The 72,089-nt window shown below is 45.2% G+C and overlaps 1 protein-coding gene across 1 annotated transcript; it reads right to left on the bottom strand.

The window, feature by feature from the left end:
* Window positions 1-12,371: 12,371 nt before the first annotated feature.
* Window positions 12,372-71,337, bottom strand: S1PR2 (sphingosine-1-phosphate receptor 2). The gene is made up of 3 exons (XM_088479865.1): window positions 70,816-71,337; window positions 22,098-22,205; window positions 12,372-17,574 (listed from the first exon to the last, which is right to left on the bottom strand). Exon 3 carries the CDS (start codon window positions 17,456-17,458, stop codon window positions 16,415-16,417), a length of 1,044 nt encoding a protein of 347 aa, XP_088335991.1. The 5' UTR covers window positions 17,459-17,574; window positions 22,098-22,205; window positions 70,816-71,337; the 3' UTR covers window positions 12,372-16,414.
* Between the last annotated feature and the right edge of the window lie 752 nt (window positions 71,338-72,089).

The following is a 72,089-nucleotide window of genomic DNA, read 5'->3' as shown; positions in this document are numbered from 1 at the left end:
TACCAAGTGCTGGCTACCATTGCCACTCAGCATCTTATACCAACTATAGATTACTCTCGCCACTCAGCATATCATATGTAGTCATTCCAAGTGCTGACTACCATCGATTCTCAATGTCTCAAGTGCTGACTACCATCGATTCTCAATGTCTCAAGTGCAGACTACCATTGTCACTCAGCGTCTCATACCAAGTTCTGATTACCATCGCTATTCAGCATCTCATACCAAGTTCTGATTACCATCGCTATTCAGCATCTCATACCAAGTTCTGATTACCATCGCTATTCAGCATCCCATACCAGGTGCTGATTACCAGTGCAACTCATATATCAGTGTTTGGAGCATCGTCCTTGCTCATCAGTGCTTATATAGTTCTCCCATATCTTTCTCTAAGTTTTCTCCAGGTACCCGCCTCAGGGGACATGACCTGTTCACTTGGTGCAGCGAAACCCACATCCCGCTTGGAGGGGTCAATGGTGAATACCATCGAGTTTACTACACTCCGCGCCCTGGGGTAGGTCTCACCAACACCTGGGAGAGACGTATGAAGAGGACGTATATATTGCCTTCCCGTTTCCACTCACCTGCTATCCTTAGCCCACCAGCCCAAGTTCCAGCAGTTGTAGCCAATATACATCCGGGCGTGACAGACTGTTTAATTTATACACCAGGGCAGGACCAGTGATGTCACAGTCTCAGCTATTTGACCAGTACGAGCTCCCATGAGGACACTGGCCTAATGAAGTGGGCGGAGCTGCAGCTGCCTATAATGGAGTGAGGCGGCAATTTTTTTCAATAGTGCTCCAGTGAATAACTGAATATTTCACTTTTAGATTTCACATTTTGCAGTAATAAGAAGCCAAAGGTAGAATCACATAATAGGATCAATTCAGCTGCGGGTGATGCCAGCAAGGCCTGCGACCTACAGCGTGCATATGCCACATTTAAGGTAGCCCAGAGCTTAGCATGTTTGCACACCCCTCTATAGAACTGTAACATTTCGGGGCAATGGAGGCAATTTGGGTGCTGTTGCTGTCGTGTCTACGCCATTGCAACATCACGAACATCGCCCCCACAACTGAATAGACACTAATGTTTCAACAGAATGCAGTCATCCAGGGGCAGAACTATGGGAGACAATGGAGGCACCTGCCGCCGGGCTTCAGCTCTGAAGGGGCACCTCCTCCATTGTCCACAATATATTTACCCCTCTTAGGGTTGTAACTATGTACCCGGAGTGTACCGTCATGGCCGCTCAATACATGGCACCCCTTCCTGGCACCTTAGAAGCCACCGTACACTAATGGAGAGCTCCATGTCAGACCATCAGCTGCTGCCTTTGTCTATCTATAGCCTGTCTGCATGCGAATTGCTGACATGGGGTGGGGGGCACCACATTATAACTTGCCTCCGGGCATCTGGGGTGAACTTACGCCACTGCAGTCATCCCATCGCCAGTTATCCCTGTGTGTTCCGACCCTGTGTCCTATCTCTGTCTTCCCCTCTATGATGTCAGTTAATTACAAATCGGTTTATCTCAGGAAAACAACCACTTTATTATGGTGACATTAGCAACATTTTCAGTCCTAACCCAGAGAGCTTTGACCATTGATTGAATGAATCATTGCCACGTTATTCCCAGCAGTCTAAAAGCCAGAGCAGTCGAGTTTCAGTCCAGTGACAAGGGGCAAAAGGACAGAAGGTTATTTAATGTCTTAAACAAAACATTGCAACATCCTCCTCTTCTAAAATGATTAACTTCATTTTCCGCCTGCTGCCAGTGTGCTTTATTGGGGACCGCACCCGGCCAGTCACTCACTATATAAACTACAGGCTACAACCACTTCTCTGGTGAGCGGACTTCGCAGTGCCTCAGCCTCTGGTAATTGGGGAACGCGATGCGGAGAGCTGGGAAAATAAACGGTTTCAGTATGATTTACCGCTGGCCGCATGGCCGGCGGTTCAAATCCCGACAGCGGCATCCTGGCAGCAGTGAAAATCCCGATCATCCCCAGGTAAGTATTCTCTAACCTATTCTACCCCCTAACCCTCCCTTAGGGGTGCCTAACCCTAACCTCCCCCCTCTAAGTGCCTAAACCTAACCCCCCCTTCCCCGCCACCTAAACCTAAGTCTCCCAGGGGGGTGCCTAACCCTAACCCCCCTTCCCCTAGACTAAACTTACCTCCCGGGGGGTGCCTAACCCTAAGTCCCCCCGGGAACCCTAAACCTAACCCTCCGACCCAGCGCGGCTGTCCGCGCCCGTCGCCCGGCTTACCTTCGATCGGTAAGCCGGGTGTCGGGCTCCTGGCGTAGGGAAAATGACAGGCATCAGGATTTCGACGCCTATCATTTAACCCTTGCCGGGATTATACAGTCGAGAAGCCGGCTGTCGGGATTCCGTCATCCCGACTGTTTCCTGTTTTCAGACTCCTTTATTACATAACTGGTTACCAGTTTTGAGTGTTTCTAAACCAGACAAGGCCATTGCTGCACTCTAGTTCCACATATAGATGAGAAAATATGTACACAGCACTGGTTGTAGATGGCAGGAGGACAGAACATTCCAGGGAACACGGTTTAACAATCCTATAAAAGGGAAACATCCTCTGGCCTTATACTGTTTAAAGCAACCGTACTTCTGTAATAAACATGCACAATAGATTTCAAATTCCATTTTACATCCTGTTCTCATCGCATTGATCATCAACACATCAGGTACAAGTGCGCATTATAAAGACACTATGATCACTTCTGTGGAGTAGCCTTTCCCCCAAGATATAAACATTCAGGGGCCGATTCAGTAACACGCGAGGAGCTTTGTGACATGTGCACTATACATATAACAGGAATAAGGGTAAGGAGTTGTATGTTCACTTCTGTTTGGACCACCATGGTCTGCAAGTAGAAATCAGCGAGAGACGCATGTTGCAAAGCCGTTCCGGCAGCATCTGGAGTTTAATTCGATCTGGCCCTAAAAAGCCATTGAACTAATTTGTTTTTCATACATTTAGGGGTCAATTCAATTAGGTGCGAGCTCGTGCTGCAATTCAATTTCAAACTCTCATTGGTATTTCAGCGGAAATTTGCATTTTTTTGTGCGCACCCTCTGAGCAGATGAAAAGGCATAGAAAACATTTTAATTTTAAGGTAATAAAAATTCAGGATACAGTGCAAAACCTCTGGTAACCCCTCCCAATGAATAATCACACACTTTGAGGGGTTTAAATAGCATAATTTGGCCAATAAAGACATGTCAGTTTTCAGGTGAATTTCTCTAAAAATCTCAATAATGGGTTAAATTATGTAGGACAGGTATGGGGATGTGTAAATTATGTGGGACAGGTATGTGGAGGTGTAAATGATGTAGGACAGGTATGGGGAGGTGTAAATGATGTAGGACAGGTATGTGGAGGTGTAAATGATGTGGGATAGGTATGTGGAGGTGTAAATGATGTAGGACAGGTATGTGGAGGTGTAAATGATGTAGGACTGGTACTGGGAGGTGTACATGATGTGGGACAGATATGGGGAGATGTCAATGATGTATAACAGGTATGGGGAGGTGTAAATGATGTGGGACAGGTATGTGGAGGTGTAAATGATGTAGGACAGGTATGGGGAGGTGAAATGATGTAGGACAGGTATGTGGAGGTGTAAATGATGTGGGACAGGTATGGGGAGGTGTAAATGATGTGGGGCAGGTATGTGGAGGTGTAAATGATGTAGGACAGGTATGGGGAGGTGAAGTGATGTGGGACAGGTATGTGGAGGTGTAAATGATGTGGGACAGGTAAGGGGAGGTGTAAATGATGTGGGACAGGTATGTGGAGGTGTAAATGATGTAGGACAGTTACGGGGAGGTGTAAATGTGGGACAGGTATGTGGAGGTGTAAATGATGTGGGACAGGTATGTGGAAGTGTAAATGATGTAGGACAGGTATGTGGAGGTGTAAATGTTGTGGGGCAGATGTATGGAGGTGTAAATGATGTAGGACAAGTATGTGGAGGTGTAAATGATGTAGGACAAGTATGTGGAGGTGTAAATTATGTAGGACAGGTATGTGGAGGTGTAAAATATATGGGACAGGTTTGTGGAGGTGTAAATGATGTGGGACAGGTATGTGGAGGTGTAAATTATGTAGGACAGGTGTGTGGAGGTGTAAATGATGTGGGACAAGTATGGGGAGGTGTAAATGATGTGGGACAGGTATGTGGAGGTGTACATGATGTGGGCCAGGTGTATGGAGGTGTAAATGATGTAGGACAGGTACGGGAAGGTGTAAATGATGTGGGACAGGTATGTGGAGGTGTACATGATGTGGGCCAGGTGTATGGAGGTGTAAATGATGTAGGACAGGTATGTGGAGGTGTAAATGATGTGGGACAGGTATGTGGAGGTGTAAATGATGTGGGACAAGTATGGGGAGGTGTAAATGATGTGGGACAGGTATGTGGAGGTGTAAATGATGTGGGACAGCTATGGGGAGGTATAAATGATGTGGGACAGGTATGTGGAGGTGTAAATGATGTGGGACAGGTATGTGGAGTGTAAATGATGTAGGACAGGTATGTGGAGGTGTAAATGATGTGGGACAGGTATGTGGAGGTGTAAATGATGTGGGACAGGTATGTGGAGGTGTAAATGTTGTGGGACAGGTGTGTGGAGGTGTAAATTATGTGGGACAGGTGTATGGAGGTGTAAATGATGTAGGACAGGTATGTGGAGATATTAATTATGTAGGACAGGTTTGTGGAGGTGTAACATATATGGGACAGGTGTGTGGAGGTGTAAATGATGTGGGACAGGTATGTGGAGGTGTAAATGATGTGGGACAGACACTTGGTGGGGATTAAATAGCATAATTTGACCAATAAAGACATGTCAGTGAATTTCTCTAAAGATCTCAATAATGGGTTAAGTGATGAGGGACAGGTATGGGGAGGTGCAAATGATGTGGGACAGATGTGTGAAGGTGTAAATGATGTGGGACAGGTGTGTGGAGGTGTAAATGATACGGGACTGGTACATGGAGGTGGAAATTATGTGGGACAGGTATGTGGGGGTGGAAATTATGTGGGACAGGTATGTGGAGGTGTAAATGATGTAGGACAGGTATAGGGAAGTGTAAATGATGTAGGACAGGTATGTGGAGGTGTAAATGATGTGGGGCAGGTATGTGGAGTGTAAATGATGTAGGACAGGTATGGGGAAGTGTAAATGATGTAGGACAGGTATGTGGAGGTGTAAATGATGTAGGACAGGTATGGGAAGATGTAAATGATGTGGGACAGGTATGTGGAGGTGTAAGTGATGTGGGACTGGTACATGGAGGTGTAAATTATGTGGGACTGGTACATGGAGGTGTAAATAATGTGGGACAGGTGTGTGGAAGTGTAAATGATGTGGGACAGGTATGGGGAGGTGTAAGTGATGTAAGACAGGTATGTGGAGGTGGAAGTGATGTAGGACAGGTATGTGGATGTGCAAAGGATGTAGGACAGGAATAGAGGTGTAAATGATGTGGGACAGGTACGTGGAGGTGTAAATGATGTAGGACAGGTAGGTGGTGGAGTAAGTGATGTGGGACGCGTATGTGGAGGTGTAAATGATGTGAGACAGGAGTGTGGAGGAGTAAGTGATGTGGGACGGGTACGTAGAGGTGTAAGTGATGTAGGACGGGTACGTAGAGGTGTAAGTGATGTAGGACGGGTACGTAGAGGTGTAAGTGATGTGGGACGGATACGTAGAGGTATAAGTGATGTGGGACAGGTACGTGGAGGTTTTGGGCTTTATTTACGAAGGAGCGTTTTTTGTAAGCCGCTGCTGCCCGGCAGGTTGCAGTTAAGGTTTAAAACGGCACCTGCAGTCAGTGTAAAGCCCGGCGGGAAGTGATCGCATTTGCAGTCACTTCACTTCTGTTTTGTGTTACTGTAGTACCACTGCACATGTGCGGTTATACGGGGTCTATTGCTGTGGAGCGTTCCGGAAAAACCCTTTCCCTGTAATTTTTGCAGAATATAGCTTATAGGCTACAGAGGCAAAAATCGAAGCTTGGTCAATCTTACAGCTTCCGAGCCCCCGTAGAAAACTATGGGGGCTGCGATTGCTGTTGGAAATGGAGGGACCACATCAAAAATAGAGACCTATGCTGCAGTCCCTCCTTCATACATTAGGGTGATCCAGGTATCCCTTCAAAATGGGTGTTTTCAGGGCATATATCGCAAATATTGAATGAAAAAATAGGCCCCTTATTCCAAGTGTGTCTTGCCCCATCAGTGTGGAATATAATGACAGCCTGCTAATACCAGGCTGGGGTGCGATCCCTTTCACCATAGGTACAATACACAGATAAGCTAGCTTCCTGACTTTAAACTGTAATTTTATAATAATTTTGCTTTGACGGGGAGACACCGCACACATTCACTCTCAAAGGTATATTTACTAAAGTGCGGCGAATGTTGTTAAGAAGTGGAGATGTTGCCCATAGTAACCAATCAGATTATAGGTATTATAGAAGGTGCTAAATGTTAAGTAGAATCTGATTGGTTGCTATGGGCAACATCTCCACTTCCAAAAACTCGCACTTTAGTAAATATGCCCCCACAGAGTAATGTCCAAGGGTACAAGTATAATTAAAGTACAATATTTATAAATATCCAACATGTTATGGGCAGTGTGTGATGATTAATGATAGACATCACATGCAAGCAGAAAACACAGAATACGTTTATATAGGAGGAAAGTGCCATGTAAGTGGGAGACATTCTCTCAATATAAGTAACTATAATTATACGCACATTCCTTCTGTCATGTACAGATTCTACTCCTATATTACAACAACCCAGGATCATTCTTTGTGAAAGTCTCCATGTAAGATTATTATCTTTGGACAATTCCACTTAAGCAATTCCACCCACCAATTCAACTGCTAGTTACTGACACACGTCTTTCTCGGCCAAATCTCATGAGCTCCTGTTTGCCAGGGTATGATTGCCTGCGTTTTCATGATTCTACGGTGTATTGGGCAATGAATGTATTGGAAATGATGATAACTAACTGGAAGTGCCACCAGTAATTTACATTTTGCAATTGCAAAGTTTGTCATAATTTTCCTGTAGATCTTTAAAGGATATTCCAGCTACACTAAAAACGTAGCTTTGGGTGGTGTTCAGAAAGATTAAATAGAAAATAAATACTTATTTACCCTCCATGCTGCGTTCTCCGTTGTTCCCGATTGGGGCCTCCACCCTTCACTTTATGTCCGCCATGTCTAAAGTAAGTCAAGTGGGTGTCAATGTTCCTCCCCCTGACGTGAAGATTCAATTGATCTACATCAACATTTTTTTTTTTTTTTAAAAGGATTATGGGCCTGGTTCATTATGGATCGCAACTGCGATTACGCATGCAGTCTCACTGCGATAGTATGCTAGTCCACTGCGATCGCTATTCCATCGCAGCACTACATAAGGACGCTCACTTTACCTTACACACATCCGTAATCCTTAGCAAGACTGCAAAACCATCGGTACCATCGCAGCCTCACGCACTCTTGCACAAGCTCTGACCTTACTCCGAAATTGTTAACCTCATCGCATGCAGTGAGTACACGAGTGAGTAATAATAACCAGCATCCAACACAAAATAAATACCCATCTATCTAGATAAAGTGAATAAAAGATAAGGAGCCAGTAGTGTTTACTTAAAGAGTTTTCCTATTCAGCTTAACAAACACAAGTGGGAGAGTAGATACATTGGTTGTCTACTCAGAAAAGATAACAGGGAGCAGACCAAATGTATCAGTGACTGGGCAGATCTACAATGGCAGAGAGTGTAGAAGATGAGACCTGCACCTCTGCACCGTAATTTACTAAAGTGAGTTTTTAGAAGTGGAGATGTTGCCCATAGCAACCAATCAGATTCTAGCTATTATCTTCTAGAAGGTGCTAGACAAATGTTAAGTAGTATCTAACTGGTTGCTATGGGCAACATCTCCACTTCTAAAAACTCTCACTTTAGTAAATATACCACTAGGGGGTCTATTTACTAAGCAGTGTTAGGAGACAGAGTGAAAAGTGATAAGAAAGTGATAAGGTCCCAGACAATCAGCTCCCAACTGTCATTTTTCAAACACAGCCTGTGAGATGACAGTTGGGAGCTGATTGTCTGGCACCTTATCACTTTCTTATCACTCTGTCTCCTAACACTGCTTAGTAAAACGACCCCCTAGCCTGTGAGAGGGGTGTGCAGCTGCCTGTTAGAATACATTAGTGGAGAGAAGATCTCCTTGGCACAGATGTACTGGGAGAAGAAAGGGTAAATTGTACTTTATTGCTATGTATGTATGTATGTATGTATGTTACCTTCCATGTGACCTTTTCAGGCTATAAAATAGATAATATCCCTCTTATTATTATGGAATCTGGCAACCAAAGAATACGGCAGCGGAGCCTCATCACTTATACAGGGATCTATGTACTAAGCCTTGGATGGAGATAAAGTGAACGGAGATAAAGTACCAGCCAATTAGCTCCTAACTGCAATGTCACATGCTGTGTTTGAAAATGAGTTAGGAGCTGGTTGGTTGGGACTTTATCTCCGTTCATTTTATATCCATCCAAGGCTTATTAAATAGTGCTGACAGTTACTTATATAACACCAGCATCATCCATTGCGCTTTACAATTGGGATCACTGAGAAACATAACGATCACTGTATTCCTATCACTGTATGAAGGTGAGCTGGCTTTATCTGAGGAATGACATTAGAGCCATGCAGGAATACATATGCTTATAATTGTGTTTTACAGGCAGAAGTATCTTATCCGAGGCCATCATCACATCTATTTTATGTGCCTGAGATCTGGAATGTACATAGGAGCAAGGCACCATTTCCCTATACAGTACACACTATGGATCTCAGTCACAGTGGGGCATAAACGCAAATTTTTCCTGTTTTGTCCGTAAATTGTTTTATTCCCTTTAGTGCACAGGAGCGTCTTTTCACAATGCACATAGTTGTTTGCACCAGGCAACTTGAACTAATGGCCCTGTGTGCCAAGGCGTCAGGGACGGGGATTGGTAGAGGTGTGTAGACTTGGCCAGAGTACGGTAAGGGAGCGTTAACCCGAGCTGTGCCTGACATGGGCATTGAAAAGATGCAAATCTACCTGTTTGAAGGGACATGAATTGTGTGTACTCAAACCCTGGTGCGAACTGATGATGACTGCGTCTGATTTGTCCAATGCATCTAAGACACACCCATAAATGCAAATGCAGTTAAGCGGCTGCGACTGTGATTTTAGGATTACAGAGTGCTGAACACTCAAGAAGATCGGTGAAGACCATGCTCATTGTGGATAACATCAGCATCAATGGTGATGACAGGGACCTATCTTAGAATTTCCTCTTGAGTTTCCTGGAGATCCAGCCTAGTCCTCTCAGAATCACCAACCAGAGGCCATAATAGAGCTGGAGACAGTAAAAACATAGAGCAAGGCAAGCCGGGGCAACTTAAGAGAGTTCACTGCGCAGAGGAGAGGTTGGTGTTATTTATGGGTGCAGGATGTGTGCTGTGGGCCAATGTACACTGCACACCCTGCACCCATTATAGGCATACCACTGTAGGCAAGGCTTCATGAGTGGGGGATCACAATAAACCAATAGGAAATTGTGCAGGAAGAATGTTTCACCTCTACATAATAAAATAGTGCATACTCAGGATGATCAAATTAAATCTTCAGGGTCTTGGAGTTAGTAATGCCACCCATAGTTAGGAAATCCAGCAGGACCTTCACACCAAAACATTTCCATAAGTTACAGTCATACAGTCAGGTGCATAAATATTGGGACTATGACAGAATGTTCATATTTTGGCCTCTATTCACCACCACAATGGCTTTGAAATGAAACAAACAAGATGTGCTTTAATTGCAGACTTTCAGATTTAATTTGAGGGTAATTACATCCAAATCAGGTGAACGGTGTAGGAATTACAACGGTTTCTATATGTGCCTCCCACTTTTTAAGGGGCCAAAAATAATGGGACAAACTAAACAATCCTAAATCTAACTTTCACTTTTTAATACTTTGTTGCAAATCCTTTTCATGCAATTACAGCCTGAAGTCTGGAATGCATATACATCACCAGACACTGGGTTTCATACCTGATGATGCTCTGCCAGGCCTCTACTGCAAACATCTTCAGTTCCTGCTTGTTCTTGGGGCATTTTCCCTTCAGTTTTGTCTTCATCAAGTGTAATGCATGCTCAATCGGATTCAGGTCAGGGGATTGACTTGGCCATTGCATAACATTCCACTTTTTAGCCTTAAAAACCTCTTTGGTTGCTTTTGCAGTATGCATCGGGTCATTGTCCATCTGCACTGTGAAGCGCCGTCCAATGAGTTCTGAAGCATTTGACTGAATATGAGCATATAATATTGCCCGAAACACTTCAGAATGCTTTTGTCAGCAGTCACATCATCAATAAATACAAGGGAACCAGTTCCATTGGCAGCCATACATGCCCACGCCATGACACTACCACCACCATGCTTCACTGATGAGGTGGTATGATTTGGATCATGAGCAGTTCCTTTCCTTCTCCATACTCTTCTCTTCCCATCACTCTGGTGCAAGTTGATCTTTGTCTCATCTGTCCATAGGATGTTGTTCCAGAACTGTAATGGCTTTTTTAGATGTTGTTTGGCAAACTCTAATCTGGTCTTCCTGTTTTTGTGGCTCACCAATGGTTTACATCTTGTGGGGAACCCTCTATATTCACTCTTGTGAAGTCTTCTCTTGATTGTTGACTTTGACACATACACACCTACCTCCTGGAGAGTGTTCTTGATTTGGCCAACTGTTGTGAAGGGGTTTTTCTTCACCAGGGAAATAATTCTTCTGTCATCCGCCACAGTTGTTTTCCATTGTCTTCCGGGTCTTTTGGTATTGCTGAGCTCTCCGGTGCGTTCTTTCTTTTTAAGAATGTTCCAAACAGTTGATTTGGCCACACCTAATGTTTTTGCTATCTCTCTGATGGGTTTGTTTTGATTTTCCAGCCTAATGATGGCTTGCTTCACTGATAGTGACAGCTCTTTGGATCTCATATTGAGAGTCGACAGCAACTGATTCCAAATGCAAATGTCACATCTAGAATCAACTCCAGACCTTTTACCTGATTAATTGATAATGAAATAACGAGGGAATAGCCCACACCTGTCCATGAAATAGCTTTTGAGTTGATAGTCCCATTACTTTTGGCCCCTTAAAAAGTGGGAGGCACATATAGAAACCGTTGTAATTCCTACACCGTTCACCTGATTTGGATGTAATTACCCTCAAATTAAATCTGAAAGTCTGCATTTAAAGCACATCTTGTTTGTTTCATTTCAAAGCCATTGTGGTGGTGAATAGAGGCCAAAATATGAAAATTCTGTCAATGTCCCAATATTTATGCATCTGACTGTAGTTAGAAGCACAAGCGATATTAAGGTTATCGACAAGAGAATAAAGAGACACCAGCTTGGATCAGCTGGATACCTAAAAGCCATAGCTCTAGTTTAGAGCATTAGTATAAAGTGTGCTAATGACCAATGGAGTAGAGCCTCTATCAGTCAGATGCACCCTAGACTGCTATAGGCTAATATCTGATTGGTTAGTGTACATTACAATGTATCATTCCCCCCATGCAGTAAGCCAGCCTAATCTGCAATTGTCATTGCATTTTTAAGCTGGGTACACACTGGAGCGATGTTGTTCCGATTGGGCCAAATCAGAATGTCAAATCATACATAGTGTATGCATGATATGCACGTTACCACGGTCACATGCGACGTCGTCAGGTTTGATGTGCTGCATATCAAACCTGACGATATTGCATGCGGCGCCATGCATGTTAATGAAGGACGGAATGAGTGATCGTTCCGTCGTTCATTAATCACAGTGTGTACCGGCAATAATGCGTTGTCCAGGGTGAAGGCAAATCACCCTGAACATCATCACGATTGTCAGTCATCTCAGTGTGTACTCAGCATTAGGGGTAAATTTACTAAGATGGGAGTTCTTTTTAAAAAGCGATGTTGCCCATAGCAACCAATCAGATTCTACTTCTCATTTATCTAGCACCTTCTAGAAGATAATACCTGGAATCTGATTGGTTGCTATTGGCAACATCACTTCTTAATAGAACTTCCATCTTAGTAAATTTACCCCTTAGTCTCTCTCTCTCTCTCTAACAACTTTCCAATCTTTTGATTTCAGATTGAGCTTTAAGCAGATGCCCTATTAAGATTATTAAAGAAAATGACACAAATGCTGCACAACCATTTTAGAAAAAGCAGAATGTTTTAATATACATTTTCCAATCTTTTAATATTCATGTGAAATGTTGTAACAAACACATTTCAGCAAAATTGCACCATGAAAAAACGATATTATGTTTATATACAACATAAACTTGTAGTGTACTTAAAGGAAGAAAAATAAATTTTTTTCTAAAGAAGATGCAAAAAGTTTTTGATCACTTTGCAAAAACATGTAACACAATCACGTTGCACTGATGAGCAATGCTGTCTAGAAGGGTTTTCATGTGTTTCGACACGCTGCAGTCACTGTAACATGTAACACTGTGAAATCACAAAGGGAGACTTGCTGTCAGCAGTAAATGTACCTGAAAAATGGCTATAAGTTTTAGTACCGTTAATGAAAGAAGCTATGAAAAAGTGGAAATGTTTGTACCGTATACGCACACACACACGCAGGGACAAATGTGAGAGAAAACAGAATGACGCTGTTAAATATAAGATATAAGCAGCTTAGAAACTAATTGTCAGGTAGCTTTTGGCATTGTAGGTGCCATATACAGTATAAAGCTATATTTTTGAACCCCCCTCACTTCCAATTTCTCACTGTAGAACCTCAAGTGTCCAAGTCCAGAATCCATAGATGGTAACTTCCCTTCCCGACTGACTACTGGAAGTTTGTGAGCAAATGGCAGGTATTGTGTAGATGTCCACGGAGCTGATTGGATGGCTGCTTGTCCAATCAGCAAAAGTAAACCTCAATGCTTGGGGTTTACTTGAAAGCGTTTCCCAGCTTTAGGTACCTCTTGACTCTTGGTAGTCAGTGGCATATGATGCTGGCAGTCCTTTTAGTGGGAAGGAGGGACATTTTATGTGAAAACAGAGCTTCTAGGATGAGTTTTCCTTTAACGCAATTACCACATAAGTATTATCAGATCAAAGACTGTTCTGAATGATAAGGATCTGGTGCCCTATTTGCAGTTATGTGATACCACATTCTTGGATTAAAATCATGTTTTATCTTTATTTAATTTTTTTTTTTGGGGGGGTGGGGCTCGTTACTTGTATCTACCCTTTCTTTTTAGATCTATGCTACTTGGTAAAATGTTATATAAGCAATATACATAGTATATAATTAGTTTTTATTGCACAAATATTAGAGTGACCTTTTATACCATAAACACTAAAGTGACAAATCCTAAATCTGGCCACAATATTAATGTTTACGCAATGAAAAATATATGTCATTTGTAGTCCCGGACACATAGACACCCAACAGCTGCCAGGATTGTACCTAGCCGCTTGCCGTCATTAAGTTGCTTATTATGCCTCAAATAATATATCATTTTGGCATAGCAACCCTACTCAAATCAGAACAATAAGACAATCTCCTCACCCTGAAGGAAAGCCTCATGTGTAATATAATCTCAGCAGATGCTATGCAAGACACGCTTCAAAGCAGCCCAAACAATAGTTTCGACTAGTTGTATGTAATACTGTATAAATAAAATAAATAATTGGGATAGCGGTCTCATATGGGCGTCGTGTGGATTGGCAAATTGGGTTTACGTCTTTCTTTGGACTAGATGGGCTTCTACATCTTCACGTTAACAAACTAGGGAGTTGGCAGTGAAAAGAGTGTAGAAGTGAATCAGTGGAGTTGCCCATAGCAACCAATCCGCTTCTACCTTTTTTTAGAATGTATTTGATAAATGAGCTGATTGGTTGCTTCGGCACTTCCCCACTGGTCCACTTCTTCACTCTTTTCACTGCTTGAGGCATCAACCCCTTGAATATGAGGGTCACAGCATTTATCACAATAGCATTCTATATACTGACAAACATATGACTAAGAGCTCCAGCCAGTCCCGTTACAGTAAGCTCTTGAATTTGTTGGATATCAATGTAGGGAGTGAATCATCCTGTTGAATAATTGATAAGATTTATAGAAGTTTGTTAACTCCATAAGGGTCAGAGGTGTCTATTCCTTCTGAAACGAGGCAATCAAACCATATAAAGAAGGATTTGTGATTATTCCTGTTACTTTACGCTTCCAAATCCACATCCTGCTGTGATGAGAAAGTTCCCACAGGAAGTCACAGAGAGTGTAGCAGCTCTGTTTTATGTCTGTCCACAACAACCAACCCACATTTTTCTCAATCACGGAACTAAGGGAAACGTCTTGGGGGGCTCCATATTTGTAACTCTATGTTACGAGACCTATTCATTCATTAAGCCACTGAGCCAGGACTGCTGGGCCGCAAGGACACTTCTGGCCAGTCCTACATGGTACGAACCCAGACTAGGTCCATCGGTTTGGAGTTCAGGCCGAGCAAGATAACGTCTTCCAGCATCACCTTCAATTGCGGTCAGAACACACAGCTCTACCGACAGCACTCACCGACAGGCCCAACATTTATTTTATAGGACTATTATTAGGCATGGGGTCATGTGGGGACCAAGCACGCTGTGTTATTAGGTCAACTGCCCATTATTATAGCAGATATTGCTGTGTTTGTGGCCAGAATTAAGGATCTCAAGATGTACCAAGGCTGGATTAGCATCATGGCAACCTAGACTTTTAAGTAATGTCATTGTAGCATCTCTTTCCTATCACCTTTAAAAGGTCCAACTGTCCCTTAGGTTTTTCCATCTGAATGCTAACTTGTACATATGATTTGTCAATCTAAAATGTATTTACTTAAATATGGAGCCAATTCATTAAGAGTGCGGTAAAGTCAATGGAAATACAACCTATGACAACATTACCGGTATCATTGTTACTTAGGGGAAATAATTATATACTTTTTGTTTTAGCTGGTCCCCTTCATAACATCTCCTTACTTTATTTCACTGCCATTAACGTATAGCAGGTTTCTGCAATATTCTTGAGCGAATCACCTTCATTTCTTATTTTAGGCATTATTTGTGGTGTCAGTTTGAAGTATAACTTGGTCATATTGGTTGGTATGCTATCTCTTGCGGTATTGCCTATTGTTCATTAATAAATTGTCTTCTAAGTGCGGTGGCAGTAAGAGCTTAATTGGGCTGTAAATGCTGAAACAGTATAGGGTAGCTCTAATAGAAACAGGGTAGTACAGATTACATATTATTATTTATGTCCTAGAAACACTGGGCCTGATTCAGACCGGGACGCTCTGAAAGAGCGCTCGCTCTGAATCAGGGTTTTGTTGTTTTTTTTTGTGCTGCCTCCTGGCCGCTCGCTTAGCTGTGGGTCACCACCCATAGCTATTGCGAGAGGCCAGGTGATGGTCGCGATGGTCTCGACCATCGGGGCTTGCGACGAGACCCTTGTGTATTAGAGCCGGAAGCTCACCCACTGACATCACTCATGACATCACTCGTGATGTCAGTGGGGCCGCCCCCAAACGACAGGCGTTCTTTCGGGAACGCCTCTGTTTGGCCAGCCATCCCCCCTGCCCACCTCCAAAATGAGGCAAGCTGTCAATCAAAATCGACAGCTGCCCCGCTTTGGTGTGAGACCCGTAGTGACGGAGCGCCCGTCGCTAGTCGGGTCTCGCGCATGAGCACGTCGGAGCCGGCATCCGGCGTGCACATGAGCAGTGGCCAAACATCGACCCGCTCGCGAGCGCATAGCGCTTGAGAGCGGGTCTGAATCAGGCCCACTGTTTCATAGTTTTCTATACAGAGATTAAATGGGGGAGTATTAAAAAAAAAAAAAAAATCACTTCCTCTCCACTGCACATATAAAAAAAACCCCCATCCCTCTCCCTGGAGGAAATGCCGATGGCGACTTCACAATATATATCATATTGTGTTTTTCACATTAGGCTTTTATCACACCTCATTGCTTCGCTTCAGAAGCAAAGCAGAGTGCTCAGTTTTCCTTGTGGAGAATCGGGCTCCCAATTATGAGAGGAAAAAGATCTACAGGCCAGAATGTAAGGAACTGTCGTCGTCATCATCATCATCATCATCATCATCATCACCCCTTTCCAACCAAGTGCTCTGTAATGGGTACCTGAACCCAGACGTCGCTCTGGTTGGGATTATCTCAATACCACCAACTTTCCTTCAAAGTACTGAGCCTTTTTAATCCATAAAGCATTAGCATCTATAAAATGTCTTTACTCACACAAACGTATTGCAGTTCTTCATGATAGGCGAAGTGGGAAAATAGTGTTTTTGTGTGCACCGCTCCAGGGAACTAGAACTACGTAAATGGAGCATGAAGCGGTCAGGAGTCCTGCTCTTCCTCAAGAAGCTCCAGCAACAGAGCACCCTCAGGAACTCCTTCCTCATGTCTTTGCTCCTCAGAGTATATATGATGGGGTTCAAAGCCGAATTCAAGGTGGCCACCCCAAAAAAGTAGTCCGCTTTGTAGAGAATGGAGCAGGATTTCACTCTACAGGATACATCCATGAGCAGGATAGTGAAAGCCGGCAGCCAACAGATAATAAAGACTCCAAGGACTATTGTAACTGTTTTTAGGAGGGCAAGGGTCTGGGGTGCAGCTATCTCGGCATGACTGGATTTCACAATAAAATAGATTCGGACGTAGAAAATAACAATGGAGAAAAGTATGAAAGTGAAGATGGTGACTATGAACAGAATGTATTTTTTGGCATAGAGAGGAAAGACGGTGGAACACTCGTCCAAGTTGTCGATGCAGTTCCATCCGATGATCGGTAGACCGCCGATCACCATCGAAATAACCCAACAAGCTCCAATGAGTATGATCATCCTACAGTTTCTGTCACTGCTGTAGACTTTGACTTTGGTGATGGCCACATATCTTTCGAGAGCTATGGCCAGTAGGCTGAAGACAGAAGCAGCAAGAGTCGTGAAGGCTGTGCCCTCTCGGATAAACCATGCCACGGGAGTCAATGTGAATGTAACTTTGCCAGACAACAAGATGTTGGCAATGTAGGCACATCCAGTCAGGAGGTCGGAAAATGCCAAATTTCCAATAAAAAAGAACATGGCAGAGTGGAACTTCTTGTTACGCCAGACTGAAATAAGGACAAGTATATTCTCCAGTATAATAATACAGCAGATAATGATGAAGATCACAGAGATAACTTCACGGGAAGAGCTCTCCTTTTTAATCCCTTTAGTATAGTTATAGTGTTCACAAATCTTGGACACATTCAGGTACTGCTTGTAGATGCTCATTCTGGCTGTTTTGTCAACCTGGAGGTACAGGGCTGCTCTACAAGGGTCAATGCTGGACCAGCAAGGAGACGCTTCTTAGTCCATTCTTTCCTGTTTCTTAGATATATTTTTAGGGCCTGAAAAAAGAAAAATATTTTTTTTATGTATGTCTAAACAAAACAAACCAATAGTCAATTAGGTATAAACTGAGTTGCAATTTAGAGTTTATGTAAGTTATGGCAATTAGGAGATATATAGGGAGAGGTTATATGGACTAATAAGAGGAGATATAGGTTGAAGTTATATGGAGTAACAGGAGGAGATATAGGGGGAGGTTACATGAAGTAATAGGAAGAGATATAGGGAGAGGTTATGTGGAGTAATAGGAAGAGATATAGGGAGAGATTATATGGAGTAATAGGAGGAGATATAGGGAGAGGTTATATGGAGTAATAGGAGGAGATATAGGGAGAGGTTATATGGAGTAATAGGAGGAGATATAGGGAGAGATTATATGGAGTAATAGGAGGAGATATAGGGAGAGATTATATGGAGTAATAGGAGGAGATATAGGGAGAGGTTATATGGAGTAATAGGAGGAGATATAGGGAGAGGTTATATGGAGTAATAGGAGGAGATATAGGGAGAGGTTATATGGAGAATAAGGAGAAGATATACGTAGAAGTTATATGGAGTAATGGGAGGAGTTATAGGGAGAGGTTATATGGTGTAATTTGCGGAGATATAGGGAGAGGGTATATGGACTAATAGGAGGAGATATAGGGAGAGGTTATAAGGAGTAATAGGAGGAGATATAGGGAGATTATATGGAGTAATAGGAGGAGATATAGGGAGAGGTTATATGGAGTAATAGGAGGAGATATAGGGAGAGGTTATATGGAGTAATAGGAGGAGATATAGGGAGAGATTATATGGAGTAATAGGAGGAGATATAGGGAGAGATTATATGGAGTAATAGGAGGAGATATAGGGAGAGGTTATATGGAGTAATAGGAGGAGATATAGGGAGAGGTTATATGGAGTAATAGGAGGAGATATAGGGAGAGGTTATATGGAGAATAAGGAGAAGATATACGTAGAAGTTATATGGAGTAATGGGAGGAGTTATAGGGAGAGGTTATATGGTGTAATTTGCGGAGATATAGGGAGAGGGTATATGGACTAATAGGAGGAGATATAGGGAGAGGTTATATGGAGTAATAGGAGGAGATATAGGGAGAGATTATATGGAGTAATAGGAGGAGATATAGGGAGAGATTATATGGAGTAATAGGAGGAGATATAGGGAGAGGTTATATGGAGTAATAGGAGGAGATATAGGGATAGATTATATGGAGTAATAGGAGGAGATATAGGAAGATTAATAAGACCAAAGAAAGAGAGTGAGAGGCTGGTGGAGGGAGATGAGGTAATAGTAGATAATCTAAAAATTATTTTTTTGTACTACATTCATTACAGAAGGAGATGGGAAGGGGCCACAGTTAAGCTGCAATGACATACATAATAATGAGGTAGATACAGGAGCATTTACAGAGGAGAAGGTCCTAACAGAACTATAAAAACTGAAAGTGAGTAAGTCAATGGGGAAAGATGGGATACATCCAAGGATACTAAAAAAGCTTAAAGAGGTGCTGGTAACACCATTAACATAATTATTTAACCAGTCACTAGCTTTGGGTCCCAAACAGCATGGATTTACTAGGGGGAGATCATGCCAAACAATCTTGCTGACATTTTTGACTGAGTGACTAAAGTAATAGATCAAGAGAGGGGGGTGTAGATGTAGCTTATCTAGACTTTAGTAAGTCACTGCCCCACATCGCACACTATAAAAAAAACTCTAAGGGGTAAATTTACTAAAGTGAGAGTTTTTAGAAGAGAGTTTTAAAAGTGATGTTGCCCATAGCAACCAATCAGATTCTACTTAACATTTAACTAGCAACTTCTAGAAAATAATAGCTAGAATCTGATTGGTTACTATAGGCAACATCACTTTTAAAACTCTCTTCTGAAAACTCACTTTAGTAAATTTACCCCTAAAGCTTGGGATTGAATTCTAAAATGGTTGGACGGATAAGAACCTGGTTGCAGGACGGAAAACAGAGAAGTTATAGTAATGTAGTAAATGGAGTGCAGCCTGATGAAAGAAAGGTTACAAGTGGAGTACCTCAGTGATCTGTACTTGGACCAATGCTTTTTAATATGTTTCAAGGGAAAGTATGCCTTTTTGCAGATAACACAAAGGTATGCAACAGGGTAGACACACCAGGAGAGATAATACAAATGATTGATAATCTAGGTAGACTATTAGAAGAATGGTCTAGAGCAGGCCTGGCCACTCTGTGGCTCTCCAGCTGTTGTGAAACTACAAGTCCCAGCATACCTTCCAGGGGCGTATTAAGAGAGGAGGGGGCCCGTGTGCAGGCTCCATCTGGGACTCCCTCCTCTCTAGTCTGTGCCAGAGTCTACTGCCCATGCGCAGGTCAACAGGGAAATGGCGCGGCATACATTTTGTCGGTGAATTCCCTACTGCACATGTGCAAAATGCAGGAAAAAGTGCCTCCTGCCATTTTACGGAGAGGCAAGTATTGTATAAATGGGTACAGGGTATGCACCCATATAGATACGCCCCTGATACCCTCCCACTGATCAGCAGGTAAAGAATGCTGGGACTTTTCATTTCACAGCAGCTGAACCACAGGTTGGCCAGGCCTGGTCTAGAGCATGGCAACTACAGTTCAATGACAAAACAATGCAAAAGCATGCACTTGGGTGTAAAACAACCCCACAACAGGCTAAATATACTATTAACGACACTGTAATGGATACTACTACAGTCACTATACCAGGTGACTTACAGATGTGTCCACATACATCTATCCTCCAGGCGCTACAAGCCGGGCTACACATGGCTATATGTATGAGGACACAAATGTAGAAAGAATAACGCCACTGTATAGGTCATTGGTACGGCCACATCTAGAAGGATATAAATACCATATCTCCAGAAGGATATAAATACATTACAGACTGTACAAAGAAGGCCTACAGCACAGAACTTACCAGGAAAGACTAAAAGATCCTAATATGTATAGTCTGGAGCAGAGAAGGGACATGATAGAAACTTCCAAATATATCAACGGTGTTAACAAGGTGCAGGAGAGATACTTTCTTCAAATGAAGAGAAGGTACAGGGGAAATCAGAGGAAAAATTACTTCACAGAAATGGTAGTGAATAAATGGAATAGCCTCCCATCAGAGGTGGTAGATGCTTAGACAGTAGAGCAATGTAAACATGCTTGGAATAGGCATAGGTGTTATATAAGGAGAGATATGTTATATGGAGTAAGAGTACAGAGGGGTTACATACAGTAATAGGTGTTATAGAGAGAGATGGTATATGGAGTAAGAGTACAGGGTTACATACAGTAATAGGTATTATAGAGAGTTATGTTATATGGAGTAAGAGTACAGAGAGGTTACATACAGTAATAGGTATTATAGAGAGAGATGTTATATGGAGTAGGAGTACAGAGGGGTTACATACAGTAATAGGTGTTATAGAGAGATATGTTATATGGAGTAAGAGTACAGAGGGGTTACATACAGTAATAGGTGTTATAGAGAGAGATGTTGTATGGAGTAAGAGTACAGGGTTACATACAGTAATAGGTATTATAGAGAGAGATGTTATATGGAGTAGGGGTACAGAGAGGTTACATACAGTAATAAGTGTTATAGAGAGTTATGTTATATGGAGTAGGGGTACAGAGAGGTTACATACAGTAATAAGTGTTATAGAGAGAGATGTTATATGGAGTAAGAGTACAGAGAGGTTACATACAGTAATAAGTGTTATAGAGAGAGATGTTATATGGAGTAAGAGTACAGAGGGGTTACATACAGTAATAGGTGCTATAGAGAGAGATGTTATATGGAGTAAGAGTACAGAGGGGTTACATACAGTAATAGGTGTTATAGAGAGTTATGTTATATGGAGTAAGAGTACAGAGAGGTTACATACAGTAATAGGTGTTATAGAGAGATATGTTATATGGAGTAAGAGTACAGAGGGGTTACATACAGTAATAGGTGTTATAGAGAGAGATGTTGTATGGAGTAAGAGTACAGGGTTACATACAGTAATAGGTATTATAGAGAGTTATGTTATATGGAGTAGGGGTACAGAGAGGTTACATACAGTAATAAGTGTTATAGAGAGAGATGTTATATGGAGTAAGAGTACAGAGAGGTTACATACAGTAATAAGTGTTATAGAGAGAGATGTTATATGGAGTAAGAGTACAGAGGGGTTACATACAGTAATAGGTGCAATAGAGAGAGATGTTATATGGAGTAAGAGTACAGAGGGGTTACATACAGTAATAGGTGCTATAGAGAGAGATGTTATATGGAGTAAGAGTACAGAGGGGTTACATACAGTAATAGGTGTTATAGAGAGTTATGTTATATGGAGTAAGAGTACAGAGAGGTTACATACAGTAATAGGTGTTATAGAGAGAGATGTTATATGGAGTAAGGGTACAGAGGGGTTACATACAGTAATAGGTGTTATAGAGAGAGAAATGTTATTCCATCACGATCAGCTATACCAGTGTGTGGTAATAGTGTGACTTACCCATCAGCTGTCTGCCTCTGAGACATGTGTGATATACAGTAAAACGGTCTGGTGTGGGCTTCTTTCTTTACTATGCTTGTGGGTGTATGAGATGACAGGATCCGCCACCTGCAATAATGGAAAGAGTCAGGGTATCAGAGAGACATCAGACATTTGGGGAATTCCTGCCTCTACATTTGATATAATGAGGATTTATTACACGAGCTTCCCCTTTGCTCTACAGATTCATTTTACGTAGAATCAGATGTCACACGTCAGTACTGTCACAGATTCGCCGTAAGACGGATTTCTATGGTACACTCCGCATGAGATCACTTTGTTCTGTAAATTATAAATGAACAGTATATACTTTATAGACTATAATACATCTTTGTATGTTTATGATGCAAGTTTACTGGAACGAGGGGGGTGGTGTTTGTGGTTTGGAAAGCGTCCTGTTTTTCACCTACACGCTCCAATGTGGGCTAATAACTTAGTACATTATTGTTTGGGTTGACTCACTTTTCTTTTAAAACACCCAAGTGAAAATTTTTCATGTATGAACAATGCAGTGTTACCCTGACAGGGATGCTGTTAAAATACCGATGAAGGGGATTCTGGCGGTCAGGATGCCGGTGCTGGTATCCTGACCGCTGGAATCCCAAAGGTAAGTAGCGGGGCTAGGGGGAGGGTTAGGCATTAGGGGGAGGGTTAGGTTGTGGGGAGGGGCGAAATTAGGTTTAGTCACTGGGGGGGGGGGGGGGGGTTAGGATTCAACACTGGGGAGGGGGGGTTAGGGCAGTGACGTGCGGTGAGGTCAAAGGCTGGGGAGGCGCACATGGAGATGGGTCTGTGCTGGGAGCATGTCTCACCCCCTACTCACTGTAACTCTCCCCTCACTACACTAAGCTTCAGTGTCCATTGATTCTCCTATCTGCATCGCTGTCTTTACTTGCTGCTGCTGACTGAGCTCCAATTTCTAAACACTTCATTGCACTTCCTGGTCACATGACTCATCCAAGGTGTCAATCAGTGCTCAAGGAACCCCCCCCATACTCAGAGGCATGCCCCCATTAGCTCTCTTTCTGTGCAACTTACTGCCAGTGGTGTGGCCCCACCCCCAGCTCTGCAAGCAGTGTCTGACTGTACAGAAACGAGGCTGAGCTGTTGCTGCCTCATCTCTCGTCTCCCTGCAGTCCCAGGGAGCTCCACAAAGCTGGTCTGTATTAACTATAAAAATTATTACAATATAAAAAGAAGGTGTTTATAAGTTATAAATATCTTCTTTGTATTATTCTAATAATTTTTATATCAAATCTCAGGAGTATGACTCTGCCTCCCCTGACAGCACTTCCCTGGGATAGGGTTAGGGAGAGGGGAAGGGTTAGGATACCGACCAACAAAGTGTCGGGATGCTGACATCGGGAATCTGACCACCGGGACCCCGAACTCCGGCATCCCGTACCCATCCTCCCTGTCATTCTACTGCAGCTGTCTTAGGTGATACATCCCCAAGGGTGGGATGTACTGATGCTAAAATGTGGTCCAAATTCAGAAAACTGCCATTTTCACATGTACAAAGCTCTGGAAGGCAAAGTCTTTCGGAGCTTGTACCTGATAGGCACCGCTGGCAAAGATGGCGTTGCCTAATAGAAGCCTATGAAGAGCTGGAGCATTCCCTGAAAGGGATTCAGTAGGACCAATCCCAGAGTCCCCCGCGGCTCACGCAGAAGGACTCCTGGCTCATAAACCCGTAAGTCCACTCAACGCAAAGCACAGCACTTTTCGGTAGAGCTGTCCTTTGCGATTTTAATAGCAATTGTACATGCGGGATGTATCACATCCAAAATGCGAAGCTTCATGCATCCCGTCCCTAGTCTGCTATAGACAGCTGAAGCTCCTCCCACAACTTTATAAGCTGCATTGCATGTTTTCCACTTAATTATTATTTTCATCTACAGTTGTCAAAAAAGAATTGCAGAGGCAGCTGGGGATTACTCAGCTGCTTCTGTGACACTGGCTCAGAGAGGCAAGGGTTAACTACCACTTACCCAGCTTGCTGGCTCACACATTAGCAATTAAATTGAAAGCCAAGTTTAACAAATAAAACATAATGAAATAAACTATTTGTTATTTGTATATTATAAGTATATTTGTTAAATAGACACCACCACGCAGTTCTAAAGAATAATTTATCACTGCAAAATAACCAAAACTTATAGTCAAGCTTTCTGTTCAAATAATACAAAAAAAGTTGAAAAACAGGAAACAATTTTTTAAAAATGTAATAAAAAAAAAAAAATCTGCACATTTAAAAAAATTGTAGAACAGGTTTCCCCTACAGATTTTGCACCAACATTTTGCCAAGTCGATAAATTAGACCCATAATATTTAAATATTGCTCATCATATTCTCATTTTCTAACACTGTTATCCAACTCCATTCCTTAGCTTTTATTCAGATGCTTTTCTTGTAATTGATACACAATAACATATTTTTGGGAAAAATACATTAAGGACCATTTCTTTATGTAGCATCAAGATGTCAAGCATTGCTTTACAGAAAATATTTAGTCCATGTCCCAGAGGAGCTTACACTCTAAGGGGGAGATTTACCAAACCTTCTAAAAAGGACAACTGGAGGTGTTGTCTATAGCAACCAATCAGAGTGTAGCTAAGGTTGGCCATTGAGCATCAACGTTTTCCTCCCGAACACCGATGGTTTTATCTTCCATGGAGGGATTCCAATGGGAAAAGCTCATCGCCTATCTGTACTGCACATGTCTCCTGGAGACCTGAGACATCAATGTTTAATGTACTAGATAAATGATAAGTAGAAGCTGTGTAAGCCAGTAAGCCCTTTGCGCACACCCGAAAAGGAGGAGTGGTCTGGCTGGTAGGAGCATGGCCTGGTGGCACACCCGACTTCGTCACTATGGGGTCGCACCCAGCACTTCCGGAGCTGCCCCCAGAGACACTCCCTGCACTGCCAGCTCTTCCTCAGTCACCTGACATCATAGTGCAGCACCTGGGCTCCTGGTCTGCATTTTGGTGTTACCCCCACAAAGGGTGACACCCGATGCAGTCCGCAGATCCCTAGTGACACCACTAGGTGTCTCTAAATGTTCTCTTTAGAAGGTTTGAGACATTTCCCCCTAAATGAACTACCACACAAATGACTCTCTCCACGACAAGGTTGCAGAGCCTCATCTTCTACTTTAAATGGAAAAAATGTGACACATCTCATCCAGAGGTGTATCTATAATGGGTGCAGAGTGTGTGGTGTACACAGACCCCTGTGTTCAGGGGGGCCCACACTGCACACCCTGCACCTGCATATTGTAACCTCTCTGTAGTCCCAAAGTGGCAGCAGTAGCGCATCACAAATCACTTGGCCATTATCACCGGTGATCTGCGTATGCGCAGCAGAAAAATAACTGGTAAAATGGCTACCGAGCAATTTTCTCAGAGACCTGAGCATGCTCAGTAGCCTCTGGCGCCTCTACTCACTAGTGCCACTTGCTAGAAGGGATGAAGTCCGGATGGAGATTGCGCACGGCTCCCATCCTCACCTAATATGCTCCGTCTCTCAGGTGCGCCTTATGGAAACACACTTTTCTGCTATGGTTATAAACATTCAAACCACGAAACATTACACACAATAGGCTGACAGGGACCATAAGTTGGATGGCGGGCCCGAATCCGGAACATTTCAGGCCCTGTCTACTGGCACAGCGAGAGATCCCGCCAGCAAGAAGCAGCAGCGGGAAGTTCAGTGCCGAAGAGGCAGCTGAAAAGAAGGCAGAAGCACAATAGACACAGGGAGTCCTGGACTAAAAGCGGCCATTGGCCTCGATTCAATTCAATGCGATGTTGAATAGCCCCGAGAGAGAGCTCCTGAAGTTATTTAATTCAACACGATGTTTGGTCGGGCTAAAGGATTCCTTTTCACAACCCCCCATGTCGGAGAATGCCGGTTCTCGCGACAAAACACCCAGGTTAAGTTGAGAGAACCGGCATTCTCCGACTGAACAGCGCACCGAATTGAATAACTCTGGGAGCTCCCTCCCGGGGATATTCAACATTGCATTGAATTGAATCACGGCCATTAAGAGTTATAAACACACCACCTCCACCCAGGTGAAGACCACAGAGCCGGGTCCCACATTGGTAAAGGCCAGAAATAAAGATTTATCCCTGGTCACTGCTCCCTTGGTGAAGACTGCTGTAAGCCCTTAGGCAGTGGGAGTTGACCTGCCTCAGGTGAAGACTCCAGGTAGCCCTGAGGTGGTGGGAAGACTCCAGGAAGCCCTCAGACGAAGAACCAGGGGTCTATGTACATAAGACTTGGAGAGAGATAGAGTGGACGGAAATAAACTACCAACCAATCAGCTCCTGTCATTTACAGGCTGTTTGAAAAATGTCAGTTAGGAGCTGATTGGTTGGTACTTTATCTCCGTCAACATTATCGCTCTTCAAGGCTTAGTACATAGACCCCCCAGTGGTGGTCGTGACTGGACCAAAGATGCAGGAGCAGGTAGGACCCTAGTGGGAACTCTGTTTACAGTAAGGTGTATTTTCGTTTTTAGACACTAGGCTCATGGCCACTGTGGGCAGTAGGTCCAAATGATCAGGGACGGCCCCTAGTTAGGCGGGCAATAGGTTCAAGCCACCAAGGTTATTAAGTAGTGTATTATACCAGTAACAGCCCATTGTATAGGCGGCACTAGGCCAAGGTGCTGAGGGAATTGAGCCCTAGATAGACTTTGTTAAGACCCCTTGTTTAGGAGGCACTAGGGCAAGGCACTGTGGGCTTTATGCCCACCTAGCAACCATAACCCTCTTATTAGGCAGGCTCGAGGCAGCAGGAGGGCATTAGGCCCTGTAGTCTTATTATTACTGGCCAAGGTTAGGCAAACAGCAGGCCTGAGTTGCTCAGGGCACCAGGCAGGGGCAGAACTATGGGAGACAATGGAGGCGCCTGCCGCTGGGCTCCAGCTCTGAAGGGGCAGAACTATGGGAGACAATGGAGGCGCCTGCTGCTAGGCTCCAGCTCTGAAGGGGCACCTCCTCCATTGTCCACAACATATTCACCCCACTTAGGGCTATAACTATGTACCCGGAGTGTACCGTTACGGTCGCCCAATACATGGCACCCTTCCCGGCACCTGAGAAGCCACCATACACTAGAGGAGAGCTCCATGTTAGACCATCAGCTGCTCCCTTCATCTATCTATAGCCTGTTTGCATGCGAATTGATAAACTACATTATCAGCGGCTATGACGTGGGGGGCACCAAATTATAACTGGCCTCCTGGATTCTGGGATGAACTTATGCCACTGGCACCAGGCCCTGTATAGACCTGTTCTTGGCCTTTGGTTAGAGTGTAGGCCCCATTAATAAGAATGCCCTTGGTAATCTGGTGTTTATTGCCTTTTTGTGAACTGTATTGTACATTGTGTGTACTAGTACTGCATTGTTTATGTAAATGCATTGTGGGGAGTTAGTAGTAGTGTGCGGATAGGGAGCGCACTACACTTAGCCTGTGATTGTTACTGTTCACTGGCTCAGCTGGAGTTAGGGCCCTATTGTAGGTATGAGCAGCCAGGTTGTTGTGGGTAGTACATACCACCCAGGGCACCAGAGGGCAGCCCGTGAGCACTATCTGTATTTTGTGTGTCACCGCAGCCCCCTCCCTTGTGGGCGAATTTGATTGTTTCCGCACTGGAGCTTGGCACTGAGGTGTAACACAGTCTGAGGCCAAAAGTGCCAATGATGGCCATTTTCTGAGTCATGGGGAGGTCATCTCGTGGTAGCGTTTCCTTTCCTTTACAGAGGATCTGTGAGAAGAGTCACCACCTACACTGTCCGCATCCGACCTGTGTTCCAGGACCATCAACCAGAATGCATCGCTCCCGGCCTGAAGGTGAGAGCGAGTGGAGTGAGGTAAGTGCCCGACTACACCTGCACTGCAGCAGGCTTGCACCCCTAGAGCCACCCCTCACAAGGCAACACTTGAATGAAGCTAAACTAAGCAGTGTTTTACAGTTAAAAAAATTTTTTAAAATAACAAAGGGAGTGGCCCCAAAAATAAGTTGGACTTTGAAGTGGTGTTTTCACTGTCTCCGTGATATGCTTTCACTGGTGGCCCTGTACGCCCCCAAAAGACAGGTCCCCATTTTGCAGATAGAGATAGGATGCAGAAAAGCACCTTCAAATGCGTTCAACAGACAAATAGGCTCATTTATGCAAATAAAACGAAGAGCAGGTTACTTGTGAAGGACCCACATTGTGTCCTTCCTATATCCCGTGACATATTTCGGTTCTCACGCCACATCTCACTTCACACTAGAAAGTCCTGAACATAGGCTGGTGGTTTTGCAGAGAGAGAGGAATGTGCTGAGAGCCTGGACTCTGGGTTGCTGCTATTTCCTATGTGGCTAAAGGACCTCTGTGACGTATCCACCACGTGACCGCTGCAGGAGGCTGGACAGCTCCTGCGTTACCATCCACTAGGGCATAGAGGGGGAATAAATGTTTGTGACGAGCGCAGCGAACCACCGTGCCCGAAGCGTGGCGGGCGCTGCGAGCCCGCGAGGGGACACTTTTGGTCTCCCGTTAGCATCCCCGCCCCTCCCCCTCTCAGGCCGGGTCACGTGGGTGTGACGTCACAGGTCCATCAGCCCTGTATAGTCTAGACCTAACCCTGGACTCTGGTCAGATGTGAGGGAGCATTGTAATTCCAGTGCCGTGTTTTCATGTTTATTTTATTTGCGCTCACCGCTGTGTCCTGCAAGACTCCTGATCCAGGACTAACACGCCATGTATTGCTGCTTGTAAATAGTTAATTCATAGATCTGTCAGGTGATGGGGTGTGATACGTTGTGCCGCGTACCCTGCATGAAACTACCGTTCACATTCTCAGAAAGATAACGCACACATACTGTATACAGGATTGTAGGCGCACGTATCTGACCTTTATAACGCCATACGACTGAAGGGGAGGCGGAATGGGGCATACCAACGCAGGCTGCGGCACTAAAGGAGTGTATACATAAATGTGGCTCATACTGTACCTACCTGGAGTTACACACATATACGCCTGTTCGGGGGTGTCGTTTCTGCACATAAAGCAAATATATATTTCACTACAGTTAATTGTCCTGCATTATAATGTACATAAATGATGAAGTGATAAATATTCCTCTGATGTAAACCAATAAGACTCATGAACAAGCACAGAGATGGATGTATATGATACACACAGGTCGCCAGAGCCGTAACTAGAGTTTTTGGTGCCCTGTGCCAGAAAGAGCATTGGCGCCCCCCTCATTTTTCAAAGGGACATAATGCACCCAAAAAAGGGCCATGGCTTCATGGGGAAGGGCCAGGGAAGAGACAGGAGAGGCCAGGAGATGCTGGGGATGAAATAAGAGGACGCTACAAGCAAGAATGATAATAAACAGAAATTTGACAGACCCAAACAGCGCCCCCTGACCTGTAGTGCCCTGTGTCATGGCACCGCCCGCACTACCCTAGCTACGGCCCAGCAGGTCGCCATGGTGCATGTTAGCTTGTGCAATATGTGACCCGCTACCTCTGAGCAGTAAGGCTCCCTCATGTACAGAGGGGCTGCTGTTGTGTTACAGAACGCTTCTGATGCCCAGTGTGATGTATTGGAGAACCAGTATCACCCTTACAGAGTGGGATCATGCTGCAGCACTTACTGGTATACAGCACATTACATATCCTCTGCCAGTACCGCACACATGTATTATGTGATCACATAGGACTCTTCCTGTGCGGCGTTACACTCTCTGGGCTGTCACTGTGATTAAAATACAATAAAACAATTCAGTGCGGATACAGAGGGCACAGAGGGACATTTCCGCCAGCGTAATACACCGGCCAGATCCCTAGCTTGTGTCTGTGAATTGTCCGGATGAAGGAAGGGGGTGAAAGAGCAGACACGTCCCCAGCGGGAAGGGACCCTACCAGGGAGACAGAGGCGTTAGGTCACATCTGCTTTTCTCTTCCGATCTTCCGCTTAGGGGAGAATAATCTATTTCGGTCTCACTCCCATATCCTCTGTTTTCCAAAAGCGTTTCCTTGTAGCTTCCCTCCCAGAGAAACAACTTTATTACCATTCTTCTACTACCTGGTGGGTGATCGGACAATTACTTATAGAACGGGGAAAGCTACAGAGATCAAACCAGATGCAGAGAAGTAAATATGGCATACACTGCTCAAACGCAGCGTGCACAGAAATGTGTATATTCCCCCCTATGCAGAGATGTATGTAACCTCAAGGGACTGGGTATGTGATGCCGGCTGTCGGGAAGCCTACTGTCAAAATACCAACAGCAGCATCCCGATGGTTGGTATCCCGACAGGGGTCGGGTAAGTATACTTACCCTCCCCCCTTCTCCCCCTAACCCTCCCTTCTTGTAGCCTAACCCTCCCCATTAGTGCCTTCGTTCCTAAACCTAACCCTCAACCCTTAGTACCTAACCCTAACCCCCCAGTGGTGCTTAACCCTAACCCTCCCCCCTAAGGGTGCCTAACCCTAACTCCCCCCCCCCAAAACCTAACGCTAACCCCACTATGCTAAACTTAACCCCCCCCCCCTGCGGCTAACGCTAAGGGCACCCTGGACTTACCGGGCAGCCGTCCTTCTGTATTCCGGCGTCGGGATTAATATAAGCATCGGTATTTCAACGCCTATCTTAAATCCCTTGTCGGTCTTCCCCTGTCGGGATTTAGACCGGCGGCACCGCGGCCGCTGGTCTCATAACTACATCCCACCCCAAGATGTGGCCGCATCTGTAGCATAGTGAGCACCAGGGCCGGTTCTAGACATTGTGGAGCTCAGGGCGAAAGTTCCCAGTTGCACCCCCCCCCCAAAAAAAAAAAAAGAAAGAAAGGGAGCGTGTCCTTACCGAACACCCCCAATTCATCACACTGTGGGGCGTGCCCAGCACTTACAGCTTCCCCCAAGCTCTCCTCTCGTGGCGAACAATTGCCATGTGCAGTAATGTGCCTTACACAGTATGTCTTACACAGTAATGCCCTTTATAACACATTATGCCACCTGCAGTAATACCCTGTATAACACATTATGCCACATGCAGTAATGCCCTGTATAACACATTATGCCACATGCAGTAATGCCCTGTATAACAAATTATGCCACACGCAGTAATGCCCTTTATATCACATTATGCCACACACAGTAATGGCCTATATAACACATTATGCCACACGCAGTAATGCCCTTTAAAACACATTATGCCACATGCAGTAATGCCCTGTATAACCCATTATACCATACGCAGTAATGCCCTGTATAAACACATTATGCCATACGCAATATTGCCCTGTATAATACAGTATGCCATGCACAGTAATTCCCTTTATAATACATTATCCCCAATTCCAATTACGCCACACAGCAGTCCCTTATTCATGTTATGACACACAGTGGTGCGCCTTTTACACAATGCCCAAAAGAGTGCCCTGTTTATACACAAGGCCCACAGTAGTAGTGCCCCTTATACAATGCCCACAGCAGTGGTGCCCTTTATACAATGGCCCCGGTAATGGTGTCCCCCATGCAGTGCCCTCATTAGTAGTGCCTGCAGTGGTAATGCCACCATTGGTAATGCCCACAATAGTAATGCCCCCAGTAGTAGTACCCCCATTGGTAATGTCCCCTAGAGTAGTGCCCCCATTGGTAAGGCCCCTAATTGCATTGACCACAGTAGTAATGCCCCCAGTAGTAATGCCCACTATAGTAGTGCCCCCATTAGTAATACCCCCATTAGTAGTGCCCACAGTTGTAATGCCCCCATTAGTAGTGCCCCAGTAGTAATGCCCCCTATAGTAATCCCCCCAGTAGTAATGCCCCCTATATAGTCCTGCCCCAGTGCTGTTGCTTCTGAAAAAGAAAAATACAATTAAAATACAAACACAATACTTACCTTAAGCCCCTGCGTCCGCTGCCACCCGGTCCGACAGTGGCTCCACGGATCTATGGGAGAGACGTCATAACGTCCCTCCCATAGTGCTCTCAGTGCGGAAGCAGGAAGCCGGAGCTCAGGAGTGAGCTCCAGCTTTCGGCTGCCACTGCAGGGAGGGAGCCGGGTGTCCGCTGGTAACAAATTTCAGCAGGCGCCAGGCAAATGGAGCCTCCCTGCGGCGGGGGACTGGTGCTGGGGTTTTTTTGGGGGGGGGGAATTTTTTTTTCTCCTAGGGACTCAGTGGCACCCTCTAGGGGCCAGCGCTCTGGGCGAGGGCCCTGTTAGCCCGCCCCTAGAACCGCCACTGGTGAGCACAAGGGGTATATTCGCTTTCATCCAAGTCTGCATAGCACACACTTGATAACCACACCCCCACTGAACTTGGCCTACGTGAGCACGCCCAGTTACACCCCAGTGCCGCCCTTTCGGTCACAAGTGTTAATGCGTTGCCCAAACTTACATATGCCCATTACTTACACATGCGCAGTGCGAATATCCGCAAACAGGTGTATTCTTCTTCAGCCCCATTATCTGAATGGAGTAAATTCTCTATTTAACATAACTATCTTATCTTCCCCTCTTTGCCATTTATTTAGCTATATTTTCTTTTCTTTGCAAAAGCCACTTTTATAGTGAAAAAAATATTTCAGGATAACGTTAGTTAATGGCTGACTGGAATGTGGGCTATAGCCAGGTTTGGGGGCATGGAAGGATTGAGATGAGCATTTTCATTTCGCTTGTTGTATATCACCCCTATGGTATCTGTGTTATTGTGTTGTCTGGACGGGTCTACTTTTTGAGATTGCTCAGATCTCCATGGGGGCATTTGCTGGATGTCTATGTGCTGTTGCTAGGTATAGTGTCATGGCTGGCCGACCAGCACATTCACCCGCAGCTATCATCAATCATATCCTCCTCTTGGTTGGCAACAACTTTTTATTCACTTGGCCCTGGATTATTTTATTGCCAGCTTTATCAGCTGGGGGAGAGATGGATACTCCATAGATAATATTGATCACTATAATGCAATAGACAGACTGTGCACATGGATGCACATTATTCAGTCCTTGCTGGCTGACTCTCGATGTCTTAACACACAAGGGGAGCCATAATAGAAACTAGTACAGAGGACAATGTTGCTGCAATGCAGTGATAGGTAACCTCAGGGGCCACACGGATGGTCCTCTAACCAAAAGAACCACACTGTGGGGCCTATTCATCATCACTTAATTTTCACAAAAGCAGATGTAAATGCACATTTTCACCTGCAATTGTAAAAATTAAGTTATCGGCTCATTCATCAAGAGGGTAAAGCAGGAGACATCACAGATATCTGCTACTTACCTTCCTTTTGCGGAACAACGCGCTGTCCCCATACACTAGTATCACAGATATCTCCTACTTACCTTCCCCTTGCGGAATGGCCCACTGTCCCCATACACTAGTATCACAGATATCTCTTACTTACCTTCCCCTTGCAGAATGGCCCGCTGTCCCCATACACTAGTATCACAGATATCTGCTACTTACCTTCCTTTTGCGGAACAACGCGCTGTCCCCATACACTAGTATCACAGATATCTCCTACTTACCTTCCCCTTGCGGAATGGCCCACTGTCCCCATACACTAGTATCACAGATATCTCTTACTTACCTTCCCCTTGCGGAATGGCCCACTGTCCCCATACACTCGTATCACAGATATCTCCTACTTACCTTCCCCTTGCGGAATGGCCCACTGTCCCCATACACTAGTATCACAGATATCTCCTACTTACCTTCCCCTTGCGGAATGGCCCACTGTCCCCATACACTAGTATCACAGATATCTCCTACTTACCTTTCCCTTGCGGAATGGCCCACTGTCCCCATACACTAGTATCACAGATATCTCCTATTTACCTTCCTCTCCCGGAATGGCCAGCTGTCCCCATACACTAGTATCACAGATATCTCCTACTTACCTTCCTTTTGCGGAATAACGCGCTGTCCCCATATACTAGTCTGGAGACAGAATTCATCAAGCTCCGAAACTATATTTTTGGAGCTTGACTGCGGGAGCATTCGTCATGCTCCGGCATCGCAACCCGCTCTGTCCCTGTCCAGCTCCTTCTGCCAGACGTTGGGGCGCTTGTGCGCATGCATAACCTGTAGGTCACGCATGCGCAGTCCCGTCACTGCTCCAACAGGAGCAGTCAAAAGATTCACTGCTCTGAAAATGAGCAGTGAAGCAGCTCGCTGGGATATCACATCAGCTGTCACCGCACCGAAGCAATGATGAATTGCTCTGGTAGCCGCGGTGAGTCAGAATGTTAATTATCGGGGACCGTTCAAACCCCAATAATTAACATCATGAATACGCCCCTGTATCCTTAAACTCAGAAGTTAAAGTAATATATCAACAAAGAGAAATGTAGAAGCTATAACAAAAACAGGTACTTGTCTACTTTACGGACACATTGCAGAGAGAACCCAATGAATGTTTAAAATGGTACTTGTGTACTTTACGTACACAAGTACCGAAAGTTGTCCCCTCGCGGGCTCGCTGCGCTCGCCACAAGGCTATGTTATGCTGGACACTGGCTGATGACATCAGGGTCCTCTCCGTGAAGGGGATTTAGACATTACCATGATTGATAATAATAATGAGTGTAGGACACTTGGGTTCTCTCTGCAATTAGTCCGTAAAGTACACAAGTACCCTAAAGCATCCAGATAGCCAGTTACATACACAACACATCTCCTATCCACACAGCCCGGTAGTGGCCACAGGAAGCAATTAAGCCTTAAACTACCTGTAAAGGTCTTCTGGTAACGCCACCTGGGGGAGATGTACTAAGCTCTGGAAAGTGATAAATTGGAGAGTGATAAACTACCAGCCATTCAGCTCCTAACTGTCATGTTACAGGCTGTGTTTGAAAAATGACAGGAGCTGATTGGCTGGTAATTTATCACTCTCCAATTTATCACTTCCCAGAGCTTAGTACATCTGCATGTCACCTCCTATGTATAATGATTTACACCAGAACATCACTGTGTGGATAATCCTTCATTTCTACCTGTGCGATACAATTCAAAATGCCGACGGTCGGGAAGCCATCTGACTAATTCCCGGCGTCTAAATACCGACGTGGGACTAAAAACAGGTGTTGAAATTCCGACGATGGAATCTAGACAGACGGCTTCACGAATGAAGGTAAGCCGGGCAGTGTTAGCACTTAGCTGCGGGGGGGCAGGTTAGGTTTAGGGACCCCCTGGGGGACTTAAGGTTAGGCACCACCCTGGGAGGATTAGGTTTAGGGTTCGGGGAGGGGGGTTAGGTTTAGACTAGAGATGAGCGGTTCAGATTCTGTGGAATCCGAACCGCTCCGAACATAGGGGATCCGAGAACACCCGAACCCTGTTCGGGTGCTCCCCGCCTGACTCGGATCCCCGTTCGGGGCCGAACGGAGGCCGCCTGAGGGCTCCTCGAGTGTAGGGCAGACCGCTGTGATAGCGGTCTGCCCTACACAGAACAAACACACAGCCGCCAGCGGCAGCTGTGTGTTTGTTACAGCAGCCAATGAGAGTCACACAGACTCTCATTGGCTGTTGCACGGATGGAGCCAGCTGGAGCTCACTCATGAGCTCTGTCTTTCGGATCCCTCCTCGTCACGTTGCAGCAGAGCGGACGGCGGCTGGAGCGGGGATACAGGTAAGTTGTTTTTTTTGTGTATGGGGGTCTGCTAAGGGAGGGGCCTACTACTGGGAGGGGATACTACAGGGGGCCTGCTACTGGGGGGCATACTACAGGGGGCCTGCTACTGGGGGGGCATACTACTGGGGGCCTGCTAATGGGGGGCATACTACTGGGGGGGCCTGCTAATGGGGGTCCTGCTAATTGGGGGCATACTATTGGGGGGCATACTACGGGGGGCCTGCTTATGGGGGCATACTACTGGGGGTGCATACTACTGGGGGCCAGCTAATGGGGGGCATACTACTGGGGTCTGCTTATGGGGGCATACTACTGGGGGGCATACTACTGGGGGCATGCTTATGGGGGCATACTACTGGGGGCCAGCTATTGGGGGGCATATTACTGGGGGGGCATACTACTGGCGGCCTGCTTATGGGGTCATACTACTGGCGGGCATACTACTGGGGGCCTGCTTATGGGGGCATACTGGGGGCATACTACTGCGGGCCTGCTAATGGGGGGCATACTACTGGGGGCCTGCTAATGGGGGGCATACTACTGGGGGGCTTACTACTACTGGAGGAACTGCATAGGGGGTCCTACTACTAAGGGGACTGCATAGGGGGCACCACTACTGGGGGCATTGTGTAAGGGACACCACTGCTGGGGGCATTGTATAAGTGGCACTACTACTGTGGACATTGTATAAGGGGCATTACTACTGTGGGCTTTGTGTATAAGGGTCACTACTGTGGGCATTTTGTAAAAGGGTCACTACTGTGGGCATTGTGTAAAAGGGGTACTACTGTGTGCATTTTGTAAAAGGGTCACTACTGTGGGCATTGTGTAAAAGGGTCACTACTGTGGGCATTCTGTAAAAGGGGCACTACTGTGTGTCGTAACATAAATAAGAGACACTAATTTATGGTGTAATGTGAATCAGGGGCACTATGTGTGGTGTAATGTGAATAAGATTGTGCACTGTGACTCCTTGGGCCGTAGCCCACTTTGTAAACAAGTACTGTGATTCTGCTGGCCGTACCCCACTGGGTGGGTGCACTACTTTTCATTTCTGCCACTGCTGTGTGGCAATATGTCATAGATGTGATTTAAATTGTGGTGTCTGTGCCGCTGTGCCGCTGCTTTGTCGCTTAGTAACCAGTCAGCTCACTGCAACCTTTGCCCAATAATGTTGAAAACAATATTATAAGCTGTGAGGTGGTCTAAATTGACTGGAAATTAATATTATTGAGGTTAATAATACTCTAGGAAGAAAAAAAGACCAATTTATGTTATTTTAGCTTTTTTTGTAAATTTTTGTAAAAAAAATCCAAATCCAAATCCAAATCCAGTCACCGCAGTTTGGCAAATCCAAGTCCAAAGCCGGACGACGAATTAGAACCAAATCCAAATCCGGGAAAAATGTTCCGGCGCACATCCCTAGTTTAGACACACCTGGGGGGAGGTTAGGTTTAGGCTCCACCGGGGGGGGGGGGGATTAGGGTTAGGCACCACTAAGAGAGGGTTAGATTTAGAGGGGGGGGGGGGGGGAGAGAGTTGATGTACTTACCAGCCCCAGTTGGGATCTTCAGCGTTCGGGCTTGCGGCGTCGAAGTTTAGTCAGACGGCTTCTAGGCAGTCGGCATTTCATACCCAACCCCTACCTGCACCAAGTAAGTTACTATGCAGCACTCTCATGGTGGTACAGACAGTACCTATGACCATAAGCAAACCTGTATCATCCACAACACCCTTGGAGAAATGAATCCCGCCATATAATAATATGGCGGGATAGAGGCCGTTTTAAATGTTGGGTGCACGCTGACACTTTTGGGAGCCAACAAGGAAGGTTATATCCATACAGTCATATACTTCAGACATATTGGGGCAATGAAGAAAAAAGCTGTTGGATGGTTGTGTCCCATACAGGGATATATGGACTCATCTCTACAGTTGCACAGAAAACCTCACTCAAATCGTGTCCCCATATTGAGGACAAATGGGGTCTAAAAACTGGAACTATTGCATACACCAGGAACAAGCATTGCGCCATTATCCCTTCATGACGTCCGCACTCATAAGGCGTTCCGCACTGGGGAACACTGACGTAAGCTGCTGATTATCATAGGACATCTAATAGATTAGACAATTTATGACAAATATTTGACCAAACAGTTTGGTATAAAATGTACAAAAACTTGTTTACTTTATTTCCTAATAGATGTTATGCTGGATTATGTGGCTGGCACAGACTTTGGTAAACATGTAATATTTTTGGCAACATCTAAGCAGGAACATTTGTAGGTGAAGGCGCTTTGTATTAGACCATAATACATTGCATGGGATGTGGTATTCAGAATGTTGACACCAAAATGTCAACGCGGACGTTATGTCGACATGCAATATATCGACATGGCCATGATGTCTTCATTGTGCATGTCAAAATTTGGCATGTCGACAGAGTGTTTTGCTAGTGTTAGAGCCTTAACCCTCCCCTAACCCTAACCACAGCCTAGCCCTAACCCTTCACCTACTGCAGCCTAGCTCTAACCACAGCCTAGTGCTAACCCTCCCCTAACCGTAGCCTACCTCTAACCCTCCCCTAACCGCAGCCTAGCTCTAACCCTCCCCTAACCACAGCCTAGCACTAACCCTCCCCTAACCGCAGCCTAACTCTAACAACAGAAAAGCCCTAACCCTCCCCTAACAACAGCCAAGCCCTAACCCTCCCCTAACCGCAACCTAGCCCTAACCCTCCCCTAACCACAGCCTAGTGCTAACCCTCCCCTAACCGCAGCCTAGCCCTAACACTCTCCTAACCACAGCCTAGCCCTAAGCTTCCCCTAACCACAGCCTAGCCCTAACCCTACCCTAACCACAGTTAGTGCTAACCCTCCCCTAACCGCAGCCTAGCCCTAGCACTCCCTAACCACAGCCTTAGCCCTAACCCTCCCCTAACTACAGCCTAGCCCTAACCCTCCCCTAACCGCAGCTTAGCCCTAACCCTTCCCTAACCACAGCATAGCCCTAACCCTCCCCTAACCGCAGCTTAGCCCTAACCCTCCCTTAACTACAGCCTAGCCCTAACCCTCCCCTAACCACAGCCTAGCCCTAACCCTACCCTAACCACAGCTTAGCCATAACCCTCCCCTAACTACAGCCTAGCCCTAACCACAGCCTAGTGCTAACTCTCCCCTAACCACAGCTTAGCCCTAACCCTCCCCTAACCACAGCCTAGCCCTAACCCTAAACCTGTACTGTCGACATGATGAATGCATTTTAGCCATGTTGAATGTCAATATTGATTATTATTATTATTATTATCAGTTATTTATATAGCGCACACATATTCCGCAGCGCTTTACAGAGAATATTTGTCCATTCACATCAGTCCCTGCCCCAGTGGAGCTTACACTCTATATTCCCTAACACATGCGCACACACATACACACTAGGGTTAATTTTTGTTGGGAGCCAATTAACCTACCAGTATATTTTTGGAGTGTGGGAGGAAACCGGAGTACCCGGAGGAAACCCACGCAGGCACAGGGAGAATATACAAACTCCACACAGTTAGGGCCGTAGCTGGAATCGAACCCATGACCTTAGTGCTGTGAGGCAGTAACACTAACCATTACACCGTCTGTGCTGCCCTATTATACTAGTCACACTATGTTGATATTCTGGTATCAACATTCTGAATGTTGACATACAGCCTGATCTAGAGATGGCAGCTATGCCGATGTTTGTCTATTTGAGCAATGTTTTTTATACTCTGCCTGTGTCTGAGTCGCACCTCACATGCATCAGGATTGATTACCGATGGCAGTGAGTATGCAGAGTGACAGTCAGTGGATGCAGAGTGACAGTCAGTATGCGTAACAAGGAGTGGGGTAGCAAGACAAACGCGAGTATGTCCCAAGCACTTCATGGACATGTCGCAACCAGCACTGTGTATGCAGTTGCACTGGCCTCGGCAGCTTAGTTCCGACCGACACCCTGAGCAACCATAGGGGTTGCTCAGAAGTTTGATGGTGCAACCGTTGGTGCGTCTTTGTATGCAAGCAGACAGTGGCCGTCTCTGTACAAATTTCATCGGCTGCGGCATTAGCATTATTTCGCAGTACCGCTGCATGCAGTCACAAATTAAATAGTGTCAACCTCTAAATCCGGCCCGTGATAACTACATACCCATTGCATGCATCATAAATTGAATGAAAAGGGAACACATCATTAATGATGTAATAGTAACAAAACTATACATGAAGATAATAATAAATCTATCTAGTCATTTCTATGAGGTTGAATAGTAAAGATCATACATTTCAGCTCTCCCATCCCTGAAAGCCAGTGGAGCAGGTCACTGGTTTGGCCTCTGCAGATTGCTGTGACAGTATTAGAGGCATCAACTGCCCACTCAGCCAACCGGCAACGCAAGAACGTCCAGAATGGTCAATGATTCTTGCAGATGCAGCTAAACCAGAGGTTCCCAAACGCGGTCCTCCAGACACCCCGACAGTTCAGGTTTTAGAAATATCCATGGTTGAGCACAGGTGGTTAAATTAAATTGATTGAGGTACTAATGAAGTCACCTGTGGTCAGTCATTAATATCCTTAAAACTTGGACTGTAAAGCTGGCCACACACTAGACCAACTTGCATCCAACCATCCAACTAGTTAATTGGTTGGAATGAAAATCTGGTAAAGTATGAAAGCAAATGACAATCAGCAATTTGCTCCCAAATGCCAGAAAATGGACAAAAACTGTTGTTTGAACATATTGTTTAGATCAAACATTTAACAAACTTGTCTGATGACCATTTTCATCTGTTTTCTGGCATTTAGGAGCAAATTGCTGATCATCATTTACTCTCATACGTTACCAGATTTTCATTCCAACCAATCAACAAGTTGGATGGTTGGATGAAAGTTGGTCTAGTGTGTGGCCAGCTTTAGAGTGCCTTGAGGACCGAGTTTGGGAACCTCTGAGCTAAACCCAACATAATTGTCCAGTCGATGCTTACCCATTGCGAAGAGGTTCTCTTAAAGAAACATAGCTTTCTCTTTAATGCCAACACACATGCTTACTGTAGTCTTTGATGGTCTACTAACATTTACCCATGCCTGGAAAGTTGTTACTGCTATGAAAAATACTCTCTGTTTCCGTGTGACCTCAATGGGCCATTTACAACCTGCCGGGTGACATTTCCATATCATCATGGTATTTATAAACATGCAGCCCTGACTCACTCCGCTCCTCTCTGTGATGTGGCTTGTCAGTAGCTGTCACTGCACATCCTCCTTTTGGAGTTTTGCAGAGTTGAGGTTACAAGTCTTCTTACAACAGGAATAAGATATGCTTACCCTGTATCACGCTTAACCCTTCTGTCTTGTTAGGTGCTGTGCTAAGCACTACATTCGGCATGTTGTAAGTCTATCCGAGCCACGATGCCAATGTAATCTCAAAACCCTTTGTGGAGCATAGCGCTGAAGTCTTGGACCTTGGCCAGTATTCAATCACCCTCATCACACCCAGAATCCTCCATCTCCGTGCTGCTTATCACACCCATACCATATGCACATTTATTTTTTCATTTAAGTGATTTGTTCTGGAACAGTATATATGTCCCCCAGAGTAATATTCAAGATGCGGGAAAGTACCATAGTCGGAGTGGAATTATCTGATTTATGCCTTTTTTAGACAGTTATTACAGATAACGCAATGCATGTGCTGATCTTCTCACTCAGGTATTTCACTGACAGGAGTTGTTGTCTCCACTTTAAATAATTTATAAAACGACTTAAGCTGCATACAGACGGTACGATCTGCACAACCAACGATATCGCTGAACGTTTTCTCTTGAACTTTCTGTAGTGCAGGACAAATGATATTGGGTGTACACACTGATAGCTATGATAGATATCTTTCAGTGAAGTCATCCTGCCACATCTCTGAACATGTACAATAAATCGTGATGAAATCGTCCAAGTTGCCCTGCATGTACCACGACCATAGATATCGTTTTCGTCCATGCGGGAACGCATATTGTTGGTCATTCGTTGGTCGTTAGCTGCATAAATATGAACAACATGAACATTTTATCTTTGAATGATATCGTTATCGTTCATAGATATCGTACCGTGTGTACGCACTTTTACATTAGGCAGGTGAGTGGGGCTTGTGCACTTAACAAGAACAAAAAAATACAGTAAATGGAAAAAGCAGAAGGTGGTAAGAGTGGTAGCATGCTAGTGCCCTCCCCTGAGCTGGGTGATATTATCATTCCCATTTTTCCCAACACTTAAAGCCTAAATCAGTACAAGGCCATGTCTACTCTGGAAAGCGAACGTGCTTGGTTGGCAATCACCCCATCTCCCATCCCCCAACAACCCCTTTGAATTACCACAGGGAGTGGGGATTGACATCCCAACCCGACACTTATACCAGTTTGCACATGGAGAGGGGGCACTATGGAGGGAAGACGAGAACTAACATAGGTGGAGTACAATTAGGGCGCGTTCAGGTAATTGTGAACAGATGCAGCCCGGCACTGGGAGGCTCATTTGCTGGTGCCTGAAAACTAGGGATGTGCGCCGGACCATTTTTGCCGGATTTGGATTTGGTTCTAATTCGTCGTCCGGCTTTGGATTTGGATTTGCCAAACTGCGGTGACTGGCTTTGGATTTGGATTTGGATTTTTTTACAAAAATTTACAAAAAAAGCTAAAATCACATAAATTGGTCTTTTTTTTCTTCCTAGAGTATTATTAACCTCAATAACATTAATTTCCAGTCAATTTAGACCATATCACAGCTTATAATATTGTTTTCAACATTATTGGCCAAAGGTTGCAGTGAGCTGACTGGTTACTAAGCGACAAAGCAGCGGCACAGACATCACAGTATAAAGCACATCTATGACACATTGCCACACAGCAGTGGCAGAAATGAAAAGTAGTGCACCCACCCAGTGGGGTACGGCCAGCAGAGTCACAGTACTTGTTTACAAAGTGAGCTACGGCCCTAGGAGTCACAGTGCACAATCTTATTCGCATTACACCGCACATAGGGCCTGATTCACATTACACCATAAAGTAGTGTCTCTTATTTATGTTACGACACACAGTAGTGCCCCTTTTACACAATGCCCACAGTAGTGAGCCTTTTACACAATGCCCACAGTAGCGGTGTCCCTTACACAATGTCCCCCAGCAGTGGTGCCCCCTATGCAGTCCCCTTAGTAGTAGGGTCCACTATGCAGTGCCCCCAGTAGAATGCCCCCCAGTAGTATGCCCCCCATTAGCAGGTCCCCCCAGTAGTATGCCCCCCATTAGCATGCCACCCAGTAGTATGCCCCCCATTAGCAGGCCCCCCCAGTAGTATGCCCCCCATTAGCATGCCACCCAGTAGTATGCCCCCCAGTAGTATGGTCCCCCCAGTAGTATGGCCCCCCCAGTAGTAGGCTGCCCCTGTAGCAGGCCCCCCCCAGTAGTAGGCTGCCCCAGTAGTACCCCCCCCTGTAGTATGGGCCCCCCCTGTAGTATGGCCCCCCCTGTAGTAGGCTGCCCCAGTAGCAGGCCCCCCCCCCAGTAGTAGTAAGCCCCCCCAGTAGTATGCCCCCCCCCAGTAGCAGGCCCCTCAGTAGTATGGCCCCCCCAGTAGCAGACCCCCCCCAGTAGTATAGCCCCCCCCAGTAGCAGGCCCCTCTGTAGTATGGCCCCCCCAGTAGTATAGCCCCCCCCAGTAGCAGACCCCCCCCAGTAGTGCAGACCCCCCCAGTAGTGCCCCCGGCCCTTGCACAAATAAAAAAAAAAAACTTACCTGCATCCCCGCTCCCGCGCCGTCCGCTCTGTCACACGCTGAGGAGGGAGCCGGAAGACGGAGCTCATGTGTGAGCTCCAGCCGGCTCCCTCCGTGCAGCAGCCAATGAGAGTCTGTGTGACTCTCATTGGCTGCTGTAACAAACACACAGCTGCCGCTGGCGGCTGTGTGTCTGTGTCTGTGTAGGGCAGAGCGCTATCACTGCGCTCTGCCCTACACGCGAGGAGACCTGATGTCGGATTCTCTAGTGAGAATCCGACATCAGGCGGCTGCCGTTCGGCCCCGAACGGGGATCCGAGTCAGGCAGTGAACACCCGAACAGGGTTCGGGTGGACTCGGATCCCCAATGTTCGGAGCGGTTCGGATTCCACAGAATCCGAACCGCTCATCTCTACTGAAAACAGGTGCAAATACAAATACGCATTGCTGCTGCTGCTGCTGCTGCTGAAGATTGCCAGAGATAGACAAATGTTTGTGATTGGCTGGAAGTAAATGCACCGCTAATGCTGATAGGTGCTATGATTGTTGCTCATGCATAAGCTTTTGACAGCTGGATGTACTAAAGTGATAAATGCAGTAAAACCCCTGGAATGCAGTTTTCAAGGGTTTTCACTTTTACCACATTTCTCAGATGTACTAAGTACTGGAATGCATAGTCTCAGTGGGTAACACATCTTCAGATAGAAGCATGCGCAGAAGGACGTCAGAGGGACATCTGGATGTTAAACCTGGACATCCCTCTATCCGAGGGTATCGCAAAGGACAGCTCTTATCGGGAGAGCTGTCCTTTGCGGTGTACATTGCATGTCTAAGTATATACCACGGTAATCAACCACGGTATTTACCCGATGAAAGGCAGGATGTACTGCATCACGTATGCAAAGCTTAGTACATCCCGCCCGGAGTGTGAAAAAAAACAAACATGGTTAAAAACATGGGTGTAAGTGACCATGACATATGACTAATATAAACCTGGCACATACGTTACTGGTGCAGACCCAAGCTGCTTTTAAGCCGTGTGCATGCACTGGGGGAAATGCAGAGTTGAAGATCTTCCTCTTTGCGGTGTATATTGGAAACAAACGCACTCAACTGCGCGCCATGCAAAGTCTACACATTTCAGTTCCATCAGCACTGCATAGACATGACTGAGCTTCTATCTTGTGAGTCCCAATGGGACAAAAGAGCTGGATCTGTGGGGTAAGAGTCAGAAGCTTTGGGGGTTATTCACTAAACAGAAGCTTTGGTCTTCAGCGTTTTTTTCCCGCAGAATTTAAAACAGTAATATTACTGAGTACAAGATACTGTGGGGTTTGTGCTGTTTTAAATTCTCCTGGGCAAAATAGCAGTTTAGTAAGTGAGCCCTGAAATGGGTACATGATAAAAACTCCAGATGTGTAATGGTTAGCATTACTGCCTCACAGCACTGAGGTTGTGGGTTTGATTCCCAATATGGCTCTAACTGTGTGGAGTTTGTATATTCTCCCTGTGCTTGCGTGGGCTTCCACCGGGTACTCCGGTTTCCTCCCACACTCCAAAAATATACTGGTAGGTTAATTGGCTGCCAACAAAAAATAACCCTAGTGTGTATGTGGTAGGGAATATAGATTGTATGCTCCACAGGGACTGTTGTGAATGGCTAGATTTTCTCTGTAAAGCGCTGTGGAATATGTGTGCACTGTATAAATAACTGGTAATAAATAAATATTTATTAATGTGCAGCCCCATGGTAGCCCTAATACGAGGAGATGATTATCCAAGCCCTAAAGATGATTCTGCTGCCCAGCACCGATATACACAAAGAGATGTCTACATTCCATTCTATCAGTTGGATATTACAGCCTAGTAACCGATTTTTATACTGTAAGTCACTAGTTATGTAAATTATTGTTATCTTCTGATAACGTACAACAGGTTGCATCACATAACTGCTTTTAAATAATATGGTGCAAATAGTACAAATATGATGTAATCTAAGTGCAGCTAAACACAGGTTTGGCAGAACCTGTGTTGTTAGATGTGTATGGGTGCACAAAGACCACCGACCAGCAACTAAAGGGGATCCACCCATTGAACAGGACGGATGGTGGATGCATATGGATGACGGCCATATGTGACCTATCATGCTAATGGAGGTCACAGTTACAGGGACCACACACGCCTATGTACGTGTATGGTCAAATCTGCCAGAGACGTGGCCACCTGACAGCCAGGATCAGCAGCTGGATGTGCGTAGCCCAACTACCTGGTAGTAAGTACGGAGCTAATTGATATAGGTTCCAGCGTATGAATACTGTGTGACAGTAAAGGTTATTTACTAACATTGCTCAAAAGGTGCACAAAAGCCAAACAACCAATTGGACATTTGCTATCATTGTGTCAATTGCATCTCATGGATAAAAGTTAATTGTTGATTGGAGGCTATAGGTTACCTACATAAAACAAGGTTAGCAATATGTCTCCAGTTTCCTCGTTTCTCAGCAGTCCTAATGGGAAACCTGGGACAGTGGTATTACCACACTGTGGGTGGTCCCAAGAAACCCTTTAGAATGTCCTCTAAGGAGGTTAAAAGTATACCACTGACTGCCATTTCTTCTGCATGAGGTTGACAGGGTTTACAAAGTCTTAAAAGATCTGCTTCAAATGAATAAACAAAATGAAGATCTGACAGAGGATGAGATGGACAGGGTTTAAAGCAGAGAACAAAGGCTGACATTGTCCCAAATCCCCTACTAATACAACAGTTTCTGCTCTCTCAGCTTTGTCTCTAGTATGGGAAAACCGCGTGTACTCTGCGTTTCCTGAAGCCACAAACCTCTGCGATATTCTAAGAGGAGAAAGCTTGTTAAGTGGGTGTGCTCAGCAGACATGAGGGGAGGCCTGGGGGTTTCACCGTTACCCTTCTAGGCAAAATCAATACAATCTGGACACTAATCTCTATTCCGTCTGCCTTCGTTATTCCATCTAATTACTAGTTCTACGTTAGTTGACACAGTTAAACAAATTCACTCTAAATAATAGTTTAGCAGTTACATATTGAACAGTCATGATGTGGCTTTATATGATTATATTACTATCATTATACACTTCTTTAGTTCCTAAACTTAGAGAGAAATTGGATTTACAGGCTAATAATTCTAGTCCTAATAGAACGGCCTTCCATTAGAGAACATGCGTGTTATGTAAAGCAGGCCGCCTGGTACCCTGCTGGCCCAGTGCTGGCCCCCAATGTATTTTTGGGGGGTTAATCACTTTACCTGAGAACCTCATTAGCCTCTGTCATGTTGGACCAGCTATATAAGCTGAAGTCATGTCGTTATGAACAATGGGGGAGGAATGAACTAAACTATCCAAAATCCAATGGCTTAAATGTAAAAGTGAAGATATATCCACATTATTCTGCTCAGATAAATAATGCCCTGTTGAAGTGCTCCAGGGGACAAGGACACACACTGTAAACGGCAGCGCTCGGCTCTAACGCAGCCCAGGCTACAAATACTGGGTCCCTTAGGCCCCGATATTCTGTAGGGGCTGTCTCCTCTCTTGATGTCCCCGACAGCTGGCACACAGGGGACAAGGCTTGATGTCTTCTGGGTGCAATGTGGCCTGATTCAGAGATGTAAGCTAACCCGATGGTTAGTGCACATCTCCGATGTTTTAGGGTCTGCACATGCTGTAACGTTTGGGGGTTGGAGCGAGGGCATGGCTGACCACCGTTTCCTGAATGCAGGCCAGAGTCTTCATCGGTGGACGCACAATTCCTTGCCTCGCAAGTGACTAGGACTCGGTGAGGCTGTGGTAAGCTTCCGCAGCCTGAACAAATGAACCGGTCGCGATGGTTATCCCAAGCTGCGAGATCGGTCGCAGCGCTGGGATCGCAGATGCAGCAAGGAGGTGTACATTTCCTACAGACACCTCCTGCTGTATTAGCATTTTAGATGGACGGAATTGAACAGCGGCTTGTGTGCGGCTCTGCAATTCCGTCCATCTCTGAATCAGGCCCATTATACATAAAAGTGCATTTCATCCAATGTAATAAAAACATTCAAATGATGAGTTCTCACTGGCAGGATATAAATGAGATTGAACTCTGGGCCTGATTCAGAGCCGGACGCTATTTGCGCTCGCTTGTTCAGAAAAAGGGGCCGGATATTTAAATAGAGCGCTCGCTCTTTGCGGTCTGTCGACGCCTCTGTGTCTGAACGAGCGAACGAAACATGCGCTCACTATTTTGTAAAGACGCCCCCTGGCCGCTCGCATCATACGTCATCTCCGCTATGTATTAGATTAATCGAGTACATCGAAAGGCGTATGAACTGCTCGCTATTCTTGTGGTAGCATTTTCCTACTGCAATCATGCGAGCAGTTCAGGCTAAAAGACAACCAAGTGACGTGGTCAATGACGCTGCTTTGTTAATTATGCACACCCCTAAAACGCCCATTTTGACCGTTTGGCACGCCTGCGTTCGGATCTCCACTCCCCGTTTTCAAACACCTTCCCCTGTTTACCACCCACAAACGCCTCATCCTGTCACTCAAATTAGCAGGCATTCGCTATTTTGCGAGCACACAATTTCCGACCGCACTGACTGGTTGGTGCATGCACATTACAACCCATACGCAAGCGCAGATGTGCGAACATCGCTCGGAGCGAACGAGCGGCCGCTTACGAGCAGCTCTGAATCAGGCCCTCAGCTTGCTTAGCTTTACCAAGCATCCAAAACATCACTCAGTCATGGCTTGAATGCCTCATTTAGGGCCTCATTTTATTATTATTATTATACTTTATTCATATGGCGCCACAAGCAGGGGCGAATTGGGCCGCCGGGACGCCAGGCCGTTTCCCACTGGGCCGGTCCCTTTGTTCCCCTTTTGTGGCCGCTACCCTTTGCTCACCCCTGCACCGCTGGCCGGGCTGCCGCGATCGGAGCTCAGCTCCGATCGTGCATCTCACTGAAGTAAACAAAATAAATGGCCGACGGGGGAGCTGCTGCGCATGCCCAACTGCAGCAGCTCCTCCCATATGCCATTGCGGAGTCCGTCAGTAATCACTGACAGCTCCGCTTGCAGCCCGCCCTCTCTCCGGCTTATACATCAGCCGCTCTCCTCTCTCTGGCGGCTACATCAGCCCGCCCCCCTCTCCAGCATTTGCATCAGCCCGCCCCCCTCTCCGGCATTTGCATCAGCCCGCCCCCCTCTCCGGCATTTGCATCAGCCCGCCCCCCTCTCCGGCATTTGCATCAGCCCGCCCCCCTCTCCGGCATTTGCATCAGCCCACCCCCCTCTCCGGCATTTGCATCAGCCCGCCCCCCTCTCCGGCATTTGCATCAGCCCGCCCCCCTCTCTGGCGTCTACAGTAGCAGCAGCAGCGCCAGCTTTCCCCTGCACAGTGCACAGTACAGCACACACAGAGCACAGGGTCAGGAGGAGCCGCCATTCTGCCAATAAGTAAGTAAACTAAACTTTGTATTTTATATATATATATATATATATATATATATATATATATAATATATATATATATATATATATATATATATATATATATATGTGTGTGAAAATCTGCCTGCCTGTTTATGATAGGGTATCAATCTGTAAATAGTAGATAATAGCTCAGCTACTGTAGCAAGAAAAGTAGTGTGTGTATATATATGTATATATATATATATATATATATATATAAAACACATACTACTTTTCTTGCCACAGCAGCTAAGCTATTATTTACTATATTAAAAAAATAATACACACACGTCCAGTGCCGCCCAGCCACTTGCTATATATATATATATATATATATGCACATACATATATATATACATACATATACATACACACACACACATGGCCCCCCACACACACACATGGCCCCCCTCCACAGACCCCGCCCCCTCAACAGACCCGCCCCCATCAGGGCTGCTACCGGAAATTTTTGAAAAATTACAGTTGGGAGCTGATTGGCTGGAGCACCGTTTATCATATGTGACAAGTTTTATCATTCGTTTTAATGATAAAACTCGTTGATAAATGAGGCCCTTATTCGGCAAGACTTACATTGTATTCCAGTGACCTATCAGCCCTGCTCTTTGCTCCATTTCAGCACTCTCCCTGTATACTGTATCTTTCACTGGCTGTCTCTCTCTCTCTCTCTCTGCTGTCTCACCAGTCACCACATCATCTGTCTCTTGTCCATGCCACCCTTCCTTTCTCTGCCTACTGCGTGTTCCCGCTCTCAGTTATCTTACTGCATTAATACACAAGTCAGCCCAGGCTCACCCAGTGCTGTGATATAACACAGCAATCCTTTCACCTGGGGCAGTGAGAGTAAAGGAGGAAGAGCCGGTGAAGAAAGAAGGAAGTCTGAGCCAAGCGACAGTTATTTCCAACAGTTCAGGATGAATTGGCCAACTCTGACATTGCAAGAGAAGGGCCGACGTTCAGCCTACAGGTGCCATGTGTAAGAGCACTGAGTGCACGGTCAGACAGTGCAGTGTGCCCATTATCATAGATGGTATGAGAGATGTTCCTTATCAGGCTAATGCGTCAGTGCAGGAGTGTGTGTGAGGCGCCAGCGGAGGGTGCAAGTTCCTGAGCTCAGTACGGCTCTGCATTGTTCTGCACAGCAATAACAAACACTGCTGTGGATGAGAAGGGTTTGGTCTCCTGTAGAGAGCTGACCCTAATAGCTATTGTTGTCTGAAACACAGAGACTGCTTCTCACACAGAGCATTATTAATGCTTACTGCAGGGGTGGACAAAACAACACTGAATTCAGGAGCCAGTCCGAAAAATCTAAGAGCCAAAGGTATTTTTAAAGAAGCCAGGGAAGATAACATGCGCATACATGGGCATCAATAGGGATATCTCCCAGCCAGGCTGGGTGTGTGTGGTGGGACACTTTGTAGTAAGTGTAGTCCAATAGACTAAGGGGTCTAGTTACTAAGCAGTGTTAATAGACAGAGTGAAAAGTAATAAGAAAGTGATAAGGTGCCAGCCAATCAGCTCCCAACTGTCATCTCACAGGCTGTGTTTGAAAAATGACAGTTGGGAGCTGATTGGCTGGCACCTTATCACTTTCTTATCACTTTTCACTCTGTCTCCTAACACTGCTTAGTAAATAGACCCCTAAAGCTGGCCACACACTAGACCAACTTTCATCCAACCATCCAACTAGTTGATTGGTTGGAATGAAAATCTGGTAAGGTATGGGAGTAAATGATGATCAGCAATTTGCTCCTAAATGGTAGCAAACAAATGAAAATGGTCGTTCAGACAAATTTGTTAAATGTTTGATCTAAACAATTTGTTCATACAAAAGTTTTTGTCCATTTTCCGGCATTTGGGAGCAAATTGCTGATTGTCATTTGCTTTCATCCGTTACCAGATTTTCATTCCAACCAATCAACTAGTTGGATGGTTGGATGTAAGTTGGTCTAGTGTGTGGCCAGCTTTAGTATTGATAGTGTTTCTTCAATGTCATAACATGTATATATTGTTTATCATTAATTTCATAAATGTACTTGTCCTTTTCATCTGCCGGATTAAGGGTCACATGGGCCTGAGGCTAAAAATGATTAAGGTCCTATTGTGAGAAGCGGAGGAGGTGTGGCCAGTGCTGTGTGGGTGTGGCCAGTGCCATACCGGCATGTACACCCCCTACTCTATCAGCACCAATGTCTTTCATTTTATGAGGAAAAAAATGAAATACAATCTTAATGCTTAGGATTCATGGCCTATTGTGGCAGCCTGGAGCTGTAGTTCCATCCACCCCATTGTAAATCTGGCCTTGGTACTTTCCTGCCTAATTTATCAAACTAATGAGAAAATAGCTAGAACAAATCAGGCCTATGTACTTATGCTGGGCATACACTCTACAATTATCTGTCAGATATCTGTCAAATCTGTCTGGTGGGAAGGAAAATCTTGTCTGTTTTCTAGTGTTTGGGAGCAAATTTCTATTGTCATTTTCTCCCATACATTACCAGATTTTCATTCCAACCAGCCAGATTGGACAGATATTTGACAGATAATTGCATAGTGTATGCCCAGCATTATATATATGGAGTCCCAAAGCCATCACAGAGTACTGGCCCACAGCTATTGAGGGTTACTGTAGCAACCATCAATGGTCTTCTGGCAATGTTCAATAGTTTTACCATCACTATGGGAAGCCTGATGGTATACATAAGTGGCAGAGGGCTGATTGTGTATAGGGGCATACACACGGTCAGAAGCAGCGATGATCAGATAACGATCGTTATCTGATCGTCCTGCATGTGTTGGATGATCGTTATCGAGCATCCAACACATGCATTAACCCCCCTAATGACTATAACGACCCGCGATCAATGATCACGAGTCCCTACAGTATACAGGCTAACCCGGTGGACATCGACCAGGTTGGCCTGCATGCACGGATGATGGTCGATAACGACCATTCGTGCCCGCGCATTGACCATCGTTTGGTCGTTTGCAGGGGACAGAAACTGTCAGACTTTAACGATAATTATAGGATCGTTATCGTTAAACTCTGACAGGTTATCTGAGCGTGTGTACGTTGCATAACTTTACACATCAATGGTTCAACTGTCTACTGTTAAGGGGACATGATTTCAGTTACCCCACCTGCAGGACAGGAGGGTTAGGGGGAAGGTTAGCGTAAAGGTTATAATACTTACAGAAATCTAACAGGATTCTGACTGTTGGGATGCCGTACACAACCCATTTCGGACAGTCAGCAGTTTTTTTTTTGCCAACATAAAAGAAATCAATAACTAATGACACCCCCCCCCCCCCCCTCCAGCTTACGGATGTGACAACTTTTTATTTGGTTTTTTATGTGTTAATAAATGTGTGATTTAGCCCCAGAAACACAACCTCGATTTAGATGGATTTGATATCTATTAAAATAGATTAAAACAGATTGAAATCGACCTTTAGTAAACTTACACCTAAGTTTTCCATTTAATTTCAATGCAGATATTAACATGCAGTGCACATGCTGGACACACCATTACGATGAATATGCCATTAAAATTAATGGGAAAATCAGAAACATTTTCAAAACGCTGGCGAAGACTCATTTAAAAAAAGAGATCAGATTTGTTACAAATTGTATGATTTTGGAAGATTGCTCTTTGACAGATTAGAGTTGTGTCAATGAATTATTGTGATTCTGTCAACTTAAATAAAAGGTGTGAGAAACAGTGACCTACAGTAGATCCCCCATGCTTCCTAGTCCTTGTCTATTCATTTCTATGATAGTTTGGTCAATCCATAGTATTATTCCTGCTGTATATGGGTCACATTTATGTTTTGTTTTTGTTTTTTTTAAATATACCATGATTTTTACCCCATAGATGACCGATGTTTCTCATTTTATTAAAATACTTTTTGGTCACAAATGTAAACTTTATGGGGTAAATTTACCAAGATGGGAGTTCTATTTAAGAAGTGATGTTGCCCATAGAAACCAATCAGATTCTACATCTCATTTATCTAGCACCTTCTAGAAAATAATACCTGGAATCTGATTGGTTGCTATAGGCAACATTTCTTCTTAATAGAACTCCCATCTTAGTAAATTTACCCCTATGTGTATGCATAACTGGGAGAGACTGCCGTGTCCCACAGCTCACTATACTATGGCGACTCTCGCTGTATGTTACATGCCTGAAGAATATAGTTCCATAACCAGCCTCAGTAAAGCGTCTAAGAAATAAAGCTATTGTCTGGCACCCAGTTATTTCTGCCACACCACCTCCTGCAGCCAAATACAAGCGTGTGAACCCTGAGAACATTTGGTGTAGTTACTGAATAAGTAATAAGCAGATCAAGGTGGGTTCCTGCAGCACCTGAGGCGACCACTGTGCCAATTGCTTTGCCTATAACAGGGCTAGGTATTTATGACACCATTGTTATCTTTTATACTTCAATGAAGACAGTGAACCATTGTTCTCCCTGTCAAGCATTTCTCTCTGGCAAAGCAAAAAAGGCTGGAGAGGTGCGATGGTAAAGATGTGAAGCACATGCTCTATGGAGCACAGGCTGGCACTGTTCTGAGGAGACAGAGGCCGATTTTGTTCTGTTGGAGCCAATCTTTTGTTTTGTGGGGGCTGAGGTGCTTGTTGCTACGTGGGGGGCAGTCTCTGGCAGAGCGCAGGCTGACCTTACTCTGTGGGAGCCCTGGCAGGCCTTGCACCTTGGGAACCCAGGCTGTTGTTATTCCATGGGAGCCCAGGCTGGTGTTGCTCTGCGGGAGCCCATGCTGGCACTGCCCTGTGGGAGCAGGCTGGCCCTGGTCCGTGAGAGCCCATGCTAACGTTGCTCTTTGGGGGCCCAGACTAAAATTGATCTGCAGGGGCCCAGACTGGTGGTGCTCTGTGGGAGCCTTTGCTGGCGTTGCTCTATGGGAACCCAAGCTGTGGTATATGTTATAACATATTGAGCACAGGTTCGGTAGGCTCTGTGACCTGCAGATGTTCACACCCCCATCCCTAAAAATAGTGAGCATCTCCCAAATTTTAATTCACACAATTGTTGGCTCCGACCTTTTGGTCCTGGCTCCTAATTTCAGGCCTGCTGTAAAGGATTCCCCAACCTGTACGTGAAGTTTAAACCATGATTTGACTAGGCTGTACCCATACTGCATTTACATACAGTATATACATATATATACCCTAAAGGCTGGGTACCTGTAATACATGCCAGAAATGGAGGTAGCCACAGAGCTATTTGATCTATAAGTTGAGCACATAAAATTGTAGCTTTTTACCCCTCCCTACCCTATTAGTACATGAGATATATCTGTGCTGCAGATGACTAGAGAGCCATCTCCTCCTAGCCTCCAGTTTCGGTAGAAGTAATATTTAAGTTTTTCTTTAAGCAAAAGCAGATTCTACTAATTCCATCTGGAAACAGTGAAGCTGCGGTTATGTGCTTCATACTGCCTGGAGGAGGGTAAACAGCTGAGGAGAGTCTGCCTCACAAACTATAGGGGATTCCCAGCATAATGATTATAGTTTTTATACATCTACTTCATTCTCCACATGCACAGCTCAGCCTCCTTCCTGCACCAACCAGGACTCCTCACATCGCAGACACTCAGTGTAAATATACAGGGGTCTATTTACTGAGCACTGTTAGGAGACAGAGTGAAAAGTGATAAGGAAGTGATATGGTGCCAGCCAATCAGCTCCCAACTGTCATTTTTCAAATGTGAGATGACAGTTGGGAGCTGATTGGCTGATACCTTATCACTTTCTTATCACTTTTCACTCTGTCTCCTAACACTGCTTAGTAAATAGACCCCTAGACCTCACAGACTTCTCTACATTTTACCATTACAAACCAACCAAGTCAGGGGGCTACTAGGCTGTATGTTACAGGGGTCTATTTACTAAGCCTTGGATGGAGATAAAGTGAACGGATATAAGGTACCAGCCAATCAGCTCCTAACTGTCATTTTTCAAACACAGCCAGTGATTGGCTGGTACTTTAACTCTGTCCACTTTATCTCCATCCGAGGATTAGTAAATAGACCCCACAGTTACACAGGGTTTTGTGATTCACTACAGGAGGTAACGCATGAGCGTAATTACAGTGCAGAAGACCCTGTAATTATTATCTAGATTATTAGTGAGCATAAAGTTCGCCCGCGGGCACCACTGAGCCAATGACCTGATATGGCAGCATGCGTGGTCAACGTAGCCGTGATTGTAAATGTCCTGTCATACATCCACACTGTGTAGTTACCCGTCCCAAACACATCTAGCCCTTATATCTGCAACCTCCGTGCTACCCAATATAGGCAGTCACACTGACCAGGCTATACCCACACCCCTACCAGGCTCACAAGAATGGCATGAGGCACTTACCCGGACTCTGGACTTGCATTGCCAGTATGTCCTCTCAGTGACGCCTTACCCCCTATGCCACAGCCGTCCCTTTATATATCTACTGTATATGATCCGTATCATCACATGGTACAAACTCTTCTTTACCGTTTCCCTAATGCTCACACGTCTTATAGTACAATGTGTACAATGTGTTCCAGCTTAAAGTACTGCTGCCTGATACGTGATTAGATGCAGGCCAGTGTGAACACAGACATAACCCGCATGTGTGGTGTTTCCCCCTCATCCCTCAGCACTATTACTTCCTGTCATGCAGCTGTCTTATCTGTACAGGGCTGTCTACCCTCATGTAACCCTTCCACTGCTGGGAAAGAACAGAGACTGACATAGAACATTACATAACACGTTCCATTATACTGTGCAACTGTGCAGAATCGTTATAACTATAATAACAGATGCAGAAGCTGACATGTAATAATTTTTCGTTGTGGTTATAAGAGATCGACAGTGTATAGGTTGACACCAAATGGTCAACAGGCAATAGGTCGACAGGTTCAAATGGTCAACAATTACAAAAGGTTGACAGTGCAAAAGGTCGACAGGGACAAATGATCGTCACACATATGGTTAACATATGGTCGACACTTTTTTTTATTTCAAACCTAATCCTAACCTTCCCCCTAGTGCCTAACCCTAACCCTTCCCCCCGGTGCCTAACCCTCCCCAAAGTGCCTAAACCTAACCGTAGCCTATCCCTAACTCTCTCCCCAGTGCCTAACCCTAACCCCCACACCAGCAGACTAACCCTAATGGAGCATTCACACGGTCAGATTTGTCAGATGAACGATTGAACGATTTGAACGATCTGAACGATTTGATGAATGATTTGAACGATTTGAACTATGAATGATTTTTGACTGCATTAAAATAAATGGAATCATCCAAATCTGACTGCAAACACATAAGATGTCAGATATCGTTATCTGACCATCGGGAACGCGCATCGTTCATCGTTCAGACATGTCAGATATGTCAGATTTTCCTTCAGATATGAACGATTGAACGATTTTTTAAATCGTTATCGTTCAGACCTAAAGAAAAATCTGACCGTGTGTATGCACCATTATTACCCTCCTTCAAGTGCCTAACCCTAACGTTAAAAATGCTGGAAAAAAAGCATGTGTCAACCTTTCTTGTGTCGGCCATTGGTGTGTAGACCATTTGAACCTGCCAACCTTTTGCACCTTTCGTCCCTGTCGAACTATTGCATGTCAACCATTTGGTGTCGACGTATACAGTACATTGTCCACCTTTTTACTGTCGACCTGTCATCCGGATACCAACATTTTTAGAGCAATGGCAGTTTGTTGTATTATGTCCTATATGGTGTTATAGGTTTTATTTTACTTTTTTTATTATTATTATTTTGTTTTTGTTAATTGGTCGTTTCTTTGTTATTATTACATTTTATTTATAGGGCGCCACAAGTGGTCCGCAGCGCCGTACATACAGTACAGGGTACACAGAACATTCCAATACAGTAACCAAAATATAAACAGAACACAAGTAACAATTAGCAACACAATTCTCCATACATAGTACAGCTCTGAAGGTGAAGGCTGTCATAGAAGTGCTAGAGAAGAAGGCTGTGAGACAGTGGGGAGGAGGACCCTGCTCCTAGGAGCTTACAATCTAGGGGAAAGGGGAGACAGACAGATGACATGAGCCATGAGTGTGTAGAGGGGGACCTGAGTGCAGGAGAGCCTGATCGAGCGAGGAAGCTCATTCCAGTGGAGGGGGGCTGCTCGGGCAAAATCTTGGACACGAGCATGAGATGAAGTAACCAGGGTGGAGGAGAGGTAACAGTCATGAGCAGACCGGAGTGGGCGGGAGGGAGTATGTAAGGAGATGAGGTTGGAGATGTAGGGAGCAGAGAGGGCCTTGTATGTGAAGGTGAGGAGTTTGAAGAGGATTCTGTAGGGGAATGGGAGCCAGTGCAGGTTTTGGCAGAGGGGAGCAGCAGAAGTGGAACGGCGGAAGAGAAAGATAAGTCTAGCAGCAGCATTGAGAACAGACTGGAGGGGGGGCAAGATGGCAATGTGGGAGGACAGTAAGGCAACTCTGATAGTAATAATAGTGCAGTAGTGGGTGTTGGGTAAAGATGACAATGTGAGGTAATCAATCATTTACATGCAGGGGTGCTGGGGGGGGGGGGAGCGGGTACTAATTACCAGGGCCTGGGCTTGCTGGAGAGGCACGGTGGGGTCCTTGGTCTGGCGCCACCCCCCCCTCCCTTTTACTTTACAGCAGCCCAGCACACCCTGCTGTGTGCTGGGCTGCAGTGGGAGACTGATCACGGCTGTTGATCAGCATCAGCAGTCTCCTATGCCTGTGGGGGGGGAGTGATAACACTGACTGCACCCACCCTTGGCTTTGTGCTGAGCTGAGGGGCTTACAGCAGCCCCCTCCCCAATTTTTTATCCTAAGGGTACATGGCCACGCCTCCCGCGATTAAGCCACGCAACCTTCCCCCGGGGCACGGCTCTTGAAGCCCCTGTTTACATGGCACTCAGGAGCTCATTCAAACCCGCTTGCTAGATGCGTTCTTTCGCACCCAAGGTATGCAAATTAGGCTATGTGACGGCACGGCAGGCAACCGAATGGCAAGGCATAAGCACGCCCACTATGTCTTGGCATGCGATCACTTTGTGTATGCCCAGCAGCCTGTCTTAAGACGCCCACTAACGCTCGTCATCTCTAGGAAGTTTATGCAACCATCGGTACATCCGGTACCATCGGAAGCGAACCCATGGCTTGAGGTTGACTATACCCTACCTCAAGCACTGCGATCACTTGAGTGTAAGCTTCTCCTGTCACTCACTCTGCTGGGCAGTCTATACGCATGCGCAGAATGCGAACATCGGCCAGCTGCCAGCGAACGCTTCTTAGCGTCCGGGTCTGAATCAGGTCTTCAGTTCCACAGACTGTGTAGCATCAACTCTGTACTCAGCTCTTGGTACCAAATTTACAGTATAGTACAGGCCCAGATTTGTGCTATAGGTGACTAAGGTAATGCTGGCATGGAGGTCAAAGGGAACGACATCGGTAATTTGGGGGCACCTTCAATGAAAGAGATTCTGGAGCCCGGGACACTTCATACTGGGGTTTCCTATGTTTAAATAAGCCCCAATGAAGACATCAGTGTCCAACATTGCCGCTTCTCTCACAATTGTGCGGGCAGGAGACAGCGACACACAGAGTCTAGCGGTGGCCATTATCTGTCCTTATTACCAACATGCCCGATAATGATCAGATACAGTTCAATCATCTTACTATCAGGCTTCCTTTGGGGGACAGCATTGTGCTTTATTGGGTCAATTACTGGACACTGCAGCTTTTACATTTAGGAGATGTGTCTTTCTGAGCGGAACAGGCGCCGTCAGACCAGAATAAACTGGTGCCATCTGTCAACTTTCTAACCGCAACAATTTCAAGCTGACATATTGTGAGCCATTGACAAATAGGAAATGTCCTATTCCTCTTTCTTAAGGGCTATATAAAAAAGCAATGTAGCCTGGCACGTGTACTGTAACTCTCCCACTGTCTGTATGAAACACTCTCAGCATTTGCTCTTATCTGTTTCAAAAGACAGAAGTCTCCTGCAATAATGCAACGGAGCGAAGGGCGGATACTGCGCCAAGACTTGTTTGAATTGGTGCAGCGTATTGTATGCCTCTTATAAGCCAACACCATTCATGTGTCCATTGTGACAACGTGGCTGATACAGAGCACACTTACCGTCATTCTGGCAGCCCCTTCCGGGTGGGGGGGCTGCCAGGTCAGTGCAGAAGGGAAGGTGGGGGCGGCTTCAGTGGATGGAGCAGGGGCGTGCTGACGCGACCGCGACCCCACTCCCCGCATTATAATGTCAATATTACCGGCATTATAAAGCAGGGGGCGTGGCTACGATGACGCGATTCATCGCGAATCGCGCCATCACCCCCGAACCGCCCACTTTTAAGTGCGGGTGGTCGCACGGGGCCGTTGGCCATTCCGGGGGACATGCCTACTCATGCAGGGTGCTGGGAGCGGCACCCGATTTTCAGGAGGCTCCCGGCAGTCCCGGGAGAGTAGGCAGGTATGCCACAGAGCCACTTACAAAATTGTTAATTACTTAAAAAGTGCACACAAAATCAGAGCTTCTCTGCCCATGGGGTAGATGTACTAAGCCTTGGGGGTAAATTTACTAAAGTGAGAGTTTTTAGAAGTGAGTTTTAAAAGTGATGTTGCCCATAGCAACCAATCAGATTCTACTTAACATTTAGCTAGCGCCTTCTAGAAGATAATAGCTAGAATCTATTCTATTGCTATGGGCAACATCACTTTTAAAACTCTCTTCTAAAAACTATCACTTTAGTAAATTTACCCCTTGGAGAGAGATAAAGTGGATGGAGATATTCAGCAATGAGTTTTTTACATATAAAATGTGGAAATCATCATTTCCACATTTTTTATGTAAATCCCCTACTCAGCAATGGGATAATGGAGAAGATAACGCAATTATCTTCTCCATTAATTCCCATCTCATAGAATACCGCACTGTGGGGATCAGCCATTGATCTCTACGTGCTTTAACGCTTTTTGCTATTCAGCAAAGCAAAAAGCGTTAAATTACTCGAAAAATCCTTCATTTATATAACGCCATCTCAGAATGGCGTTATATGAAGAAATTACATTAGATTCCCCGAAAACTGTAGGGACAGAGGGTAAATCTCCCATAAGTCCATGCAGCATCCTGTAACTCTGCCCGGTCTCCGTCCCTGCTCTGCTGTGACCGTGGACAGGTAAGTCACTCTACAGCCTGCTAAACCTGCCGAAAATGATTGACATGTGTACACAGGCTTTATATTTATATATAAATATAAAAGGACATAAATATATGTGTATACAGGCTAATATAAAGCCTGTATACACATGTCAATCACTTTGAACAGGCTGGAGATGCTCTTACCCCTCCGCGGTCATCTCAAAGCAGGGACGGAGACTGTTTCGGAAGTGAATGACTGAGCATGCGCAGTAGCAGTAACAGAAGGTATTGTTTTTGGAAACCGATAACAACGCCTTCTGTAACAACGCAGGGACAGCGTGTTACCGCAACCGCTGTCCCTGCTCAAAATAATGCTGAATAGCAGCCATAAATATTTGTAATTGATAAAAAACTTGTGAAGATGTTGCCGATAATATTCTGGGCAACATCGTCACTATTGCTGAATAGACCCCAAAGTACCAACCAATCAGCTCCTAACTGTCATTTTTCAAATTCAGCCTGTAACATGGCAGTAGGAGCTGATTGGTTGGTACTTTATCTCCACCCACGTTATCTTTCTCTAAGGTTTAATAAATCTCCCCCATATGTGGAGCTTGAGATGTGTTCCGGTGGACAGCAATAACATACGTGGCAGGTTATGCCAGGTACAAACTGCGGACACTTACATGTCACTCACTCACCCAGGTATTTATTTTATTGCAACAAAGCGCGTTTGCTATTAGGCAGCAATTAAACTACAAAAATCTCTAGAACAGCAGAAACATCGCCCTGTGTCGCATACACAAGACATATGCAGGACAAGTTCACACAAGATACACTACGCCAACTGGTATTGTGCCCCTATATGTGCATAGATACACTCCCCCCCACCATTTCAGACTGTGGGACGGCCGTACACAGATGGGGGCTGTAGTATGGGCAAATTCTACAAATGTGTAGAATGTGGACTTGTGTATATATGTATATATATATATGTATAGGCTGGAGCAGGATCAGAGTGTATACTTAGCATTTGTTTTACAAGACTGTGTGGGCCGTTGTTTTTTCCTTTTTTTCTGTAATTTTGGAAAGGAAGTAACTGGAGTAGCATAAAAAAGAAAAAGTGTGAATGTAATATAATGTTATTAATTCATATGTATGTATATATGTATAGGCCCTTCTACTATCTGGAACTGATGTACTGAACTCGGCAGCTAAGTTGTAGTAAAGAAGACCCGAAGATTAAGACAAAGGCCCTCATTCAGAGCCGCTCGTTAGCGGCAGTACGCTCTTTCCGAGCGATGTTTGCACATCTGCGCATGCGTACGGTTTTTAGTACGCATGCGCGAACCAGTCAGTGCGGCCGAAAATCGTTTGTACGCTATATAGCGAGTGCCTGCTATTTTGAGTGACAGAATGAGGCGTATGTGGGTGGTAACAGGGGAAGGTGCTTGAAAATGGGGAGTGGAGATCCGAACGCAGGCGTGCTTAAAGGTCAAAACGGGCGTTTTATGGGTGTGTATATTTAAAACAGCAGCGTCAGTGACCACGTCACTTGGTTATTTTAGAGCCAGAACTGCTCGCAAATTTGTGGTAGCAAACACCAACCACAAGAATAGCGAGCAGTTCATACGCTGGTCGATGTACTCGATTAATCTAATAAATAGCGGACATGACGTATGGTGCGAGCGGCCAGGGGGCGTTTTTAACAAATAAACGAGCGTATGTTTTGCTCGCTCGTTCAGACTTAGAGGTGTGAACAGACTGCAATGTGCGTACGGATCATTTGAATAGCCACCCCTTGTTTTTAAACGAACGACCGCAAATAGCGAACGGCTCTGAATCAGGCCCAAAGTCCAACCAGTCTGGCGTTGGCAGCAAATACATGTCACCAACAGAGGACATCATGTTTGTGCGCAGTAATAGACATAGGGGTCTAAGGGCCTCATTTATCAACGAGTTTTATCACTCAAAACTTTTTGCCTATGATAAATGATGCTCCAGCCAATCAGCTCCCAACTGTCATTTTTCATACAGATGACAGTTGGGAGCTGATTGGCTGGAGCACCATTATCATATGCAATGTGTTTTATCACTCGCTGTGAATGATAAAACTGATTGGTTGGTACTTTATCTCCATCCACTTTATCTCTCTCCAAGGCTTAGTGCATAGACCTCATAGTCATGGGTAGTTGCGAAAAACCAGCAAAACCCCAAAAAGCATGGCGGAGGGAGGTGGCATAGTCAGCCCAACTCATCGCATTAAAAAGAGATAAATACCTACATTAGGTTACTGACTCTAATTCATCTCTGTGTGTCAGTGTAAAGCCTGCTGGATATGGTAGTTAAAGGATGCTGAAAAAATAATATACAGTACATATATTTTTTTATGTGATACTTTGATTTAGGGACTTTACTATTGAGTGGCTAAAAATGCTGAGCGGTGATTCCAGCACATTGTATATGAAACTGATTTGTTTTCCTGAAATGTTGTATACTCCGCCTCCGTGGGGCAATGCAAAAACGTATTCGTGCACAATTTCACATGAGGGATAAGGGTAAAATATAGCTCTATAAAACTAATCCATAACACTAGTTATATCACATATTACATGTGTTAGCTCTGTCTATCTATAGCTCTATATACATACACTCACAATACACGATATACCTTACGGAGGGGCGCAGACATCACAGCCATGACGTGTAACCTCAGCATCGGTCAGCGATGGTGCAACATTTCTTTTTGTTTTCCCACTTAATAAAATCTCTTGAAAATGTCTGAATGGATGCACCTGAAAATCGATCGTCTTTATTATTATCGTGGAATTATTAACTGGACAATAAACTGAAAAACTTCAAAGATGTATTCTCTCACTACTAGAGTCTGGACTGGCACCGGGCTGTCCTCCTGGGCTCAGCGTTCTGTGCATGGGCCACTGCTGGGTCTATTACTCCGTAAAGCCTGGAGAGGGTTAAGCCTTTAGTAGCTGGTGTGTGAGAACAGCCCCAGAACCTTGTGTGTGTCTCTTCTGATGGAGAACAGCTGTGCTGAAATGTTATGCAGGCACAGGAGATGAGACATGGGGGGTGAGAGGTCGCATCTTAGTTTAACCCTTAAGTTATTAACAAGACCTTCAGTGTCTATTAGGGTTAAGAGAGTGAGAAGCCAGGGGGAGAAAGTGTAAGAAACCTGGGGGAGAGGGGATGGGGGGGTAAGAAGGACAAGAGGGGAAATTATATGAAGCCAGAGGGGGGCAGTGTAAGAAACCAGTGGGGAAAAGGATAAGAAGCCAGAGTTTGAAGGCCAAGAAGCCAGTGGGTGGAGGTCAGGGAAACAAAGGGTCAGGGGTGGTAAAGGTATGAAGCCAGGAGGCGGAAGTGGAAAATGCCAGGGGGTTAAGGGTAAAAAAGCCAGGGGTATGGAAGGGTGAGAAGCCAGGGGGTGGAAGACTAAGAAGCCAAGGGGTAAGGGTTAAGAAGCTGGGAAAATAAGGACAAGAAACCAGTGATGGTGAGAGTATGATGCCAAGGAGTGGAAGAGTAAAATGCCAGGGGGTGGAAGGATTAGAAGCAAGGGGGTGAATGGGTAAGTAGCCAGGGGCTGGAAGAATAAGAAGACAGTTAATGGAAGTTAATGGAAGGGTCAAAGGGCAAGAAGGCAGGTGGTAGGAAGTATTTGTATCAAGAGATATAAGGATAAACAATTTGGGAGTAGGTGGCAATTTTATGTGCAGGGAATAAAAGCAGCAGCATGGGGAGCAGACTGTGCCTGGGCAGTGCGTGGAGTGGACTGAGGCCCTGATTCAGAGCCGGACGCTCTGACAGCTCGCTCTGAATCAGGGCCGTCCCTTCTCCTTTTTGGAGTGGCCTCCTGGCTGCTCGCATAGCGAGCGTCCAAAATGATGGTCGTGAAGGTCAAGACCATCGTGACCATCGGGCTTGCGACGAGACCCTGCGGTAGGGTCTCGCTGCCGAAAGCCCTGGAGTGCTTTTGGCTCTATCAGAGCCAAAAGCACTCCCACTGACATCACTAGTGATGTCAGTGGGGCTGGCCCCAGACGGTAGGCGTTCCCATCGGAACACCTCCGTCTGGGCAGCCACGCCGCCGGCATGTCCGCCAAAGGGGACGTGCTGTCAATCACCATCGACAGCACGCCCCCTTTGGTGCGAGACCCATAACGACGGCTTGGCCGTCGTTATTCGGGTCTCGCACATGCGCACGACGGAGCCACCTCCGTCGTGTGCATGTGCACTTGGGCAACATCGACCCGTTTGCGAGCGCTCAGCGCTCGCGAGCGGGTCTGAATCAGGCCCTGAGTGTGGATAGAGCGGATTCTTTCCAGACAGAGAGGGGAGCAGACTGACAGTGAGGCAGACCGGGGAGCAGACTGACAGTGAGGCAGAGCGGGGAACAGACTGACAGTGAGGCAGAGCAGGGAACAGACTGACAGTGAGGCAGAGCGGGGAACAGACTGACAGTGAGGCAGAGCAGGAAACAGACTGACAGTGAGGCCTAGCAGGGAACAGACTGACAGTGAGGCAGAGCAGGGAACAGACTGACAGTGAGGCAGAGCGGGGAACAGACTGACAGTGAGGCAGAGCAGGGAACAGACTGACAGTGAGGCAGAGCGGGGAACAGACTGACAGTGAGGCAGAGCGGGGAGCAGACTGACAGTGAGACAGAGCGGGGAACAGACTGACAGTGAGGCAGAGCGGTGAGCAGACTGACAGTTAGGCAGAGTGGGGAGCAGACTGACAGTGAGGCAGAGCGGGGAGCAGACTGACCATTAGACAGAGAGGTGAGCAGACTGACAGTGAGACAGAGTGGGGAGCAGACTGACTGTGCAGCAGAGCAGGGAACAGACTGACAGTGAGGCAGAGCGGGGAGCAGACTGACAGTGAGGCAGAGCGGGGAGCAGACTGACCATTAGACAGAGCGGTGAGCAGACTGGCAGTGAGACAGAGTGGGGAGCAGACTGACTGTGCAGCAGAGCAGGGAACAGACTGACAGTGAGGCAGAGCGGTGAGCAGACTGACAGTGAGACAGAGCGGTGAGCAAACTGACAGTGAGGCAGAGCGGTGAGCAGACTGACAGTGAGACAGAGTGGGGAGCAGACTGACAGTGCAGCAGAGCAGGGAACAGACTGATAGTGAGGCAGAGCGGGGAGCAGACTGACAGTGAGACAGAGCGGTGAGCAGGCTTTCAGGCAGAGCGGGCAGCAGACTGACAGTGAGGAAGAGTGGGGAGCAGACTGACAGTGAAGAGCAGACTGAAAGCATTGAGACAGAATGGGCAGGAGAGTATTTTGTGTAGAATGGGCAGCTGCCTGTATTGAGATAAAATTAGCAACACATTTTGTATGGGACAGTGCTGGATTCAGTCTGGCAGCAAACTGAATAGAATGGGAAGCAGAATTATTATCATTATTATCATTTATTTATATGTTGGATAGAACAGGCAGCAGAGAGTGTCTGGATAGAGGCTTTGATAGAATGGTCAGCAGACTTTAGATATTATCAGCAATAGATTCAATAAAGCAGCAGACTAAATGAAAGAGGCAGCAAACTATTTCTATAAAACAGGCAGCACACTGTCTGGGAGGAATGAGCTGTGAATTGTCATGATGGAACAAGTTACAGACTGTGCCTGATGGGATTTGGCAGAAGATGGTTACAGGGTGGCAACTATGTCTGGATAAAATGGAACTTGCATGAGAACAATAACATATATTTAATTAATTTTTCTATCAATTTTATATTTAAACTCTGTATTTGTTACTGTATTATTGTGTATGAAGGATAGAACAGAATAGTGACTGCACAGGACTTAATTTGTATGTAACTAATAAATCACAACTTGTTACACAACATCCTCTCAAGTGCTGCTTCTTCTTGTTTTGGTTATAGGACACTATAGACATCTGCCCATGGTTGGCTGATTTATAGAACAAACATACTAGGGGATATATTTAATAAAGTGTGTGATTTTAGAAGTGAAGATGTTGCCCATAGCAACCAATCGGATTCTACTTAACATTTATCTAGCACCTTCTAGAACACAGGTTCTCAAACTCGGTCCTCAGGACCCCAAACAGTGCATGTTTTCCAGGTCTCCTCATAGAATCAATCGCAAGTGAAATAATTAGCTCCACCTGTGGGTCTTTTAAAATGTGTCAGTGAGTAATGAATACACCTGTGCACCTGCTGGGTGACCTGGAAAAGATGAACTGTGTGGGGTCCTGAGGACCAAGTTTGAGAACCTCTGTTCTAGAAGATAATAGACAGAATCTGATTGGTTGCTATGGGCAACATCTTCACTTCTAAAAACCCACACTTTAGTAAATATACCTCTAGGCCTCAAATATGGCATGCAACAGAGCCAGTGCAAAAAACTCTTTTTAGTTTCACAGTGCACCTGGAAATGCACAAGGGTGGTTTCATTTCCACCAAATCACATTGGTTTCCAGAGAAAATCTTGACTAACCAATTGGAGTAGGAGGGAAATTGATAAACGTTCACACAGAGGCTGTTTCTGAGTTGGGAGCCAAGTACAAAAATAAGCAAGTAACTTTGCACCTTGGTAAAGCCATGCTGCACTGCAGGAGGGGCATATTTAAAATGTGCAAAGAGATTTATATTTCGGAGTCCTGTCTCCAAAAACAAAAATCTAAAATACAATGCTACCTGCAGGCCGTATTTACCTTGCATGCAAAAGAAAAATGTATTTGCACCCCTTCCATTGCAGCATGGTTTATCCAGGTGCAAGTGAGAGGCAGTTGAGCCATTGTCCCTTTGTTCCTAGTTATGCAGAGAAACACGGGAATGAAAATTGACTTTGCGGAGGAAGATTACTGAAATTAGGTGAAACGGAGGAAAATGTAAGTTTCTAGGAGCGTTCCTTGCTGTGCAGGAGGTGGTAGACCATGTATTTCATCCTGTGAGACACTTTAACACTGAGCAAGCAGTATCCAAAAGCAAGCGGAAGTCAGTATGGCGTCACTAAACCCAATGGTTGCCATCCCCATAGCTGCTTTCACTACTGGTAAAAAAAAGCTTTTGACACTAGTGGGAAACTTCCATATAGGCCTCTCCCTGTGCAGGAGCCGATGATACCATGAATAGCATCACACTGATAGCAACATGCTTCTGTTTAACGTACATCTTCCCGTGTCACAGCCTCTCCCTGCTTCTCTGTCTCCCAGCTAGACTATCACTCTGACAGACCATCTACCATTACATGAATGATTACATATTCTTTGTGAACGACTGTGTAACATGGTGGAGCTCTGTATTTATGATAATAAAATACAAGACCTGAATTAAAATGGAACTAATCACAACTTGGCTTAACTTAATTGTTCTGAACTCTTGTCTCTGATCCCAATGTCACAGGGTTCCTCCCTGATTCATGTTAGGTAAATCAACCAGCTACCACAATGTGAAATTTCACATAGATATTGTTATATTGGAACAAGTTTTAGCTAGAATGAACCAATCAAAATTATTTGGGCTTGTGGAGAAACCTTAACTACAGGAGTAACAGAACAGTCTTTATGTAACATTTTACACTGTGTAATCCCTGTAACTCCTCCTCTTACCAAATATACCCTCTCACTATAATTCATCCTACAGTATTACTCCATATAACTTCTCCCTATTACTCCATTTATCCCTATAATTCATCTTATTACTGCATAAAACCTCTCCTTATAACTTCTTCTATTATTCCATATAACCTCTCCCTATATCACCTCCTATTACTCCATGTAACGTCTCCCTATATCTCCTCCTATTACTCTATATAACCTCTCCCTATATCTCCTCCTATTACTCCATATAACCTCTCCCTATATCTCCTCCTATTACTCTAGATAACCTCTCCCTATATCTCCTCCTATTACTCCATATAACCTCTCCCTATATCACCTCCTATTACTCCATATAACCTCTCCCTATATCTCCTCCTATTACCCCATATAACCTCTCCCTATATCTCCTCCTATTACTCCATATAACCTCTCCCTATATCTCCTCCTATTACTCCATATAATCTCTCCCTATATCTCCCCTATTACTCCATATAACCTCTCCCTATATCTCCTCCTATTACTCCATATAACCTCTCCCTATATCTCCTCCTATTACTCCATATAACCTCTCACTATATCACCTCCTATTACTCCATATAACCTCTCCCTATATCACCTCCTATTACTCCATATAACCTCTCCCTATATCTCCTCCTATTACTCCATATAACCTCTCCCTATATCTCCTCCTATTACTCCATATAACCTCTCCTTATATCTCCTTCTATTACTCCGTATAACCTATCCCTATATCTCCTATTATTCCATATAACCTCTCCCTATATCTCCTCCTCGGGAAAATGTGCAAATCAGTAAAATGTCCCTGTCCAACCTTATAGCACTTTAGGAGCACCCACTTTGTCCATTTAAACGTTTCATTTTTTTGTTAAAATACTGCTCTATTTCGCCTCATTTTTGAGTGAGGAGACATATTGTGTGTTTGAAATTTTTTATTACATTATTCTCAGTACGTCTAGAAACACGTTTCCTTATAGAGGTGCAACTTGAAAGGTGCAAATTGCCTCTATATATAAGTATATACGTACCTCACAAATTTTGTGGCGTGAATTCCCAGGAGAGCAGACCACCCTACTGGATCCAGCCAACTTCTCCAGTGAAGTGACTGGGGTGGAGGCCATTTAACGCGTTTCACAATTGTATGAATCACAGCATTGTGCAGCCAGGTTAGCGCGGCAATGATGCACATCGCCCCTTCCCATTTGGACACCCCTTTCAGGATCTCCTGGAGGGTAGGTTTGAAAAGTATGTATTTATAAGTAGATAAACGAGGCCCAATCACAGAGGTGGCGACAACATCAAGGCCCCCATTTAATAACCAAGCATAACCCCTTGAGCGCTCGCTAAAGGGGTTATGCCACTCTTTCTGGATTTAACAAACAGCGGTAATCTAAGATTATCGCTGTTTGTCAAGCATTGCTCTTGCCAGCTTTTAGATGGCGAGAGCGATGCAGTCCCCGTTGCTGACAATGGAGACTCGGCGGTGCCTTTCCGGCTTCAGCAAAGTCTTCCAGGCACTGCCGGGTCCCTATGTCATGCACAGATGGACCATCGCGCATGCGCATAACACCGGAGCCCTGTCACTGGCAGCGTTAGGATGCCAGCAGCCCAGCGTAGGACCTCGCCAAGGACTTCGCGTGACCTCGCCGGAGGGATAAGTATTAGTAAATACCAGTAAATTTTTCATTTGTATCACAGTGATACTAAACGGAGAACTGCGCTGGTGTTTACCATCGTAAATGGGGGCCAAGTGCTTTAGCAGTAAGGAAACGGTCATGCGCCAAACTCATAGATTACTCAAATAATCCAATCCTGCAAAATGAATATTGGCTTCTATCCTTCATTGTTTCACCAAAGAAAGCTCTAGAATCACATTATACAGTGCAAACTTTTGCACACCCGTAGATACGGCCACCTTGGCCAGCAAATCCAGATGCCTATTGGTAAAACACAGGGCAACTGCTCATAAGTAGGCGCCTGACATCACAAAGAAGGATTTGTGGTATAGTATCACACTCCTGTGGTTAGTAAATGAGCCTGTATATTTGTTTTGTATTGTGCACAGTATTATCAGAAGTTACAAAACAGGCAAACATCTTCCACTCACCTGGAAATAGGCACAATGTGTTTGTCTTAGTTCTCATTACATAACATTTAGAACATGTTTTTATCTTTTATGTTATTAGTTCTGTTCATATACATTTACTTCATCTTTTATCACTTGTCTGCTTAGTTTCTATTTAAATCATTTTTCAGTTGTTGTTTTATATGTCCCAGGATCTAATAAAATAATAGATGTATCCCTGCTCTATAGGTATCGCCTTCCATCTCACACCACATATACACCTCTATCCCAATACCAGTTGTACTGTACACCCTTCTCTCCAGTCCTCACCTGTACACACACCTTCATTCCTGCTGTCTGCCTGCCCTCCCCGGTCTGTCTGCTCACCAGAGCTGGGGAATCCCAGGTGCTGTGGGGATATCTCTGTATGCTTCCACACTTCTCACTGGTCCGTGAGTTCTATCCACCTTTCCCTAACCATCGTTTAATCTATATATCACAGCATATATCCTTTCCTGCAGGCAGAACCTACCAACCTGGCACCGTTTACGCACCTCTTCCAAATGAGCCACACGCTCCAAACCAACAGCGCACCACACAGGGTTGCAGTCACACACTCCCACCCCAGGCTTATATGGCTAACAGTGGCTCTCCAGCTACAAGTCGCTGCATGGCAGACAGGGCATGCTGGTTCCTGTGGTTCAGCGACAATTAGAGTTGCAGTAGGTTAACCCTCCGAGTGCAGTAACACAATGAGCAGTACATGCGCCTCTTATATCCTAAGTTTCGGAACTTTGAGTTGTTTTAATGTTTCTTTAACTACAGAAACACATCTGCAATATATAGGGGTAGATGTATATAGTTGCTGAAATCCTCTCCTTACCTTAGTCGCTTGCTGCCTACATCCAGCAGATGATGTCGATGGTTTTGGGGTGCTATTCTCCTCTGTGCGCACCCAGCACCCAAAAACGTCAGCACTTACAAATCCCACAGCAAAGTCTCCTCCAAAGAGCTCCCTCACCCCGAGCACATGATCCAGAGACCTGTATCTACAGGGGGTCCAGACAGGTCTGCTCCTCTCCTGAGCTGTACTCTGTATCCTTTGCTCCAAGCCAGCATCTTAGAGACTTGTCAGCCTTCCCTCTCCCACTTCCAACCTGCCAGAGAGGGGGATTTTTGGGGTGTGCTCACTACACCCATAATTCTCTCTTTCTCTCTCTTGCTGTCTCACTCCTTCCCCCTCTTCTTGGAAAACAAAATCCAGATGTTTTCCTCTGCCTTTGGCTCTGGGACCTTCTGTGGGAGACCAAGGAGGGGCAGTGGCTTTGGAGAAAAAAAAAGGGGGATAGTGGGAAAAAGTGAAATAAAAAAAACAACACCGGGCGTTGGGTATGACAAAAGTGTCTTTTTTGGTGCTCAGCAGCATTGGACATAGAGTGGAGGAGGACAGAGAGAAAACTCAGCCCATGACTCCCCCTCTCTGTCTCCACCTCCTTCTCCTACAGACTCTGCTGCCTCCCCTTTGTAGACACAAGTCACTATTCTTTGCTATCTAACTAATTATGGAAACTACAATTTCAACGCAGCTGCTATGACGGGGGGAGGGGCAGACTGCTTCTTTTTTTATGGGATCTGTTGTAAGCAAGTTTTCCTGACCTGAGGTTTAGTTTGGGGAAGGAAAACTTGCAGGGCGCATAGATGTAGTCAGCGTCAGGTTTAGCTCAGCCACAAGGGGACCTGCTGACAACGACTTGTCTAGGGAGGTGAGGGATCAGTGCTCTGTGGCAGGGACATGTCCTGGCAATAACATGATCATGAAAGGAGTTATCCCCACTACATTGCACAAAGCAGTTATAAATAAAGAATAATAATGTTTGTACACACTATACAATGGGTGTGCTCAGCCATGGAACGACGCAATGAGACGATACATTTCATGTGCCGTACACACTGCACAATCCGATGTATGACGGCGAGATGTATCGTTACTTGCATGTACCAGCTTCGTTCATTGCATTGTCCCATCTGCTGTGCAGGACATCAGATGGGACGATGCAGTGAGTGAATGACCACCGTGAACGACAGATCGGGCATACACACTGAACGATCCGCATGATATAGCATTCCGATTGGAGCGATATATCGTACAACGTATTG

Source organism: Taudactylus pleione, unplaced genomic scaffold, assembly GCF_031769625.1.
Source record: "Taudactylus pleione unplaced genomic scaffold, aTauple2 ptg000248l, whole genome shotgun sequence".
NCBI lineage: Eukaryota > Metazoa > Chordata > Amphibia > Anura > Myobatrachidae > Taudactylus > Taudactylus pleione.
Note: the sequence above shows the minus strand (reverse complement) of the source record. Positions and strands in the feature narration are given on the sequence as shown.

What these genes read in the sequence shown, in the direction of transcription:
- S1PR2 (XM_088479865.1), bottom strand. Translation starts at nt 17,458, where the DNA reads ATGAGCATCTACAAGCAGTACCTGAATGTGTCCAAGATTTGTGAACAC.